General features: G+C 43.4%; 4 protein-coding genes and 1 long non-coding RNA gene across 8 annotated transcripts; 1 reads left to right on the top strand and 4 right to left on the bottom strand.

Annotated features, from left to right (window-relative positions):
* Positions 1 to 17,760: 17,760 nt before the first annotated feature.
* LOC149350208 (uncharacterized) lies at positions 17,761 to 18,619 on the bottom strand. Its single transcript, XM_089575516.1, has 2 exons — positions 18,399 to 18,619; positions 17,761 to 18,340 (listed from the first exon to the last, which is right to left on the bottom strand). The coding sequence occupies exons 1-2, from the start codon at positions 18,617 to 18,619 to the stop codon at positions 17,761 to 17,763; spliced, it is 801 nt and encodes a 266-aa protein (XP_089431642.1).
* A 731-nt stretch (positions 18,620 to 19,350) lies between these two features.
* On the bottom strand, positions 19,351 to 20,517 carry LOC149350207 (uncharacterized). The gene is made up of 2 exons (XM_089575515.1): positions 20,106 to 20,517; positions 19,351 to 19,931 (listed from the first exon to the last, which is right to left on the bottom strand). The coding sequence occupies exons 1-2, from the start codon at positions 20,515 to 20,517 to the stop codon at positions 19,351 to 19,353; spliced, it is 993 nt and encodes a 330-aa protein (XP_089431641.1).
* Positions 20,518 to 37,596: 17,079 nt separating this feature from the next.
* On the top strand, positions 37,597 to 65,309 carry LOC149350204 (uncharacterized). Of its 4 annotated transcripts, none has more exons than XR_016290269.1 (3): positions 37,649 to 37,767; positions 45,116 to 45,363; positions 65,197 to 65,309. It is a non-coding gene; the product is annotated as an uncharacterized LOC149350204 (long non-coding RNA). The 4 variants fall into 4 exon arrangements; XR_016290267.1 differs by lacking the exon at positions 65,197 to 65,309 and adding an exon at positions 60,590 to 60,694; XR_016290268.1 differs by lacking the exon at positions 65,197 to 65,309 and adding an exon at positions 50,814 to 51,526.
* On the bottom strand, positions 38,838 to 43,881 carry LOC149350206 (uncharacterized). Its single transcript, XM_089582150.1, has 6 exons — positions 43,798 to 43,881; positions 40,770 to 40,850; positions 40,228 to 40,326; positions 40,032 to 40,145; positions 39,088 to 39,172; positions 38,838 to 39,016 (listed from the first exon to the last, which is right to left on the bottom strand). Exons 1-6 carry the CDS (start codon positions 43,879 to 43,881, stop codon positions 38,943 to 38,945), a joined length of 537 nt encoding a protein of 178 aa, XP_089438276.1. The 3' UTR covers positions 38,838 to 38,942.
* Positions 60,512 to 61,947, bottom strand: LOC149350205 (pfs47 receptor-like). The gene is made up of 2 exons (XM_089579171.1): positions 61,738 to 61,947; positions 60,512 to 60,771 (listed from the first exon to the last, which is right to left on the bottom strand). Exons 1-2 carry the CDS (start codon positions 61,945 to 61,947, stop codon positions 60,523 to 60,525), a joined length of 459 nt encoding a protein of 152 aa, XP_089435297.1. The 3' UTR covers positions 60,512 to 60,522.
* Positions 65,310 to 71,146: the final 5,837 nt, after the last annotated feature.

Raw genomic sequence — 71,146 nt, 5'->3', positions numbered from 1 at the left:
TCTAATGAGAACGTTGCTGTTATGCTGTGTGCATGTACTCGTGTTACAGATCGTGCACTCTTGCGCTCATGCTGTCTGTATTGTTTGAATTCAGTGCATTCTCGCTAAGATGTGTAGCTTAGTTGCAGACTTGCATAAAGGTATCTGTTTCGGCACACTTGGATATTTCAGATACACGGGTTCTTTCATGGCTCCTGCTTGCAGAGGTTGCATCATATTGGATGTGAAATTAACGGCCTGTGCAACGATGAGAAGTAATTATTAAATTTGATTGAATTTTTTGTCTAGTGCAGGCGTTAGAACTGCTCTGTTCAGCCTGTTTCACAGGGGCAAGTTAGAGGCTGAGTATCTTGGGATGCACTGCTGGCTTCTTGGTGATAGGCAGTCAGTGCTAAAACTTTGTAGGCCAGTGTTTATTACCTAGCGTTGTCATCTTGTGTGCATGGTGTTCATGTAAATAGGATTTGAAGTGGTTTGCATGGTGAAATTAGTAACAGTATCACTAAATATGCTATGCAGCCACACAAGCATTAGAAAGGAAAGTCAAGTCTAATGGTTCTTCATACTTCTACAGCACTTAGAAGATATTCATTTGTTAATTGCAGCATTCAGCTGCAGTTATTTGTTTATTGTGTTAAGATGAAACTTTCACTGCTTTGCAAACATACATTTACCATAGGCTTCGTCCTCAATTTCTATTCATTAGCTTGGCCTTCTTGTAGTTTTTTTTGTAGATTTCCTTACGTGACTAGCTTTGGTGACGATTGCATAGGGTCTTAGAATTGGCGTTGCGTATGTGGCCCACTAGTACATTTCAGAATATGGGAAGCACATGCTTTTTCTTTTAGGATGTTCACAGTAAACATTGCTATGCAAACTTACTGAGAGCTGCGATGAATCATACTACTTCAATGTTTTCCACAAATGTGTTCTACCTATACAAGGTATCTTGCCTCACATAGTATGTTTACTCTTGCTCTATTTTCGACACACACGACATTAATAGGTCATGCTTTTGTGCTAGTATCGTTCAGCTAAAATGAATAATTTGTCATGTTCTTATAAATATGCATTATAGAATTTAAAACAGGGGACGTTATGCCATGATATTCATAGTTGCAGTATAATCATTAGTCTTGTCTGTTTTCATGTTTAAGTTTACCACATTTTTGCAAAAGCTGTTATCTTGCAATTCACTGAAGACATATAGGAAACTAGCTCTTGCCAGCTTCGAAATCTGACTCGTCGACAGGTAGCGGTATAGCGAACTTGTTTTTAGGCTTGAGTCTTGCCTAAATTGGTTACATAGAACTAGACAAACTAAGCTTGAGGAATACTTCGCAGGCATTGGTCAAAACTGCGAAAAAGAAAAGCAGCTTATGAGTGCTCTTTTTATCTGGTTGCATGTTCAGTTTTTCTCAAATTTGCAACTGTATTCATTTTTGCATTGCCTGTTTGTTTTGGAGAAAAGTAGTGACAGTGCACTCTTTTGTTTTTGTTCTCTCTAGGTAAGAGCGTGGGTAATCACTTTTCTGGCGCCATAACTTGCTGCAGTATGACAGCAAATGGGCACAAGGAAGTGCTGTGCGAGTTGAGTTGATACCAATTTGCAACCCCACTCACTGAGAACATAAAACCCTCAAAAATTGGAGCACTAACGCTTGGCACCTAGATGTAATGCATCGGATTCAACTGCTGAAATTCAGTTCTAAATTTGCTACTAAGCTATCAGGAATAACCTAGCACTTATATGTTGAGATGTCACACTTTGGACATGCAATGCTGACTTGCTGACACCACAGACAGACCCAGGCAAGTTTCTCTCGAATGGGCAAGGATAGAATATATATGACATAGGAATGCCCATGTGTAGAAACAGTTGGCTAAGCTCTACCGCTGTGAGCATTGAAAGTTCCATAGGCAGATGTTCCATCATTCCTCTTTTCTTCTAATGCAGTTGCACATCGGTCCATCGTTGCTGCATCCTCATCCGCCGTCTGCCGTGTGGATCGTCCACCAGAGTACCGGCCGAGTCGAAGCCGACCGTGGAAAATGGAAGGCGATTACCTGTGTCAATACTGCCCGTACCGGTCAAAGTTTAATGCTAACCTCGTAATGCATGAGCGGACGCACACGGGAGAGAAACCTTTCTGCTGCTCTATTTGTTCAAAGTGCTTTACACAGAAAGGTGGCCTGAATAGGCACATGAGGACGCACACTGGAGAGAAACCATTCCAGTGCGATTTATGTTCAGCGTGCTTTGCCTATAAGAGCAGCTTGCAGGCACACATGCAGAAGCACTTGTAGTTGGCAACACGTTGCAATGTGGGAGCTTGCACATTTTACTGCATGTTGAGCTGGTGCGATGCGCATTCTTAGCATGTTTTGCTAGCACAGCCTTGTCCTCATTTCAGCTTTTTGCCAAAAGTAGTAATTGGTTTTCCTGTTGATAGGAAAACCCCTGATTTTCTAAGCATATATGTTGTTATACTTTGTGAAAAGTTACCTGAGTGAATATCTAGTTCTCTGAAATTCATTTGAAATTGTCAAACGGTGATAACGGGTCTTAGCCTATCATCCAGGTCATTCGCTTTTTTCATTTGTTGATATTGCGCAGCAGAGTTTCAAATGCACTTGAATTATGTAGTGAAACTGAGTTTTCTCTATGATAACTGACTATGGAGTGAGTGATATGTCTGTGGTATTTTTGTTTGATCAAGCATTTCAACACTATATGCTGAAATCTATGCTTATCCTATATGTTGACATTTATGTGAATCAAATCTTCAACTTCAAATCTTCATTCTGTGCTGCATTAGTATGTCTCAAAAGGAGGAAAAATTTTAATTTACTGCTTTATCACAGGGAGGAAAGCCATCCTTCCATCACTTCAGGGGTGAAAGCCTTGAACTTATAGGCTTTAAAGTACATATTTTTCTTGTTATTGGCAGGACAATACTCTGCCTTACAGCATTTGCGGATCTCGAGTGTGTTCCTGGTTCACCTGTGTACTTGTCATCAGCTCCCATTGTATGGTTTAGGAAAATTTAAATGTGCGACAATATTTAATCACTGCCTTTATTATCAACATCGTGTTTAAGTTACCTTGCTCAAGACAGCTTTTTTGATCCCTGTAATGTAATGTGTACTGAAAACTACTACTCTGACGCTCTTGAACCTTGTGTAGAGTTTGTAGTGCAGTTTTTGTGTGGTGATTTTAGATCTCCTTGAAGGGCTCTGTGCTACCATGAAATATGCTGCAATTTCCACAAATATTTTGGTTGTCATTACCCATTTCATAAGCATTTATTGTGAGCTAAGCAGTAGCATTGGCAAGTGGAAATATTAGAATGACTTCCTTTCAGTGTTGTTTGTTTGTATGCCTGTTCCTTGTGTGTTTCTTCTGTGGTTAAGTTTTTACACTGCAGCTTGTATTTTAGCACCTGTGATAGCAGCTATGGCATCCGAGTTCTCTTACCACTTGAAAAATCTATGAAATGAGAGGTAACAGTGTACCAGTGATGCAGATCTCCAAACTTTACTATTCAGGAATTGCAGATAGCCTTATTGAATATCTTCCCAAAGTTGCATATTTTTCTTCTGTTGGCATTGTTTTTGCATGTCTTGCATTGTGTTCATTTATTTACGCACAGTCTGAGATGAGATTTTTCGTTATTTGGTCCTATTCCTTCAGCCTGTGATAAGTCAATGGTCTGAGCGAGACGTGGTGTACTGTTCGGCTCATGTGTGTACTAATGGCATGATCTCTGGCTAACTACATGCTGTGTCGATGCACATGGCCAGCATACTCACAGATAAGCACCACTTTGCATGTTTCCAAAGCTCTCATGACAAGGAGTATTATTTGTGCACCAGAAGCCGATGCACTGAGTTTGTTTTTATGGCAACTAACACTGGATATGGACTATTACTAACGTAACAAGTACTAAAGGTTTAGTACGTAAAGGTTTTGTACCTAAAGGTTTACGAATGCTTGTTCAAATTTGAGTGTTTCATTATGTGATTGTAATTGAATAAATGTTTGATATTTGTTGTGTTTGGTGCTACCAAAGCTAATTTTTATTTTTTTTTTTGACGATGCCACTAGAAAAAGCTGTGCATTGGTACTATTATGGGATGGAAGTATTTTTATAGGTGACACCTTCTGTATACCTGGTCACATTTGTCAGACATGGTTGATGACATTGATTATAGTAGTGTATCTTTAGCCAAGGGGGATCACATTTTGTGTGTTACTGTTTTGTGCAATATTTGGTTGCATATGCTAGACACAACACACATCCACCAGCGGTGAAATGGGAGTCCTCTGTTTATTGCGACACTGATCAATATATGCAAAAGCGATCACCCGACTTGTCATGTGCTCAATGGCGAAGTGAAAACAGAATGCTTGTTTTTTCTGCAAGCTGACGTCAGATGTGCAGTTTAGCAAACAAACAAAATAAATACACAATTCACAGCTCTATCAATAAAGTTTTAAATTCATGTGTGCATCAGTATTTGCTAGTGACGGGTGCTTCTTTGTATTACATTTATTCTGCTCATCTCTTGATGCTTCGAGTGGTAGTTTAAAATCATACAGCTTCACTTGAGTAGAGATGGCTTGCCACACAGTTTGTTTCCTGCATCTTCAAGTTTTAGGGCTCTTTATCTCAGCTGCCTTTAATTTATTTTGTTTGTGCTAAAACATTCTCGGACATTATAGGCGCATTTACTGAGTTCATTGTTTGACCTACACTGTATATCACTTCCAGATTAAACGGGCACTGGGCTGACACAACACGGAATGAACAGAAGGCAGTGTCGACCCATTTTAATCAACGCCATCACAAATTCGACGAACTCAAATTGTTCATTCTTCAGTCAGGCTTCAAATCGACTAGGGACAGAAAATACAGAGAAGCATTCCTAATCCACAAATTTAAAACACTGCAACCAACAGGGATTAACATTTCCAGAGGAAACCTGGAATCTCTCGGGTGCATTCCAGGGTTAGCATAATTTTAAACTAACAAATGTCTTGCACGTGGTCAGACCATTTCCTAGAACCTCGCATAAGTATATTATCGCTCTTTGCACCCTTCCCACGTCATATCTTCCACCACATTTCCGGCCTTCTCACCCTCTCCCTTTGTTCACTTCTTTTTTTCTCTCTTTTTTTCTCCTAATCCCCTACTATCAGTTCTCGGAAACCATGACATGCCTGTTACCCCCTCCGCCCCCACCTTTTGGCTTTCTCTGAACTCGAGCCATTCCATCCCCCCCCCCCCCCCCTGCCTTGTGCTTCCTTGGAAATGCCCCCCCTTTCTTTCTCCTTCCAGTGCCAGCCTATTTTGTTTGCCTTGTTGTCATTTCCTTGTACCACGCTGACTAATCCTCTTATCGGAGTCTTACAGGTCCACCCTGTGCCTCCCCCGTCGCAGCCCCTTCAAAGCCTTTGTTCATTACACACCCCCCGATATAAGTTTTTCCACTATTGCAGCTTAACGAATCAAGATTCACCTCCCTCCCCTTCCTGACACGCATACCCTCTCACACCTCTTTCCTTCCCCACCCTTGGGGCCTTCCTCCTCGGAGCGAAGGCCCTATTTAATCCCTGCCAATGATGAACGCTTTGCCCAGACGAAGACAAGTCCCCTTGTCGAAACGTTGGCTCAAGCATCCTGAGGTTTTCCCCTCCCTTGTTCATTTTGTGATCGCCAAGGACCATCTACAACCCCCTCTCTCTACCATGTTTAGAGCAGAGACCCCTTGCCAATGACTGCAGTCATTTGTTTACTGTAAAGGAAGGTTCTTCTTTTACGCAGCGCTTTGTGCATGTGTTCTCTTATTGTATGGATAAATAGCAACATGTTTTCATCCAGACCTGATTATGATTATCAAACTGTCAAGGAAGCTTTATAGAATCCATTCTAGTTGCATTTATGCCACCACTGCCTAAAAATTATGTCTTATTTCGTTATCTTTTATTACTTGCAATCAATTGTACATGACTGTAGGTTTGCTTAGTGGCTTTGATTTGCATGCATTTCAGTTCATCTGTTAGAAGTGCTTACTTTGTACTCAAATATATGTTGCTCTCTATTGCAGCTGATTGGCTTTTTCATTTAGTAACCTGCTTTGTTGTTGTAGAGCTGATGGAATCTTGTTATTTTTCAGGTAGATTCTCAGTGGCTGGCCAGCTTGGGATTTCTGCGACTTCGTAACGTCTTCCCTCCTCCGTAGTCTTGCAACTTCCTGCAACACCTTGGATATTTATGAATTGCCTCTCTTGAAAAGGAGTTTTGCTAAGCATGTGCATTTGTTAACTCTGAAGTTTAGTTTCTTTCATATGACAGTAAGAAAAAAAGTTGCATCGGAGCCTTGCTGTTTAATGAATTACTTACCGATCCTCATCTGTTTGCATGGTTTTAAAGAGGTGCTTAAGCGCGTTTTGTTTGTGTCTGTGACATTATTAGCATGTTGGAAAATGCAGGCCTCGCTCGTGTCCCATGTATGGCCTGGTCGCATGTATTATGCTGCATATTTTTTTATGTAATCTTTACCCTTAATGGAGCCATGAAAATGCTTTTCTCTCTTATGCGAGCAAGCTGGCAAATAGTAACTTTTTTTTTTATCTCGCTCAACAGAACTTGTCTTCAGAATTCAACCACTTTGAAGTATATAGGGAAAGAGGTAGCACTTCAGGGCACTTTTAACAAAAGTCTTGTAGACGGGTGTTCTCATTTTCATGATTAGATGTATGTCCATCCTCGCATTGTGTACGATGCTGAGTTGCAGCATTGTGCCTATTAATTTTTTATTGGAGAACCACTGTGTTGCAACTTCCTTGTGCACTGTCAGTACAGCGTGTGTTGTTCCCAGTGAGGTGTCTGTGCGAGAGATTCGGGTGGAGAGTTGCTTTTGTGTGTATGTGTGGTTTGAGCTGCACGCAACTTGGGACCACATATGGCAGGCTAGTGAACTGGATTCTTTGTGTGGGGCAATTTATGCTAAATTGACGGAGAAGGAAAAATGCGTGCTGTCACACGGGTCTAATGAGAACGTTGCTGTTATGCTGTGTGCATGTACTCATGTTACAGATCGTGCACTCTTGCGCTCATGCTGTCTGTATTGTTTGAATTCAGTGCATTCTCGCTAAGATGTGTAGCTTAGTTGCAGACTTGCATAAAGGTATCTGTTTCGGCACACTTGGATATTTCAGATACACGGGTTCTTTCATGGCTCCTGCTTGCAGAGGTTGCATCATATTGGATGTGAAATTAACGGCCTGTGCAACGATGAGAAGTACTTATTAAATTTGATTGTATGAATTTTTTGTCTAGTGCAGGCGTTAGAACTGCTCTGTTCAGCCTGTTTCACAGGGGCAAGTTAGAGGCTGAGTATCTTGGGATGCACTGCTGGCTTCTTGGTGATAGGCAGTCAGTGCTAAAACTTTGTAGGCCAGTGTTTATTACCTAGCGTTGTCATCTTGTGTGCATGGTGTTCATGTAAATAGGATTTGAAGTGGTTTGCGTGGTGAAATTAGTAACAGTATCACTAAATATGCTATGCAGCCACATAAGCATTAGAAAGGAAAGTCAAGTCTAATGGTTCTTCATACTTCTACAGCACTTAGAAGATATTCATTTGTTAATTGCAGCATTCAGCTGCAGTTATTTGTTTATTGTGTTAAGATGAAACTTTCACTGCTTTGCAAACATACATTTACCATAGGCTTCGTCCTCAATTTCTATTCATTTGCTTGGCCTTCTTGTAGTTTTTTTTGTAGATTTCCTTACGTGACTAGCTTTGGTGACGATCGCATAGGGTCTTAGAATTGGCGTTGCGTATGTGGCCCACTAGTACATTTCAGAATATGGGAAGCACATGCTTTTTCTTTTAGGATGTTCACAGTAAACATTGCTATGCAAACTTACTGAGAGCTGCGATGAATCATACTACTTCAATGTTTTCCACAAATGTGTTCTACCTATACAAGGTATCTTGCCTCACATAGTATGTTTACTCTTGCTCTATTTTCGACACACACGACATTAATAGGTCATGCTTTTGTGCTAGTATCGTTCAGCTAAAATGAATAATTTGTCATGTTCTTATAAATATGCATTATAGAATTTAAAACAGGGGACGTTATGCCATGATATTCATAGTTGCAGTATAATCATTAGTCTTGTCTGTTTTCATGTTTAAGTTTACCACATTTTTGCAAAAGCTGTTATCTTGCAATTCACTGAAGACATATAGGAAACTAGCTCTTGCCAGCTTCGAAATCTGACTCGTCGACAGGTAGCGGTATAGCGAACTTGTTTTTAGGCTTGAGTCTTGCCTAAATTGGTTACATAGAACTAGACAAACTAAGCTTGAGGAATACTTCGCAGGCATTGGTCAAAACTGCGAAAAAGAAAAGCAGCTTATGAGTGCTCTTTTTTTCTGGTTGCATGTTCAGTTTTTCTCAAATTTGCAACTGAATTCATTTTAGCATTGCCTGTTTGTTTTGGAGAAAAGTAGTGACAGTGCACTCTTTTGTTTTTGTTCTCTCTAGGTAAGAGCGTGGGTAATCACTTTTCCGGCGCCATAACTTGCTGCAGTATGACAGCAAATGGGCACACGGAAGTGCTGTGCGAGTTGATACCAATTTGCAACCCCAGTCACTGAGAACATAAAACCCTCAAAAATTGGAGCATTAACGCTTGGCACCTAGATGTAATGCATCGGATTCAACTGCTGAAATTCAGTTCTAAATTTGCTACTAAGCTATCAGGAATAAACTTGCACTTATATGTTGAGATGTCACACTTTGGACATGCAATGCTGACTTGCTGACACCACAGACAGACCCAGGCAAGTTTCTCTCGAATGGGCAAGGATAGAATATATATGACATAGGAATGCCCATGTGTAGAAACAGTTGGCTAAGCTCTACCGCTGTGAGCATTGAAAGTTCCATAGGCAGATGTTCCATCATTCCTCTTTTCTTCTAATGCAGTTGCACATCGGTCCATCGTTGCTGCATCCTCATCCGCCGTCTGCCGTGTGGATCGTCCACCAGAGTACCGGCCGAGTCGAAGCCGACCGTGGAAAATGGAAGGCGATTACCTGTGTCAATACTGCCCGTACCGGTCAAAGTTTAATGCTAACCTTGTAATGCATGAGCGGACGCACACGGGAGAGAAACCTTTCTGCTGCTCTATTTGTTCAAAGTGCTTTACACAGAAAGGTGGCCTGAATAGGCACATGAGGACGCACACTGGAGAGAAACCATTCCAGTGCGATTTATGTTCAGCGTGCTTTGCCTATAAGAGCAGCTTGCAGGCACACATGCGGAAGCACTTGTAGTTGGCAACACGTTGCAATGTGGGAGCTTGCACATTTTACTGCATGTTGAGCTGGTGCGATGCGCATTCTTAGCATGTTTTGCTAGCACAGCCTTGTCCTCATTTCAGCTTTTTGCCAAAAGTAGTAATTGGTTTTCCTGTTGATAGGAAAACCCCTGATTTTCTAAGCATATATGTTGTTATACTTTGTGAAAAGTTACCTGAGTGAATATCTAGTTCTCTGAAATTCATTTGAAATTGTCAAACGATGATAACGGGTCTTAGCCTATCATCCAGGTCATTCGCTTTTTTCATTTGTTGATATTGCGCAGCAGAGTTTCAAATGCACTTGAATTATGTAGTGAAACTGAGTTTTCTCTATGATAACTGACTATGGAGTGAGTGATATGTCTGTGGTATTTTTGTTTGATCAAGCATTTCAACACTATATGCTGAAATCTATGCTTATCCTATATGTTGACTTTTATGTGAATCAAATCTTCAACTTCAAATCTTCATTCTGTGCTGCATTAGTATGTCTCAAATGGAGGAAAAATTTTAATTTACTGCTTTATCACAGGGAGGAAAGCCATCCTTCTATCACTTCAGGGGTGAAAGCCTTGAACTTATAGGCTTTAAAGTACATATTTTTCTTGTTATTGGCAGGACAATACTCTGCCTTACAGCATTTGCGGATCTCGAGTGTGTTCCTGGTTCACCTGTGTACTTCTCATCAGCTCCCATTGTATGGTTTAGGAAAATTTAAATGTGCGACAATATTTAATCACTGCCTTTATTATCAACATCGTGTTTAAGTTACCTTGCTCAAGACAGCTTTTTTGATCCCTGTAATGTAATGTGTACTGAAAACTACTACTCTGACGCTCTTGAACCTTGTGTAGAGTTTGTAGTGCAGTTTTTGTGTGGTGATTTTAGATCTCCTTGAAGGGCTCTGTGCTACCATGAAATATGCTGCAATTTCCACAAATATTTTGGTTGTCATTACCCATTTCATAAGCATTTATTGTGAGCTAAGCAGTAGCATTGGCAAGTGGAAATATTAGAATGACTTCCTTTCAGTGTTGTTTGTTTGTATGCCTGTTCCTTGTGTGTTTCTTCTGTGGTTAAGTTTTTACACTGCAGCTTGTATTTTAGCACCTGTGATAGCAGCTATGGCATCCGAGTTCTCTTACCACTTGAAAAATCTATGAAATGAGAGGTAACAGTGTACCAGTGATGCAGATCTCCAAACTTTACTATTCAGGAATTGCAGATAGCCTTATTGAATATCTTCCCAAAGTTGCATATTTTTCTTGTGTTGGCATTGTTTTTGCATGTCTTGCATTGTGTTCATTTATTTACGCACAGTCTGAGATGAGATTTTTCGTTATTTGGTCCTATTCCTTCAGCCTGTGATAAGTCAATGGTCTGAGCGAGACGTGGTGTACTGTTCGGCTCATGTGTGTACTAATGGCATGATCTCTGGCTAACTACATGCTGTGTCGATGCACATGGCCAGCATACTCACAGATAAGCACCACTTTGCATGTTTCCAAAGCTCTCATGACAAGGAGTATTATTTGTGCACCAGAAGCCGATGCACTGAGTTTGTTTTTATGGCAACTAACACTGGATATGGACTATTACTAATGTAACAAGTACTAAAGGTTTAGTACGTAAAGGTTTTGTACCTAAAGGTTTACGAATGCTTGTTCAAATTTGAGTGTTTCATTATGTGATTGTAATTGAATAAATGTTTGATATTTGTTGTGTTTGGTGCTACCAAAGCTAATTTTTTTTTTTTTTTTTGACGATGCCACTAGAAAAAGCTGTGCATTGGTACTATTATGGGATGGAAGTATTTTTATAGGTGACACCTTCTGTATACCTGGTCACATTTGTCAGACATGGTTGATGACATTGATTATAGTAGTGTATCTTTAGCCAAGGGGGATCACATTTTGTGTGTTACTGTTTTGTGCAATATTTGGTTGCATATGCTAGACACAACACACATCCACCAGCGGTGAAATGGGAGTCCTCTGTTTATTGCGACACTGATCAATATATGCAAAAGCGATCACCCGACTTGTCATGTGCTCAATGGCGAAGTGAAAACAGAATGCTTGTTTTTTCTGCAAGCTGACGTCAGATGTGCAGTTTAGCAAACAAACAAAATAAATACACAATTCACAGCTCTATCAATAAAGTTTTAAATTCATGTGTGCATCAGTATTTGCTAGTGACGGGTGCTTCTTTGTATTACATTTATTCTGCTCATCTCTTGATGCTTCGAGTGGTAGTTTAAAATCATACATCTTCACTTGAGTAGAGATGGCTTGCCACACAGTTTGTTTCCTGCATCTTCTAGTTTAGGGCTCTTTATCTCAGCTGCCTTTAATTTATTTTGTTTGTGCTAAAACATTCTCGGACATTATAGGCGCATTTACTGAGTTCATTGTTTGACCTACACTGTATATCACTTCCAGATTAAACGGGCACTGGGCTGACACAACACGGAATGAACAGAAGGCAGTGTCGACCCATTTTAATCAACGCCATCACAAATTCGACGAACTCAAATTGTTCATTCTTCAGTCAGGCTTCAAATCGACTAGGGACAGAAAATACAGAGAAGCATTCCTAATCCACAAATTTAAAACACTGCAACCAACAAGGATTAACATTTCCAGAGGAAACCTGGAATCTCTCGGGTGCATTCCAGGGTTAGCATAATTTTAAACTAACAAATGTCTTGCACGTGGTCAGACCATTTCCTAGAACCTCGCATAAGTATATTATCGCTCTTTGCACCCTTCCCACGTCATATCTTCCACCACATTTCCGGCCTTCTCACCCTCTCCCTTTGTTCACTTCTTTTTTTCTCTCTTTTTTTCTCCTAATCCCCTACTATCAGTTCTCGGAAACCATGACATGCCTGTTACCCCCTCCGCCCCCACCTTTTGGCTTTCTCTGAACTCGAGCCATTCCACCCCCCCCCCCCCCCCCCCCTGCCTTGTGCTTCCTTGGAAATGCCCCCCCTGTCTTTCTCCTTCCAGTGCCAGCCTATTTTGTTTGCCTTGTTGTCATTTCCTTGTACCACGCTGACTAATCCTCTTATCGGTGTCTTACAGGTCCACCCAGTGCCTCCCCCGTCGCAGCCCCTTCAAAGCCTTTGTTCATTACACACCCCCCGATATAAGTTTTTCCACTATTGCAGCTTAACGAATCAAGATTCACCTCCCTCCCCTTCCTGACACGCATCCCCTCTCACACCTCTTTCCTTCCCCACCCTTGGGGCCTTCCTCCTCGGAGCGAAGGCCCTATTTAATCCCTGCCAATGATGAACGCTTTGCCCAGACGAAGACAAGTCCCCTTGTCGAAACGTTGGCTCAAGCATCCTGAGGTTTTCCCCTCCCTTGTTCATTTTGTGATCGCCAAGGACCATCTACAACCCCCTCTCTCTACCATGTTTAGAGCAGAGACCCCTTGCCAATGACTGCAGTCATTTGTTTACTGTAAAGGAAGGTTCTTCTTTTACGCAGCGCTTTGTGCATGTGTTCTCTTATTGTATGGATAAATAGCAACATGTTTTCATCCAGACCTGATTATGATTATCAAACTGTCAAGGAAGCTTTATAGAATCCATTCTAGTTGCATTTATGCCACCACTGCCTAAAAATTATGTCTTATTTCGTTATCTTTTATTACTTGCAATCAATTGTACATGACTGTAGGTTTGCTTAGTGGCTTTGATTTGCATGCATTTCAGTTCATCTGTTAGAAGTGCTTACTTTGTACTCAAATATATGTTGCTCTCTATTGCAGCTGATTGGCTTTTTCATTTAGTAACCTGCTTTGTTGTTGTAGAGCTGATGGAATCTTGTTATTTTTCAGGTTGATTCTCAGTGGCTGGCCAGCTTGGGATTTCTGCGACTTCGTAACGTCTTCCCTCCTCCGCAGTCTTGCAACTTCCTGCAACACCTTGGATATTTATGAATTGCCTCTCTTGAAAAGGAGTTTTGCTAAACATGTGCATTTGTTAACTCTGAAGTTTAGTTTCTTTCATATGACAGTAAGAAAAAAAGTTGCATCGGAGCCTTGCTGTTTAATGAATTACTTACCGATCCTCATCTGTTTGCATGGTTTTAAAGAGGTGCTTAAGCGCGTTTTGTTTGTGTCTGTGACATTATTAGCATGTTGGAAAATACAGGCCTCGCTCGTGTCCCATGTATGGCCTGGTCGCATGTATTATGCTGCATATTTTTTTATGTAATCTTTACCCTTAATGGAGCCATGAAAATGCTTTTCTCTCTTATGCGAGCAAGCTGGCAAATAGTAACTTTTTTTTTTTTTAGCTCGCTCAACAGAACTTGTCTTCAGAATTCAACCACTTTGAAGTATATAGGGAAAGAGGTAGCACTTCAGGGCACTTTTAACAAAAGTCTTGTATACGGGTGTTCACATTTTCATGATTAGATGTATGTCCATCCTCGCATTGTCTACGATGCTGAGTTGCAGCATTGTGCCTATTAATTTTTTATTGGAGAACCACTGTGTTGCAACTTCCTTGTGCACTGTCAGTACAGCGTGTGTTGTTCCCAGTGAGGTGTCTGTGCGAGAGATTCGGGTGGAGAGTTGCTTTTGTGTGTATGTGTGGTTTGAGCTGCACGCAACTTGGGACCACATATGGCAGGCTGGTGAACTGGATTCTTTGTGTGGGGCAATTTATGCTTGATTGACGGAGAAGGAAAAATGCGTGCTGTCACAAGGGTCTAATGAGAACGTTGCTGTTATGCTGTGTGCATGTACTCATGTTACAGATCGTGCACTCTTGCGCTCATGCTGTCTGTATTGTTTGAATTCAGTGCATTCTCGCTAAGATGTGTAGCTTAGTTGCAGACTTGCATAAAGGTATCTGTTTCGGCACACTTGGATATTTCAGATACACGGGTTCTTTCATGGCTCCTGCTTGCAGAGGTTGCATCATATTGGATGTGAAATTAACGGCCTGTGCAACGATGAGAAGTACTTATTAAATTTGATTGGATGAATTTTTTGTCTAGTGCAGGCGTTAGAACTGCTCTGTTCAGCCTGTTTCACAGGGGCAAGTTAGAGGCTGAGTATCTTGGGATGCACTGCTGGCTTCTTGGTGATAGGCAGTCAGTGCTAAAACTTTGTAGGCCAGTGTTTATTACCTAGCGTTGTCATCTTGTGTGCATGGTGTTCATGTAAATAGGATTTGAAGTGGTTTGCATGGTGAAATTAGTAACAGTATCACTAAATATGCTATGCAGCCACACAAGCATTAGAAAGGAAAGTCAAGTCTAATGGTTCTTCATACTTCTACAGCACTTAGAAGATATTCATTTCTTAATTGCAGCATTCAGCTGCAGTTATTTGTTTATTGTGTTAAGATGAAACTTTCACTGCTTTGCAAACATGCATTTACCATAGGCTTCGTCCTCAATTTCTATTCATTTGCTTGGCCTTCTTGTAGTTTTTTTTGTAGATTTCCTTATGTGACTAGCTTTGGTGACGATCGCATAGGGTCTTAGAATTGGCGTTGCGTATGTGGCCCACTAGTACATTTCAGAATATGGGAAGCACATGCTATTTCTTTTAGGATGTTCACAGTAAATATTGCTATGCAAACTTACTGAGAGCTGCGATGAATCATACTACTTAAATGTTTTCCACAAATGTGTTCTACCTATACAAGGTATCTTGCCTTCACATAGTATGTTTCCTCTTGCTCTATTTTCGACACACAGGACATTAATAGGTGATGTTTTTCTGCTAGTATCGTTCAGCTAAAATGAATAATTGGTCATGTTCTTATAAATATGCATTATAGAATTTAAAATGGGACGTTATGCCATGATATTCATAGTTGCAGTATAATCATTAGTCTTGTCTGTTTTCATGTTTACGTTTACCACATTTTTGCAAAAGCTGTTTTCTTGCAATTCACTGAAGACATATGAGAAACTAGCTCTTGCCAGCTTCGAAATCTGACTCATCGACAGGTAGCGGTATAGCGAACTTGTTTTTAGGCTTGAGTCTTGCCTAAATTGGTTACATAGAACTAGACAAACTAAGCTTGAGGAATACTTCGCAGGCATTGGTCAAAACTGCGAAAAAGAAAAGCAGCTTATGAGTGCTCTTTTTATCTGTTTGCATGTTCAGTTTTTCTCAGATTTGCAACTGAAATCATTTTAGCATTGCCTGCTTGTTTTGGAGAAAAGTAGTGACAGTGCACTCTTTTTTGTTTTCTCTTGGTAAGAGCGTGGGTGATCACTTTTCTGGCGCCATAACTTGCTGCAGGGTGAAACCAAATGGGCACAAGGAAGTGCTGTGCGAGTTGATACCAATTTGCAACCCCGGTCACTGAGAACATAAAACCCACAAGAACTGGACCATTAACGCTTGGCAAATAGATCTAATGCATCGGATTCAACTGCTGAAATTCAATTCTATATTTGCTACTAAGGTATCAAGAATAACCTAGCACTTATATTTTGAGATGTCACACTTTGGACATGCAATGCTGACTTGCTGACACCACAGACAGACCCAGGCAAGTTTCTCTCGAATGGGCAAGGATAGAATGACATAGGAATGCCCATGTGTAGAAACAGTTGGCTAAGCTCTACCGCTGTGAGCATTGAAAGTTCCATAGGCAGATGTTCCATCATTCCTCTTTTCTTCTAATGCAGTTGCACATCGGTCCATCGTTGCTGCATCCTCATCCGCCGTCTGCCGTGTGGATCGTCCAGCAGAGTACCGGCCGAGTCGAAGCCGACCGTGGAAAATGGAAGGCGATTACCTGTGTCAATACTGCCCGTACCGGTCAAAGTTTAATGCTAACCTCGTAACGCATGAGCGGACGCACACGGGAGAGAAACCTTTCTGCTGCTTTATTTGTTCTAAGTGCTTCATACAGAAATGTAGCCTGAATGGGCACTGTAACGAGTTAGTGGACCGAGCAATGCCGAGAGGCGGACCGGCTTGGAATGGGTTTGTCATCATTCAGTAATCCTAGTAGAGGCTTGTGATCCGTATAAGCAGTGAAAGGATTGCCCCACAAGTACTGGTGGAACTTTTCCACACCAAATACAAAGGCTAATGCCTCTTTGTCGAGTTGGCTGTAGTTTTGCTCTGCACGAGACAAACATCTGGAGGCAAAAGCAATGGGCAGTTCTCGACCATCAGATTCTCGGTGTGCCAAAACTGCGCCGATCCCATACGGTGAGGCATCGCAGCTGAGACACAGTGGCTTCCCTGGGTCGAAATGTACTAGGACTGCAGCGGATGTTATTAACTGCTTCACTACATTGAATGTATTTTCTTGCTCTTTTCCCCACACCCATTTCTTCTCGTTCATGAGAAGTAAGTCCGGAAAGGTTTGGTAGAAAACGCCTGTAGAAGTTCACAAGTCCCAAAAAACTTTGAAGCTCCTTGACGCCCCGGGGTGCAGGTGCATGAAGGATGGCAGATACCTAGCTCAAACTGGGGGGCGATGGCACCAGTGGCGACTACTGTCTATATTCCTTGGTTAAAAATACATTGATTGCTTTTGTTTTGTGCGATTTGAAAATTCTCAGAGGAAACTGGGATGAATTTGCAAATGTTCCTAGAGATAGAGAGACATAAAATGCTGTGCAGCAGACAAGGTGATGTCAAAAGACAAAAGGAGAGGTTGTCCTCATCGCGTGTGTTGCACTAAATTTCAAGGTGCAAACCTATCAGCAAGCTCAGCATTCTATTTGCTGCAAAATTTAATTTATTTCAAAAGATAATTGAGACAATTTCTAAGCATCCTTAATAAAGTGATAATATGCTGAATTCTGCAAGGTTGTCGGTATTTAAATCTTGATGCAACCATAAAATTTTGTGGTTTCTTCACGCTATGAACAGTAGAAAGGGCAGGCAATAGTTTACCTTCAAAAGGTTCATACTTCCTGCTGCTGTTAGGCTTTTGATGACTGGTGTGTTCCCCACCACATGCGTCCGAGTCACCTTCGAGAATCTTCAGAATGTTGTCATTGTGACTGAAATTTGCATTCTCACTTTCAACAGTGGTTGCCTCTTTTAATTCAACTCTCTGTATGAGACAGCCTGCACCTTAACAGCGGTCAAGGTCGCAGTTCTCAGTTCCTTGTTCTCGCATGCCACAATAACTTATTAGTCATGTGGCCTGTGGGTCCCGTTAGTTATTGCTGCTTAAACACATAGACAGCTCAGTAGAGCGCTACATCATACGCAGCGCATCTCAAGAAACAAAAAAAGAGAGTTTCAGGGAGAAACTCGTGGTTTGTTTACCGATCTTTAAGCCAGTTGTGTTTACTGGCAGCTGCCACAGCAAAGAAAGTGAAGAATTACCTGCCGTCTAAGTCATTTGCTTTTTTTTTAGCAGAATTCAGTAAATTGTGCATTCAAGTTTTGCTGTTTTTATTTTAAGATCCTTTCCAAAGTTTTGATGACCTGCTTCCACGCGAGCAATCTCAATGCCCAGTTCTCGAATCCAGTTCCTGCCCAGAAGTGTAGGTGAACGTTCCCCAGTCAGGAATAAAGGTAGCACTGCTTTTCTGTCACGAAACTGCAGTGTGACATCCGCTCTACCTTGAACTTGTGTGAGCTCACCAGAGTAGCTTCGCAGGAGTACATCAGACGGCATGACAGGTACTGACGGTAGCAGCTCCTGAAGACGATTTTTTTCCATGACAGAAACGCTCGCACCGGTGTCCAGCTCCATACAGAGCGGCTTACCGCAAACGCTGACTGTTACGGTGAAGGGTGGTGACGGCGCGACGGTGTCGACTGGCCACATGTCAAACACGTCGGCAGAAACGTCGTTGTCAACACTGTTGACTGGATGAGTTCCACACGAAGTTTTGCGAGCCGGAGGCGCGGACGCATGTGGCTTTGTGAATTTTCCCTTCAGTGACGAAGCGTGCTTTTTCTTCGAGTTGCACACTCGAGCAATGTGTCCCTGCTTCCTGCAGTAATTGCACGAACTACTGATGTGCTTGCACACGGACGCGAGGTGTTCGTCACCACAGCGGTAGCATATATGTGACACGCCCCTTTGATGCCGCGACTTGATAAGTGGGAAGCGCGCTTCGGCTTGAGCTCGCTATCTCGCCGGCATCTTTCTTCGCAGCTTCCATGGCAAGTGCAGTTTGTACAGCGTCTTCATACGTAAGGTCTGCTTTCTCGAGCAGCCTCGTCTGCACGGCTGTGTCGTTGATGCCGCACACGATGCGGTCCCTCAACATGTTGCTAAGCTCAGTTCCGCAGTTGCAATGTTCAGAGAGGCTTTTGAGCGACGCCACAAAGTTACTGACTCGCCCTCCGCGCGAACACTCGTGTTGAACCTAAAACGCTGCTCGACAGCAGATGGCTTGGGGCAGTAATGGTCACCAAGAACAGAAAGAATTTCTTGCAAGGTTTTGTCTTGCGGTTGGGCGGGCTTCACGAGATCCCGCAAGAGAGCATACGTTTTCTGTCCACAACAACTTAAGAAGACTGACTTCTCTTTTGCTTCTGCGATGTCATTCGCGATGAAAAAAGCTTTCAGGCGATCAACGTAGCAAGGCCACGCATCTCCTCCTCCTCCGTCGAACGCTTCGAGGTTGCCGAACATTGGCATGACGGAATTCTTGCGCGTTGAACTCGTCAGAACAACGAAGAACTCACGTGCGCAGAAGGGGCGTAGGAAAGACGAACTTGAATTTTTCTCCTCGTCGCCACTTGTAACGAGTTAGTGGACCGAGCAATGCCGAAAGGCGGACCGGCTCGGCGGTCGCCGTCAACGGCTAGGCTCAAAGAAACGTACGATGATGCACCGCGCTCCACTGCGCAGCGAACAACTGCTCCTAGAGCTGTGTCCTTTTTATTGCCTTGCTGCCTCGCAAGTTCTATCCCGTCGGCACCGGGTGGCGCCACAACACAAACATGAAAACGAAACTGTAACAGTCCTCCCCCATTAGTTTGTTCAAGAAGAGCTTTATGGAGAGTAGTGCTGCACTGGCTTGCAGCTTCTCATGCTTCTTCGCAACTGAGGCGTGCTGCACGCTGACTTGGGAGAGTTCATAGCAGTCTCTTCTGTACCACCAGTCACGTTCACAGTTGTCTCTTCTGTGCCACTAGTAGCACTCACGGTGAGGTCAGAGTCCACAGAAACAGCCAAGCTGGTGTCACACTCAGTTGATGGGTGGCTGGAAACGCCCTGTGTTCCATTAGGTCCAGGCCTCCATAGTTCAGTGGTTGGCTCAACGATTTCTTCGACTTGAGGACGTAGGTGGTCGCCGTGCCTATGCCAGAGAGTACCGTCACTGAGACAGACTGTAGCTGCTGACTGACCTGTGATACTCGTGACACGTGCGGGTACCCACGGTGGCCCTCGACGAAAGTTCTTTGCGAGTACGTTGTCTCCCACATTCGGCAATGGAGAAGAACGGCACCCTTTATCGGCCTGTAGTTTCTGCTTCAACTGTCTCAGCAGCACTGAAGTGTGTAGATTTGGGCGAAGAACATCCAAAGGTGTCTTGAACATCCTTCCCATGAGCATCTCACACGGTGCTCTGCCTGTGACGTCATGTGGCGTGGTTCTGTAATGAAATAAGAACCGCGAAATCTGGGTTTGGAAAGATCCAGATCCACTCTTCTTGATCTTGTTCTTGACAGTCTGTACGACGCGCTCTGCCGCACCATTCGAAGCTGGATGGTAGGGAGGCACAAGCATGCGACGTATTCCATTACGTGCCAAGAATTCCAAGTACTGTTCACTTGCAAAGGCAGGCCCATTGTCGGAAACTAAGAGATCCGGCAGTCCATGCTGCGCAAATGTTGTTCGCAAAGCATTGATAACAGCATCCGCTGATGTTGACGTCACTGGAAAAACTTCGACCCACTTTGAATAGGCGTCAACAATGACCAGGAATGTATGACCCATGAATGGGCCCTCGAAGTCAACGTGAAGCCTTGACCAGGGCCTCCGTGGAAACGGCCATGGCGTGTGCTGAATGCGTTGCGGTGCACGCAGGTAAGCTTGGCAGGTTTCACAGCTCTTTACACTCTTAGCGATGTCTCCATCAATTCCCGGCCACCAGACGTGGCTTCTGGCAATTGTCTTGCTTTTCTCAATGCCAGGATGCCCTGCATGAAGTATCATTAGGATTTTGGCTTGCAAAGATTTTGGGATAACAACTCAGGAACCCCACAGCAAGCAACCTTCGTGGAGGCTGAGTTCGCTGCTCCTTGCTGTGAATGGATTTCCTTCTGGTCCTGCTGGAAGTTTTTCCCCTCGGAGGACAGCAAGAGCTACATGGCTCAGGAATGGATGGAAAATGGAAGGCGATTACTTGTGTCAATACTGCCCGTACCGGTCAAAGTTTAATGCTAACCTCGTAACGCATGAGCGGACGCACACGGGAGAGAAACCATTCTGCTGGTCTATTTGTTCTAAGTGCTTCATACAGAAATGTAGCCTGAATGGGCACTGTAACGAGTTAGTGGACCGAGCAATGCCGAGAGGCGGACCGGCTCGGCGGTCGCCGTCAAAGGCTAGGCTCCAAGAAACGTATGATGATGCGCCGCGCTCCACTGCGCAACGAACAACTGCTCCTAGAGCTGTGTCCTTTTTATTGCCTTGCTGCCTCGCAAGTTCTATCCCGTCGGCACCGGGTGGCGCCACAACACAAACATGAAAACGAAACTGTAACAGTCCTCCCCCATTAGTTTGTTCAAGAAGAGCTTTATGGAGAGTAGTGCTGCACTGGCTTGCAGCTTCTCATGCTTCTTCGCAACTGAGGCGTGCTGCACGCTGACTTGGGAGAGTTCATAGCAGTCTCTTCTGTACCACCAGTCACGTTCACAGTTGTCTCTTCTGTGCCACTAGTAGCACTCACAGTGAGGTCAGAGTCCACAGAAACAGCCAAGCTGCTGTCACACTCAGTTGATGGGTGGCGGGAAACGCCCTGTGTTCCATTAGGTCCAGGCCTCCATAGTTCAGTGGTTGGCTCAACGATTTCTTCGACTTGAGGACGTAGGTGGTCGCCGTGCCTATGCCAGAGAGTACCGTCACTGAGACAGACTGTAGCTGCTGACTGACCTGTGATGCTCGTGACACGTGCGGGTACCCACGGTGGCCCTCGACGAAAGTTCTTTGCGAGTACGTTGTCTCCCACATTCGGCAATGGAGAAGAACGGCACCCTTTATCGGCCTGTAGTTTCTGCTTCAACTGTCTCAGCAACACTGAAGTGTGTAGATTTGGGCGAAGAACATCCAAAGGTGTCTTGAACATCCTTCCCATGAGCATCTCACGCGGTGCTCTGCCTGTGACTTCATGTGGCGTGGTTCTGTAATGAAATAAGAACCGCGAAATCTGGGTTTGGAAAGATCCAGATCCACTCTTCTTAATCTTGTTCTTGACAGTCTGTACGACGCGCTCTGCCGCACCATTCGAAGCTGGATGGTAGGGAGGCACAAGCATGCGACATATTCCATTACGTGCCAAGAATTCCAAGTACTGTTCACTTGCAAAGGCAGGCCCATTGTCGGAAACTAAGAGATCCGGCAGTCCATGCTGCGCAAATGTTGTTCGCAAAGCATTGATAACAGCATCCGCTGATGTTGACGTCACTGGAAAAACTTCGACCCACTTTGAATAGGCGTCAACAATGACCAGGAATGTATGACCCATGAATGGGCCCTCGAAGTCAACGTGAAGCCTTGACCAGGGCCTCCGTGGAAACGGCCATGGCGTGTGCTGAATGCGTTGCGGTGCACGCAGGTAAGCTTGGCAGGTTTCACAGCTCTTTACACTCTTAGCGATGTCTCCATCAATTCCCGGCCACCAGACGTGGCTTCTGGCAATTGTCTTGCTTTTCTCAATGCCAGGATGCCCTGCATGAAGTATCATTAGGATTTTGGCTTGCAAAGATTTTGGGATAACAACTCAGGAACCCCACAGCAAGCAACCTTCGTGGAGGCTGAGTTCGCTGCTCCTTGCTGTGAATGGATTTCCTTCTGGTCCTGCTGGAAGTTTTTCCCCTCGGAGGACAGCAAGAGCTACATGGCTCAGGAATGGATGGAAAATGGAAGGCGATTACCTGTGTCAATACTGCCCGTACCGGTCAAAGTTTAATGCTAACCTCGTAACGCATGAGCGGACGCACACAGGAGAGAAACCATTCTGCTGGTCTATTTGTTCTAAGTGCTTCATACAGAAATGTAGCCTGAATGGGCACTGTAACGAGTTAGTGGACCGAGCAATGCCGAGAGGCGGACCGGCACGGCGGTCGCCGTCAAAAGCTAGGCTCGAAGAAACGTATGATGATGCGCCGCGCTCCACTGCGCAACGAACAACTGCTCCTAGAGCTGTGTCCTTTTTATTGCCTTGCTGCCTCGCAAGTTCTATCCCGTCGGCACCGGGTGGCGCCACAACACAAACATGAAAACGAAACTGTAACAGTCCTCCCCCATTAGTTTGTTCAAGAAGAGCTTTATGGAGAGTAGTGCTGCACTGGCTTGCAGCTTCTCATGCTTCTTCGCAACTGAGGCGTGCTGCACGCTGACTTGGGAGAGTTCATAGCAGTCTCTTCTGTACCACCAGTCACGTTCACAGTTGTCTCTTCTGTGCCACTAGTAGCACTCACAGTGAGGTCAGAGTCCACAGAAACAGCCAAGCTGGTGTCACACTCAGTTGATGGGTGGCGGGAAACGCCCTGTGTTCCATTAGGTCCAGGCCTCCATAGTTCAGTGGTTGGCTCAACGATTTCTTCGACTTGAGGACGTAGGTGGTCGCCGTGCCTATGCCAGAGAGTACCGTCACTGAGACAGACTGTAGCTGCTGACTGACCTGTGATGCTCGTGACACGTGCGGGTACCCACGGTGGCCCTCGACGAAAGTTCTTTGCGAGTACGTTGTCTCCCACATTCGGCAATGGAGAAGAACGGCACCCTTTATCGGCCTGTAGTTTCTGCTTCAACTGTCTCAGCAACACTGAAGTGTGTAGATTTGGGCGAAGAACATCCAAAGGTGTCTTGAACATCCTTCCCATGAGCATCTCACGCGGTGCTCTGCCTGTGACTTCATGTGGCGTGGTTCTGTAATGAAATAAGAACCGCGAAATCTGGGTTTGGAAAGATCCAGATCCACTCTTCTTGATCTTGTTCTTGACAGTCTGTACGACGCGCTCTGCCGCACCATTCGAAGCTGGATGGTAGGGAGGCACAAGCATGCGACGTATTCCATTACGTGCCAAGAATTCCAAGTACTGTTCACTTGCAAAGGCAGGCCCATTGTCGGAAACTATGAGATCCGGCAGTCCATGCTGCGCAAATGTTGTTCGCAAAGCATTGATAACAGCATCCGCTGATGTTGACGTCACTGGAAAAACTTCGACCCACTTTGAATAGGCGTCAACAATGACCAGGAATGTATGACCCATGAACGGGCCCCCGAAGTCAACGTGAAGCCTTGACCAGGGCCTCTGTGGAAACGGCCATGGCGTGTGCTGAATGCGTTGCGGTGCACGCAGGTAAGCTTGGCAGGTTTCACAGCTCTTTACACTCTTAGCGATGTCTCCATCAATTCCCGGCCACCAGACGTGGCTTCTGGCAATTGTCTTGCTTTTCTCAATGCCAGGATGCCCTGCATGAAGTATCATTAGGATTTTGGCTTGCAAAGATTTTGGGATAACAACTCAGGAACCCCACAGCAAGCAACCTTCGTGGAGGCTGAGTTCGCTGCTCCTTGCTGTGAATGGATTTCCTTCTGGTCCTGCTGGAAGTTTTTCCCCTCGGAGGACAGCAAGAGCTACATGGCTCAGGAATGGATGGAAAATGGAAGGCTGTCAATACTGCCCGTACCGGTCAAAGTTTGATGCTAACCTCGTAACGCATGAGCGGACGCACACGGGAGAGAAACCATTCTGCTGCTCTATTTGTTCTAAGTGCTTCATACAGAAATGTAGCCTGAATGGGCACTGTAACGAGTTAGTGGACCGAGCAATGCCGAGAGGCGGACCGGCTCGGCGGTCGCCGTCAAAGGCTAGGCTCGAAGAAACGTATGATGATGCACCGCGCTCCACTGCGCAACGAACAACTGCTCCTAGAGCTGTGTCCTTTTTATTGCCTTGCTGCCTCGCAAGTTCTATCCCGTCGGCACCGGGTGGCGCCACAACACAAACATGAAAACGAAACTGTAACAGTCCTCCCCCATTAGTTTGTTCAAGAAGAGCTTTATGGAGAGTAGTGCTGCACTGGCTTGCAGCTTCTCATGCTTCTTCGCAACTGAGGCGTGCTGCACGCTGACTTGGGAGAGTTCATAGCAGTCTCTTCTGTACCACCAGTCACGTTCACAGTTGTCGCTTCTGTGCCACTAGTAGCACTCACGGTGAGGTCAGAGTCCACAGAAACAGCCAAGCTGGTGTCACACTCAGTTGATGGGTGGCGGGAAACGCCCTGTGTTCCATTAGGTCCAGGCCTCCATAGTTCAGTGGTTGGCTCAACGATTTCTTCGACTTGAGGACGTAGGTGGTCGCCGTGCCTATGCCAGAGAGTACCGTCACTGAGACAGACTGTAGCTGCTGACTGACCTGTGATGCTCGTGACACGTGCGGGTACCCACGGTGGCCCTCGACGAAAGTTCTTTGCGAGTACGTTGTCTTCCACATTCGGCAATGGAGAAGAACGGCACCCTTTATCGGCCTGTAGTTTCTGCTTCAACTGTCTCAGCAACACTGAAGTGTGTAGATTTGGGCGAAGAACATCCAAAGGTGTCTTGAACATCCTTCCCATGAGCATCTCACGCGGTGCTCTGCCTGTGACTTCATGTGGCGTGGTTCTGTAATGAAATAAGAACCGCGAAATCTGGGTTTGGAAAGATCCAGATCCACTCTTCTTGATCTTGTTCTTGACAGTCTGTACGACGCGCTCTGCCGCACCATTCGAAGCTGGATGGTAGGGAGGCACAAGCATGCGACGTATTCCATTACGTGCCAATAATTCCAAGTACTGTTCACTTGCAAAGGCAGGCCCGTTGTCGGAAACTATGAGATCCGGCAGTCCATGCTGCGCAAATGTTGTTCGCAAAGCATTGATAACAGCATCCGCTGATGTTGACGTCACTGGAAAAACTTCGACCCACTTTGAATAGGCGTCAACAATGACCAGGAATGTATGACCCATGAACGGGCCCCCGAAGTCAACGTGAAGCCTTGACCAGGGCCTCCGTGGAAACGGCCATGGCGTGTGCTGAATGCGTTGCGGTGCACGCAGGTAAGCTTGGCAGGTTTCACAGCCCTTTACACTCTTAGTGATGTCTCCATCAATTCCCGGCCACCAGACGTGGCTTCTGGCAATTGTCTTGCTTTTCTCAATGCCAGGATGCCCTGCATGAAGTATCATTAGGATTTTGGCTTGCAAAGATTTTGGGATAACAACTCAGGAACCCCACAGCAAGCAAGCTTCGTGGAGGCTGAGTTCGCTGCTCCTTGCTCTGAATGGATTTCCTTCTGGTCCTGCTGGAAGTTTTTCCCCTCGGAGGACAGCAAGAGCTACATGGCTCAGGAATGGATGGAAAATGGAAGGCGATTACTTGTGTCAATACTGCCCGTACCGGTCAAAGTTTAATGCTAACCTCGTAACGCATGAGCGGACGCACACGGGAGAGAAACCATTCTGCTGCTCTATTTGTTCTAAGTGCTTCATACAGAAATGTAGCCTGAATGGGCACTGTAACGAGTTAGTGGACCGAGCAATGCCGAGAGGCGGACCGGCTCGGCGGTCGCCGTCAAAGGCTAGGCTCGAAGAAACGTATGATGATGCGCCGCGCTCCACTGCGCAACGAACAACTGCTCCTAGAGCTGTGTCCTTTTTATTGCCTTGCTGCCTCGCAAGTTCTATCCCGTCGGCACCGGGTGGCGCCACAACACAAACATGAAAACGAAACTGTAACAGTCCTCCCCCATTAGTTTGTTCAAGAAGAGCTTTATGGAGAGTAGTGCTGCACTGGCTTGCAGCTTCTCATGCTTCTTCGCAACTGAGGCGTGCTGCACGCTGACTTGGGAGAGTTCATAGCAGTCTCTTCTGTACCACCAGTCACGTTCACAGTTGTCTCTTCTGTGCCACTAGTAGCACTCACGGTGAGGTCAGAGTCCACAGAAACAGCCAAGCTGGTGTCACACTCAGATGATGGGTGGCGGGAAACGCCCTGTGTTCCATTAGGTCCAGGCCTCCATAGTTCAGTGGTTGGCTCAACGATTTCTTCGACTTGAGGACGTAGGTGGTCGCCGTGCCTATGCCAGAGAGTACCGTCACTGAGACAGACTGTAGCTGCTGACTGACCTGTGATGCTCGTGACACGTGCGGGTACCCACGGTGGCCCTCGACGAAAGTTCTTTGCGAGTACGTTGTCTCCCACATTCGGCAATGGAGAAGAACGGCACCCTTTATCGGCCTGTAGTTTCTGCTTCAACTGTCTCAGCAACACTGAAGTGTGTAGATTTGGGCGAAGAACATCCAAAGGTGTCTTGAACATCCTTCCCATGAGCATCTCACGCGGTGCTCTGCCTGTGACTTCATGTGGCGTGGTTCTGTAATGAAATAAGAACCGCGAAATCTGGGTTTGGAAAGATCCAGATCCACTCTTCTTGATCTTGTTCTTGACAGTCTGTACGACGCGCTCTGCCGCACCATTCGAAGCTGGATGGTAGGGAGGCACAAGCATGCGACGTATTCCATTACGTGCCAGGAATTCCAAGTACTGTTCACTTGCAAAGGCAGGCCCATTGTCGGAAACTAAGAGATCCGGCAGTCCATGCTGCGCAAATGTTGTTCGCAAAGCATTGATAACAGCATCCGCTGATGTTGACGTCACTGGAAAAACTCCGACCCACTTTGAATAGGCGTCAACAATGACCAGGAATGTATGACCCATGAATGGGCCCTCGAAGTCAACGTGAAGCCTTGACCAGGGCCTCCGTGGAAACGGCCATGGCGTGTGCTGAATGCGTTGCGGTGCACGCAGGTAAGCTTGGCAGGTTTCACAGCTCTTTACACTCTTAGCGATGTCTCCATAAATTCCCGGCCACCAGACGTGGCTTCTGGCAATTGTCTTGCTTTTCTCAATGCCAGGATGCCCTGCATGAAGTATCATTAGGATTTTGGCTTGCAAAGATTTTGCGATAACAACTCAGGAACCCCACAGCAAGCAACCTTCGTGGAGGCTGAGTTCGCTGCTCCTTGCTGTGAATGGATTTCCTTCTGGTCCTGCTGGAAGTTTTTCCCCTCGGAGGACAGCAAGAGCTACATGGCTCAGGAATGGATCCTTTTTTGTAGCTTGTGCCACAATGGCAGGTGACAACAGTCCTGGGTATGCTTGTTCAAGCATGAACATTTCAGCAGGTGCAGGTAGATCCACGTTGTTTGCAGGCAACGGCAACCTACTGAGAGCATCCGCATGACCTAAGTCCAGACCAGGCTTGTACACAAGCTTGTACTTGTATGCAGAAAGTTTCAATGCCCATCTGACTAGTCGTGGTGATGCTTGCACTGGAATGGGTTTGTCATCATTCAGTAATCCTAGTAGAGGCTTGTGATCCGTATAAGCAGTGAAAGGATTGCCCCACAAGTACTGGTGGAACTTTTCCACACCAAATACAAAGGCTAATGCCTCTTTGTCGAGTTGGCTGTAGTTTTGCTCTGCACGAGACAAACATCTGGAGGCAAAAGCAATGGGCAGTTCTCGACCATCAGATTCTCGGTGTGCCAAAACTGCGCCGATCCCATACGGTGAGGCATCGCAGCTGAGACACAGTGGCTTCCCTGGGTCGAAATGTACTAGGACTGCAGCGGATGTTATTAACTGCTTCACTACATTGAATGCATTTGCTTGCTCTTTTCCCCACACCCATTTCTTCTCGTTCATGAGAAGTAAGTCCGGAAAGGTTTGGTAGAAAACGCCTGTAGAAGTTCACAAGTCCCAAAAAACTTTGAAGCTCCTTGACGCCCCGGGGTGCAGGTGCATGAAGGATGGCAGATACCTAGCTCAAACTGGGGGGCGATGGCACCAGTGGCGACTACTGTCTATATTCCTTGGTTAAAAATACATTGATTTCTTTTGTTTTGTGCGATTTGAAAATTCTCAGAGGAAACTGGGATGAATTTGCAAATGTTCCTAGAGATAGAGAGACATAAAATGCTGTGCAGCAGACAAGGTGATGTCAAAAGACAAAAGGAGAGGTTGTCCTCATCGCGTGTGTTGCACTAAATTTCAAGGTGCAAACCTATCAGCAAGCTCAGCATTCTATTTGCTGCAAAATTTAATTTATTTCAAAAGATAATTGAGACAATTTCTAAGCATCCTTAATAAAGTGATAATATGCTGAATTCTGCAAGGTTGTCGGTATTTAAATCTTGATGCAACCATAAAATTTTGTGGTTTCTTCACGCTATGAACAGTAGAAAGGGCAGGCAATAGTTTACCTTCAAAAGGTTCATACTTCCTGCTGCTGTTAGGCTTTTGATGACTGGTGTGTTCACCACCACATGCGTCCGAATCACCTTCGAGAATCTTCAGAATGTTGTCATTGTGACTGAAATTTGCATTCTCACTTTCAACAGTGGTTGCCTCTTTTAATTCAACTCTCTGTATGAGACAGCCTGCACCTTAACAGCGGTCAAGGTCGCAGTTCTCAGTTCCTTGTTCTCGCATGCCACAATAACTTACTAGTCATGTGGCCTGTGGGTCCCGTTAGTTATTGCTGCTTAAACACATAGACAGCTCAGTAGAGCGCTACATCATACGCAGCGCATCTCAAGAAACAAAAAAAGAGAGTTTCAGGGAGAAACTCGTGGTTTGTTTACCGATCTTTAAGCCAGTTGTGTTTACTGGCAGCTGCCACAGCAAAGAAAGTGAAGAATTACCTGCCGTCTAAGTCATTTGCTTTTTTTTTAGCAGAATTCAGTAAATTGTGCATTCAAGTTTTGCTGTTTTTATTTTAAGATCCTTTCCAAAGTTTTGATGACCTTGTGTCAGTGCTTTTCTCTTGTGCAATAAGTTGCTTGTGTGCATATAAAATGTATGTGATAGGCGCTATTTTGAAAAATTTTAACTTTGTTGCCCCTGATTTTCTAAGCATATATGTTGTTATACTTTGTGAAAAGTTACCTGAGTGAATATCTAGTTCTCTGAAATTCATTTGAAATTGTCAAACGGTGATAACGGGTCTTAGCCTATCATCCAGGTCATTCGCTTTTTTCATTTGTTGATATTGCGCAGCAGAGTTTCAAATGCACTTGAATTATGTAGTGAAACTGAGTTTTCTCTATGATAACTGACTATGGAGTGAGTGATATGTCTGTGGTATTTTTGTTTGATCAAGCATTTCAACACTATGTGCTGAAATCTATGCTTATCCTATATGTTGACATTTATGTGAATCAAATCTTCAACTTCAAATCTTCATTCTGTGCTGCATTAGTATGTCTCAAAAGGAGGAAAAATTTTAATTTACTGCTTTATCACAGGGAGGAAAGCCATCCTTCCATCACTTCAGGGGTGAAAGCCTTGAACTTATAGGCTTTAAAGTACATATTTTTCTTGTTATTGGCAGGACAATACTCTGCCTTACAGCATTTGCGGATCTCGAGTGTGTTCCTGGTTCACCTGTGTACTTGTCATCAGCTCCCATTGTATGGTTTAGGAAAATTTAAATGTGCGACAATATTTGATCACTGCCTTTATTATCAACATCGTGTTTAAGTTACCTTGCTCAAGACAGCTTTTTTGATCCCTGTAATGTAATGTGTACTGAAAACTACTACTCTGACGCTCTTGAACCTTGTGTAGAGTTTGTAGTGCAGTTTTTGTGTGGTGATTTTAGATCTCCTTGAAGGGCTCTGTGCTACCATGAAATATGCTGCAATTTCCACAAATATTTTGGTTGTCATTACCCATTTCATAAGCATTTATTGTGAGCTAAGCAGTAGCATTGGCAAGTGGAAATATTAGAATGACTTCCTTTCAGTGTTGTTTGTTTGTATGCCTGTTCCTTGTGTGTTTCTTCTGTGGTTAAGTTTTTACACTGCAGCTTGTATTTTAGCACCTGTGATAGCTATGGCATCCGAGTTCTCTCACGACTTGAAAAATCTATGAAATGAGAGGTAACAGTGTACCAGTGATGCAGATCTCCAAACTTTACTATTCAGGAATTGCAGATAGCCTTATTGAATATCTTCCCAAAGTTGCATATTTTTCTTGTGTTGGCATTGTTTTTGCGTGTCTTGCATTGTGTTCATTTATTTACGCACAGTCTGAGATGAGATTTTTCGTTATTTGGTCCTATTCCTTCAGCCTGTGATAAGTCAATGGTCTGAGCGAGACGTGGTGTACTGTTCGGCTCATGTGTGTACTAATGGCATGATCTCTGGCTAACTACATGCTGTGTCGATGCACATGGCCAGCATACTCACAGATAAGCACCACTTTGCATGTTTCCAAAGCTCTCATGACAAGGAGTATTATTTGTGCACCAGAAGCCGATGCACTGAGTTTGTTTTTATGGCAACTAACACTGGATATGGACTATTACTAACGTAACAAGTACTAAAGGTTTAGTACGTAAAGGTTTTGTACCTAAAGGTTTACGAATGCTTGTTCAAATTTGAGTGTTTCATTATGTGATTGTAATTGAATAAATGTTTGATATTTGTTTTGTTTGGTGCTACCAAAGCTAATGTTTATTTTTTTTTTTGACGATGCCACTAGAAAAAGCTGTGCATTGGTACTATTATGGGATGGAAGTATTTTTGTAGGTGACACCTTCTGTATACCTGGTCAGATTTGTCAGACATGGTTGATGACATTGATTATAGTAGTGTATCCTTAGCCAAGTGGGATCACATTTTGTGTGTTACTGTTTTGTGCAATATTTGGTTGCATATGCTAGACACAACACACATCCACCAGCGGTGAAATGGGAGTCCTCTGTTTATTGCGACACTGATCAATATATGCAAAAGCGATCACCCGACTTGTCATGTGCTCGATGGCGAAGTGAAAACAGAATGCTTGTTTTTTTTGCAAGCTGACGTCAGATGTGCGCAGTTTTGCAAACAAACAAAATAAATACACAATTCACAGTTAGTTGTTGATTCGAAATCTTATTGGCATCTTTATGATGTCACTGTAGTGTGTACTTCTAAGGTGATCCTCGGTGGCTTTGCTGACTTGGTCACTATTAATATGCCTGCTGCACCTGTGTTGACTTGACTGGCGACAGGTGATGCATAAGCTTGCGGCTTCTTTGGTGTTTTGTCAATTCCTTGCGGCGATGATCTTAATTGGCACAGGTGGACGACTGTCATGTAGTCTAATCATTAGAAGAGGTGGCGTTGGTTCCTGCGAATGACAGTTGTCTCTCCCAACCCAGTAGAACCTTCGTGCTTGGGATATTCAAAGGATGATTCCATCAGGCAGCATGATGCTTGTCAGAGTATCTCTGCTGCTTTTTTCTGTACTACTTGTCCTTCTCCTGGCAGGAAAAGCTAACACAAGGTTTCAGCTGAGACTAGTACAAGGTATCCTCAAGGTATCATAACCCGTAGGACCAGGCGAATTCTGGTTGTTAAACAAGGTAATGTATGGGTCTTGTGCTTTCTTAAAAAGCAGCTTTGATGTCCTTATCAAGCATTCAGTTTTGCCGTTGGCTTGGGGCAACAAGAACTAGAATCGGATACAAATCACGAATGAAGCGGTAGATACTCCTCAAGGAAGACCCTCCAGCCATTGACGTCGACTGATTTAAATGGCACCATGGTTAATCTGATTTAGCAGTCTTTAATCCCCTTTCATCTACCACCTCCTACGATTTCATGCTAGCAAGTTAAGAGGGATTAACCAAGATGCTCTGAGAATCTGTCTACTCTCTTGGATTGAGAGCCATGTGCTGCTTCGTTGAGTTTCATTTAACTATTGTTGAACCTTGACCCGCCATGGTGGCTCAGTGGTTGCGGCGCTCGCCTGCTGACCCGAAAGAGGTGGGTTCGATCCCGGCCGCGGCGACTGAATTTCGATGGAGGCGAAATTCTAGAGGCCCATGTACTGTGCGATGTCAGTGCACAACTGCAGGTGGTCGAAATTTCTAGAGCCCTTCCCTACGGTGTCTCTCATAGCCTGAGTCACTTTGGGATGGTAAACCCGAACAAACCAAACCATACAATTTCTAAAAATTCTTGAAAGCAAATGAGGCAAACTGTGGCCTGTTGTCTGATATCACTGTGTTTGGGGATGCCATGTCAAGCGAAGATGCTCTTTAGATGGTGTACGAGCGCCTCTTGATGACATGTTGTCCTTCAGCAATGCCAACTCTGGAGTGATAACTCTTGACAAGATATACAGCATGTTTCGTCTTGAGCAAGTCGCCACCGGCTTATTGCCATGGTAGTAATGTCGTTACTATTCCCTGGTTCTGCAAACTGAACACGTTTGGTTTCACACATGCAGCAGCCAGTTACAGCTCTCATTACATCTTTGAAAGACGCGGGTTCGATCCCGGCCGCGGCGGCTGGAATTTCTTTGGAGGAGAAATTCTAGAGGCCCGTGTACTGTGCGATGTCAGTGCACGTTAAAGAACCCCAGGTGGTCGAAATTTCCGGAGCCCTCCACTACGGCGTCTCTCATAGCCTTAGTCGCTTTGGGACGCTAAACCCCATAAACCAAACCAAACCAATCTTTGCTGAACCCAGGCCGCCAAGTCAGTTCCCTTGCTTTTGCGCTGCATCAAACAATACCTTGGTGTCTTTCATGTATTCGTTCAATCATTTCTTTCTCCGTACCTCGTGGAACAACATCCTGAGCATACTTTAGAAGCAGCTGATTGCAAACTGAAATGTTACCATGGGTAGGCCAGAACTGCTGGTAGCTTTTCTTTTCTTGGCCACCCTCGCTGGGAGGCTTCTAGCAATGATGAACACTCGTGGTCTTTTTGTTGCTCTGCTCGTGTGATGTCAGGCATACCTTCTGTAGCAGGACGCCCTTAAATGATTTTATCAACGAAAGCAGATGTATCAACTTCAATCAGGGCGCGTTTTTCATGGTTATGGTGTTCTGTCCGTCATACTCTTAACAAGGTGTCTGCTGGCACAATGTTTTTGCCCTCGAACACAAATTTCTGTTTCGAACACAAATTTCATAGCTTTCAAGAACTCCTCAAAACTTTCAGCTGCTCACGGCAGCACTAACACCACCTCGATTTGAGAGCATTTCTATTTATTCATACTGCAGGCCAACAGTTTTGCCGAGGGGCATTTCATAAAATGCAGACATAACAAGCCAAGATACAATCCTTATATCTTTGTTCAGTCTTTGTCAGTGATCGTCATTCCCTGGATGGTTGGGCCTGCAACAGTACAGCACCATGACCACATGACAGAGCATTTGCTGAGACTAATAATTGTCTCTTAATGGGGATGCATCTGTCCAAACTGTTTCCTTGATCTTTCAGAAAGCTTGTTTTTGTTTTGGTCCCCAAGACCAGTCATGTTCTTTGCATAGAAAGCTGTGTAGAGGTGCACTTATATTGCTTCTTGAAGACTGTTCATCATTGCCAGAAAAGAACGAACATCTGATACATTCTGTGGCCGGACAAATTCTGTGACGGCAGGCACTTTTTCAGGATGCGGCTGCTCTCGCCCAACGTCTTGCAAAGGAAGGGCACTTCTTGGACTGAAAACCAGTACCCTTCCTTGTTTACCATCACCCCTTCACACTGCAGCCTCTCTAGTACTTACTGCAGGCGAGAGCCATGTTTGCCTTATTTGCACCGTACACTAAAATTCATCCATGTAGTTAAAAACGCCATATAATCCTCCCAAGATGTGCCTGAACTTCCTTTGCGAAATTTCTGGTGCTGAGGCTATACCGAAAGGCAGTTGTCAGACACAACGCGCATCCATCAGCAGTAAGAAGGGAGTCCCCCGTTTAATGCGACGCTACTCATTATATACAGAAGCTATCACATGACTTATGTCATGTGCTGGATGGTGACCTTAAAACAGTATGCTTGTCCTGTCTGCGAGCTGACATCACAGCATGTGCCTTGTACTAATACTGAAGTGCACAAATCATGCACTTTAGCAGATCTGCCCTCAACCTTAGCAACAGACATGCTTCGTTTATGTGTGTGCTTTATTCATCCTTGTCAACACCATTATCAGATTAAAGTTCACTGCCTGATGAAGGTCTGTCTCAGCAATCTGGAACTGCCCCTACAAGGCACAGCTAGTCTTGTGTCAACCAAAACTAGGGACGGTTTTAAGAGAGGGATGTGGTTGTGACCACTCTGGCTTGGGTATAAAAATCGAGCTGAACCCCATTTTTCTCAATGAAAAAAAAAGCACAAAATATACAGCTCTAATGGGACTGCCCCCTCCAAGAGTGACCCATAAATCCACCCCTGACTGTGACCACCCTTTCCTTTCACACTTAATAATCCCACTTCTCTTTCTGCCATTGTTGACTATGCTGTGTTTTAGTCATCGAACATCCTTCTAGCAGGGACCTGGACTGAGCCTTTTGTGCTCAACTTGTAGCACCTGTGAAACTCCAAACTATGTGCTTGCACAGTTTCAACCTTGCTTTTGCTGGGATATTGCCTCTGCCTTTGCATGCTAGTACTCCCGAGGACCTTATTGTGCCATTGAGAATGAATAGTTCTCACTCAGACTTCTTGAAGGGCCCTGACCAGATTTGGAAATTTCATATAAACAAGATCAACGCTTAGATCAGGCCATTGTGATCGTTTCTGCAAGGTATGAGAGCCTTTCGTGCCCTACAAGGCGAAGAAAATTAAAATCCAAGCCTATTCACGCTCTCTTTTGACAAAGCCAACCTCCTCATCCTCTATGCTGGCACACAAGGCTTCACTGCGACGGTGCAGTGAATTGCATTTCATTGGTCCATAATCCTGATTGACAAGCAAATAATGGACTATGCCTCATTGTCTGGTAGTAGCTCTTGCTTTTTTGTTTCAGTGTTCATTCTGGCGAAAAAAATATTGTTTTAGTTCCTTGCCCTAGTTCATTTTTATGTTGGCATGGTTTGGGGAACTACTCTGCTCTTTGTCTTTGATTCACCTCGTTAATTTCTTTCTTCTTTACTGTTGTTGTTGGCTCACCATCTCATCAAAAAGCGGCTCACGTGTTTCTGTGCACCCAAACTCCAATATTGGTATAATTGTGTTTCATGTATGTCGTGACATTGGGAAGTGAAAAGCAAGAAAAATATATTTAGTGAGGTGAGGCCATGTGACGTAGACATCTGACATGTGCCATGCCTCCCTCAAAAAATGCAGGTGAAAGAGAAATTGCTCTTGCAAAGGTTTGTCACCCAGGCAGGCGAGAGAAACCAGCTCGAAGGGGACATGGCAGAAATAAATGTGACGAAATCACTTGAGAGCAATGGCTGTAGCTGTGCTGTTAAGCACTTCAGTAATGCTGTTTCAGTGCTGCTGCTAACACCACAGAGATATACTCTTGCGTGAATCGTTTGGCGTAATTTTTAGATATGCATTTCAGCTGGGACGTGTGTCAGTCGGTACATAATTTTCCCTGGATGTACAATATTCATTCTTCACGGCAAAAATTTAAAAGCAGGATGGTATGCGCTCACTGCAAGCGGACCATTTAAATGTTTTTTGCCTGGTGATCTTTTTACTTGCTTTGTTTGAACAGTACTGTCCATTGCAGAGTGAAATTCAATTGCATGTGAGCACTTGCGATGGAATGGATGCTTTCCTGCTTTGTCTGTAGTGATGAGCCACTAGATGTCATATAAGCACTGGTTTGTCATGCCTGCTATATTCATTTGTTTACAGCCTGATTACTTCTGCAGCTTTCTTGTTATGGTAGTAAAGACAGCTCTCAATGCAGTCAATTTCCAGTGTTTGTTAGTCTTTTGGCTGGGTCTCATAGCTGATTTTTTTTTTGCTATTACATTCCAAGCTTTTATGCAGGCATTCACACAGTATACATATTGCTGTTTGACTGGAATTATATCCCTTCCTCTTTGCAATGGAGGCATCGTCATGGCTGTGAGTGCAACAGTGTGTTTTCTGAAAGGAAGGGGATTTTTTTTTCTTTTATGTAGTGCCTTGGCACCTTTTACATGATTATTTTATTTTGTGGACAAAGTGCTGCACATTTTTGCCAAGGTTTTGTTGCCAAACTGGCACGGAAGCTTTCCACAAGCCTTTTCGGCTGCGTGTTTACCCCAACCTGCTACAAATTTTCATGCTTAACATTTAAAAAATTCTTTATTATTGTTCCTTGTAACTTTCTCTGTGTAACTGCAGGTTTGCTAATTGAGCAATTGCTTTGCCATTTGCTGCAAATTTTATGGTGTTATTAGATGTATATCTCTCCCCATGCCATTTAAATTTATCTTTATTTTTGTGTGTCCTGTTATTGTGTAGTAGAGCTGGTGGATTTTCGAAATTATTCAGGCTGATCCTTGGCAGCTGGCCAGCAGTGAATTTCAGCAATGTCAATATAGTTTTACTGTTCCACAATATTGCAGCTTCCTTCAACAGCATGATTCTGTAGGAGAATTGTGCTAAATGCATGCGTTCATTGACTCCAGAGTCTAGTTTTCTAATCACCTGCCATTGAGCAGAAAAAATTGCTGTGAAGTCTTTATCAATCAGCTCCTTGGTGAATAATAAGCCTGTACGTCTGTCTGGGTACTTCATAGGAGTTTCTCACGAATCTGCACTTTCTCTTTGTACCAGCGATAGAATTCTGGAAAAAACAAGGCTAGCCCATGCTCTGTGCATGACTGATCATATTCTTTTGCGCTATAATCATAAAAGCATCTCAGGCATTGGATACCCTGGTAACCTTGGGATTGGATACTTTGTGTGTCCTATTCACTTGCAATTATATCATTTAATTACGGTAAGTCCTTGCCTGCTACCTTACTTGTTTGATTTTTTCCCTTTGTGAATTTTGTCAAATTAATACATACTAGTTGCCATTCTTATTTTGCATACAACTTAAAAGAAGCTCGGCAGCTTTCACCTGCAGCAGCGAGATAGTGACATAGTCCTGCTTTAGTTTAAAACTATAGGGGTGTGCGTATATTCGAAATTTTCGAATATATGTCGAATATTATATTTTTAGTATTCGAATTCGATTCGAAATCCAAGTATTCGTGTTCTTTCGAATATTCCACCCGACGCGAATATTCGTATCTAGCCGAATATTCATTGTGAGCACCGGCGTTCATTTCGGTCCGCAAGCCCTATCGACAGAGACATAACAACATGGCGGCGCCCAGAGCAATGCGCATGGATGAAGGAAAATTTTTCCTTCGAATTTTTCCTTCCTCCAAGGGCCATGCCGTAGCTGACTGCGCTGGTGAGCTTTTTTGTGGCTATACCTGCGAAGCTGCTATAGTCAGAGCTGTGCATAAAGTACCTCGCAATACGTGCCAGGTCAGTGCCAAGTGAGAGGGCATTTTCTGTGGCTGGAGGAGTCGTTTTAGCTAGAAGGGAACTACTACTGCCTGACCATGTGGAGCAGCTGGTTTTCCTTCACGACAACCTTTTATGTTCATCCCAGCAACGCGCTTTTGTGCTGATGGCAAGCTAGCCTTAATCAATGCTGTGTACTAGCCATCCTCTCTGATATTTCCACTCTTCTAAGAATAATGTTCGAGACTTTGATACTTTTTGTGCAGCCACACACACCTTTTGTGTTCATTTAATGATCGATAGTTGAACTGTGATGTTCTTAGGTGCTCAAATAAATGTTTTGTAGTGGTTAAATGCGTCTGTCCTTGATTATTCGATATTCGATTCGATATTCGGAATCAAGTATTCGTATTCGATTCGTATTCGAAAAATTTGATATTCGCACACCCCTATTTAAAACCATGGAAGGGCTCCTGAAGTAAAACTTGTTGCTTGGCTAGTTGATGCCTTTTCTTTGTCATATCTGCCTCTCTCATGTTCATCCTATGTTGCGCAAACTTGTTACCATGTAACACAAAGGAGGTGTATACGGCTAGCTATGTTAAGTGATGTTTAATGGTTATTTTTTAATGCCTTTGGTCTTGGCATTAGGTGTTTTGGTTCGCCTCTATCTTAGCTCATTGGTTTTTCTTTTCCTTATTTTTTTGTGCTTTGTGAATGTCTTCTTGGCAGACCAACATTCTGCTCCTTGCAGTGGAGAGCTGTCAACATTCTCTTCCCTTCTTTCCCTCACATATTTCGGACATATGGTTGTACAAAATATTTTGCAAATAATAAGTTTGTAAATAATAGTTGTAATGCAATAGCAGTATAAAATAATACTAGCTACATATTGTCTCAGTCTGCTCTTTATGCATAACCACTGCATTTGTTACATTGTTCAGTGCAAATATTGTGCATATGTAGGTTCAAACTTGTGTCATAACACTTTCAACACATTTAGATATAGTCAAAGAAGAGTCGAGCAGTCAAGCAGGGCTCAGTGGCTTTCTTGCTGTGGATTGATGATGTGTGCAAAACGTGAGGGGTGATTCATCAGGAGCTTGGCTGTCAGTCTTATCACACGGCCGTAACTTTAGGTCTTGGCTTGCCCATCACCTTCAGCATGTACACAGTGCTTGATATGCTGCCCACCTGCGAGAACCCAGATGGAGAGTCAGTTTTTTACTGCGAAGCCAATAGAGGCGTAAAGAAATAGGGCAAATCTGAATGAGTAGTATGAAGAGGCAGATGAGGCCTACAGCAAGACTCTTTGCCATAAGAAACCTCCTAATTTCTGGACCACAGCCCTGCAAGGTGCATAAAAATAGTGTGTCTCATTACCTGAAAAGAGCAAACTTGCACAACCGCTTCTTGACTTTACAGTTTGGCAATGCTATGTACTGCAACATTCTTCAAAGAACTAACTAGTTAAGGTGCTGGTTTACATTTCCTGCCAGTACTGACTTCTTACTTGTGGCTTTCAAAGAATCTGCTTTTAACTCCTTCACATCTCTGAAAATTGTTAATTGTAAATGCACATCCATATCTCACGTTTTTTTCTCTGGCTGTCCAGGGTTTGGATGCTGAGTAAAAGTTTATTTCATAATGAATTGTTAAGCACAGCTTTTGCCAACTGTTGTGTAAAGCAGAAGGAAAAAGTTATGGAAGAAGAATTAAGCCACATTGGCCCTGTGTTTTCTGACATGGTACATGCACTAAGCCATCTACATGGTAACCACTGTTGACTAATAAGCATATCAAGGTACAAAAAATACTGTTCACGTTCGCAAGAGTAGCATGAACAGAAAAATACTGTTCATGTTCACAAGAGTAGCGACACTTTAACTATTGAAGCATTATGGAGTTAGCTAGGACACCTCAGTACAGTTACAGAAGCTACTCTCAAACGCACTTGAAATGTAATAACAAAATAGCGATACACAGTTGTGCCTTAACATCGATGGGCAGTATTTTTTCTTATTATTAATGTGGCTATGGAAACTACTAAGTATTTGGCACAGTTGCTTAGTGTAAGCAGCATGCATGGTGCAATGAAATTCAGGTGAAAATTAGCTCTTGTTAATGACAGTTTGTGTTATTTTTGTAGTGGTGGCTCATTCAGTTGGAAATGCTAGATTGGTCTTGCCACTTTTGTAGTATACTCACATTTTGATGGACTGCTATTGCTTCCACATTGTTGTCATAGTAGAAACAGCTTCCCATATAGTCCATTTCCAGTCTTTCATAGTCTTTTGGCCCTGCTCCCCCACAGCACTGGAGCTTTATTTGGCACCAAGAAAAGTAAATATGTAAGCCCACTGAGCAGATGTGCATTCTTTCCCTGTGTCATAAATGAACTCACCTTGACTTGGACATTATCCAAGAAGTATTCAACATCCACGAATGAATTCTTGGACTTCGTGATGAGCCTTCGAATGGCACTTGACAAGTAAATGTCCATCTGCAGAAGCAGCATAAATATGCACATACCAATTGGGAGTGCACGCACAAATATGCAAGCCTGAACTGACTCTTCTGTCCCTGCTTTTGCATTCTGAATCTTTGTTCCTGGTGCATACACCCACTCAATGCATAGCTGAAGAGGTGTTTTGTTTTAACTTTTAGCCTAGGGTTCACATGGCAACAACTGCATTGAGGTGCTATAGCTGAACTGGACACCATAATTACTTTTTGAGTTGGAGGTCTTCAATATCTTTCAAGTGTATACACCTGAGATGTGTAATCACAGCTGGATTTCATGCTAAGGCTGTGTCTGAATAATGCATTGGCACAAACCTAAAATTTTGTGTTTTCCAGCATGAAATTAAAACCACATGTAAGCTAGAATTCTGGACCAACTCAGAATGCTGCATGACAGTGCTTTTCATTGCTTAGCATACATACTGCTTCTCCTTTGGCATGCTTCCACACCAGGCCCATGAGAGCCAGCTCAAGGATGACGAAGAACACCATGCAAATATTGTACTGTCATGGAAAAAAAAGAAGGCATATTTGGAAGGAAGCTGGAAACAGCAGAGATTCTCAAGGGTCCAAGCTTGCCAGATCCACGAGTTTCAGCTGCTATCACTAAGCGAGTTATTTGTGACTAAATTGTGATGCGAACAGATCTTTATAGTCCAAGGGCAACTGCATGTGCCCAACAAGCACCAAGAACAAAGTTAATTGGTGGTCCACACAGGTCTGGATAATAATGACGCATCTTTCATTTTGGGTTCTGTGAGTTATAATCAATGTATTTTATGTTTAAGTTCTAATTCTGTAAATATAACAATGATTCTACAAATGAAATGTACAGAATGGTTTTGAAACAAGTGCATGTTCCCCCCCTTCGTATTGTTGTGCACAAGTCTCTCCATAAGGGAGGACAAAAGTTCATGTGTCCGGTGTACGGGAAACAATATGATACAAAATCTGAATTTGCGCCCCTCCCCCACCCCTAGAAAAGAAACAGTCGCTGTACACCTAGAACCCCGCTGTTACATCTTTCATGGGGATCCCCTGTGGCGCGGAAAAAAGAAAAAAGGAAAGACGCGTTGAAACCGGAAAGCGCACTTGAAAAAAAAAAAAAGCATGCGTCATTGCCTGCCGTTCTTTTGTTGCTTTTTTTTTACTTCTAGTAAGGACAATATGCATCTCCGTGTGCGATATGGCTCTTGCGATTGTTCGCATGCACAGAATGTCCTAAACGCCCTGCGATTGCACTCCGTCTGCCAGGGCTAGCTGCATAATAGTTCAGGATTTTATTGCGCAAAGTCGCCCTTTGGTATATGAATCAAAGGAAGAGGTATTGGCTGGTACATTTTGATGGTTTCAGCCCCAAAATGACCTAAATTAACAGTACAGATCAATCATATAATTTCAAAATTTACGTGGGTTTTTCAGCTGGCTAACATCATGTACTGCAAAATAATTAGCTGCAGTTTATTCTAATCAGCACATATTTTGCAGTGTTTTCAGTCGTTCTTAATTGCCTTTGCGCTGAGAGAAAAACTAATTAAACTTACTTGCAGCATTTCCAAATCTTTGCGTGCACTGTGGTTGTCGCTCTAATGGAGGGCTGTTCATTTGCTCTATTCTAACTTATATTATCGTTAGTGTGCATGATGGATTTAAAAATCCAGGCGCTAACAAACAACAACACGGAGGGGACACAGCGCTTACTCGCAACTGCAAGAATTTTTATTCACAAAAGCTTCTATATATAAAAGCTTCTATATAAAAAAAAACAAAACTAGAGTAATCGCACGCCACATATGCCAACCGATGTGCAGGAAAAGATTAACACGCAGTTTTCAATCACTCTTTCAAAAAACTTCTCTCTACTAGACAAGCCAACTGAAGGGTCACTAACACATGTATCGTTTCTGCAATATGATAGGCTTCAACTATCTCCCGCGTTACACGATCTCGGTGACGAAAAAGAACGCACGTTTTGGAAAAGAGGGGAGAACATTTCTTCTAGTGCTTGCTGCAGTTACGACAATGAAGAACCATATTGTTTGAAGTGTCACTTTTTTTCATATCTCCGGCATCCTCCATCAACCACACATTCAAACATCGACCACTCTTGCCGAAGTACACTTTTCCGCACAACATGGGGACTTTGCACACTATGCTCACTTTGCACGCAACGTACGGTGATATATGTCTGACAGCACATCCTCCTTTTCTTTTCTTTGCACCCTGCTCCGCCTTAGTTTCAATCGCATGGCATAACCTTCACAGTTTTTTGGGACCCAAAAACATAACACGAATGCCATACCCGCATATGCCAGCAACTTTCTTCATCCCATGTCAAAGTCGATGCACACACAGCACTATCACAGGTTTGCTGTGTTCTTGTCGTTTCTTCCCTGGCCTTTTACCCAGCAAATAACCTTCTCGCTGGCTCTGCCGTTCACATGATCCGCTGTTAACCAGCCTTTCCCCCTGATAACCAAGACTTTCCTTGATGCGATGGTGGCAAGACTTTGATGCAGCTGACTTTAAACACGAGTCATCGATTCCATCCTTGATGAGGTTCGAGTGTGCTGACACAAAATTTAACAAGCCTTTCGCAGAACGCGGACGGTAACTCCAACAAAGATGGTCTGGGTTCTTAATCAATCGAAGGTCCACTCTCCCCCATTTGGAACCTCGTGCGTGAACTTGCGGCCCATATCGCTATCCTTAAACAATTTCACTATGTCTATTGCCCTGCGTACGAAGCTGTCACAGTTGTCGACGATGATTAAGTAGTCATGAACGTAACGGAAGGCCTTCCAAAACAGGCCAGCTGAATTCAGATCTACCTTCTTTTTAACAAAGCCTAAGAACATGCTACTAAGAGCATGAGCTACCTTAGACCAATCCACACTCCTGCGCACTGCACAAATAAACGGTCACAATAACCAATTACTGTAGACTTCAAATAGAATGACAGAATTTCTAGGAAGGATTCAAAGGACACACCGCACCTTTCAATAAACCCCTTTTCATCATTGTCACCAGTGATGCATGAATGGACGCACCTCATTAACAAGTTGTGCGGCATCGAATAGTACAGGTCCTCCACATCAATACTGAGGAAATGGCACTGCCCAGGGTTTTCATCTATCAGGTACTTGACCACGGCTTCTGAGTTCTTGATACTGTATGGGTCATCTATCTTCAGAGATTCTAAATTGCTCTGTAAATACTTTGAGATGGTATCCTGCCATGAGTTCTTCTCCGAAACAATGCAACGGAACGGCATACCTTCCTTATGTGTCTTCACGCTGATGAAGGCCTCCAGATGAGCTGCCGAGGCTGCCTGTACTGAAGACGCTAGACGTAGAAGGTTGTGGCTCTGAAGAAGTGTCACTGCCTGCTTCTTCACTGCACTCGCTTTGAATTGCACTTCTTTAAAATTCTTGTCAACCGCCCCACTTGCCTTTTCCTTGAACGTGCCAGTTGGCATGACGACGAATACTCCATCCTTGTCAGCAACCAGCATCTGCAGGCCATGATCCAGCATATATTAAGCCAGCTGGTCTGTGCTCCCAAGCTTCCTTTGCTTCTCTTCAGTCCTCTGCAGCACCGACAGGCATTCGTCCGCGCATCTAGGATGAAAGTCACTAGAAACGCACCCATACACGGTCTTTGAGAAAGCAAGCTTCTCCATGGGATGAAGAACGGTCTGAAAACCAAACTTCGGCCCCAACTGTAAAACCTTCCGGTGTTCCGCTGAAACAGGCTTGTCCCCTAAAACTATGATGTTGCCTTCTTTCGTGGACTTTTCTCGTCCATGCTCAGGAAGCCTAGGTCTTGCCAAATACCATCTCTGTCATCCTGTCGGTTGTCGTGGATCACTCGCGGAACCATCTCCTTGGAGACCGCACACTAGTTTCAAGTGATCTTTAAAGAATCTTGCCTGGTGCCACCACTCGGTACATAGCATCTTGGTGAACCCTCTGGTGTGGCCCCTTGAAGGTTCCATGAACCCACAAACCCCAGCAATGTCCACAGGGCACCAGCCGTACCTTGCGTACCAGGAGCGGGTGCAAGCCTTGCACACGCATACAGCGATTATCGACGCAATTACTGCTGGGCTAGCTAGGTCAAAGTTAGAAGACAGTAAAGTGCTCACTGTACTAGAAATAAGTTGCAACAGGGCAGAAAACTGAGCTAGTTGGTATATGTTCATTGTGAAAAATCCAGGCATTAGTGCCTGGACTTTTCATAATGAATGTATACCAACTAGCTCAGTTTTGCAACTTACATGATGGAAGCCAACACTCACTGAAACCAAGGAGCATAGGGAACTTTTTTTAAATTTGTGGTGTCCATAAATGGGAGATTAACAAGGTAAATACTTAAAGATAACATCAATTTAAATATTTGCTTAGCTAATCTTCCATTAAAGAACACCACAAATAAAAAAAAATCCCCTATGCTCCTTGGTTTAAGTGACTGTTGGCTTCCAACATGTATGTCATAACAAGCCCCTCTTTTTTCTTCCCTTGTCTGTTCTATCATTAGTATGACTTAGAATTATTGGTGTTTTGTTTCACAAGAACATATATAGCTTCATATCAGATATAACTGGGTCAGCAGGATGTGTGGATAAACAAGCTTTATTTCACTGTGTTAAAGATGACTCCTGATTGTAATGCTGTCTCTTGAATATGTCATATCACACACTCATTTGAAGAAGCCCTCAGTGTGCCTGGAATAAATGATCTAAAAGAAATGCATTTGTGCATATGCAGGTCGGTGTCGGCTGTAAATGCCAAGGCCCAGTGTTGGGGCTCATGCATCCAGATTTTTGTGTCTGGGGGTCGGCTGGAGTGGTTATCCTGGCTGCCGAGGTGGAGCTTGTGTGCCGTCCGAAGTCCAGGGCAAGTTAACAAGAAGTGGTCTACCGTCGCTTCTGTAGTAGTAGCGGGACAGAAGAGGCAGGTCGAAAGAGGAGTCTGCGATGTCCAGGAGGCCCTGACCACAGGCTTCAGTGCAGCACGTATGACTCTCTTATGCCAAAGGGCATATTTGCACAATAAATAAAATTCATGCTATGAATGTTCAGGAAACACAAAAGTGGCATCTGCAGCTTCTTTGTTTTGAAGCAAGCGTGCAAATGCCATGACACAAAAATCTAGGAGGCAGCGAAACACACAGCTGTGTTTAGCCTGGCCTTTTGATTCTTGAGCCACTCTCCTTTGTAATTTGTCCGAAATAGATGCTACGCTACCCTCTGATGTTTACATTATGCTGCGTATTTGAATTGCATGCTAAGGAACAGTTCAAGAAACGTGCCTATTGCACAGCAGCCTACTATAGTTTAATCTCAAACATGCTGTATGTCTGCATCGCAGACATTCATAGCAAGGTTGGTTGGAATAGTATGAAAAAAACTGGTTACAGAATGATAGAAAAGGCCCATCCAGAAAGAAAGAATTGTGGCAATCACCCGTTCATCCGGCTACTGAAAACTTTTAACTTGACAAAATAGTTTAGTGGAATGATCCATATAAAAGGCCAAATACACATTTCTGACTAGCATGTAACAAATTATTTAATTAGCAGTTACAATTATTCACATGCAAACAAAGAGTTAGAGGATTCCCATTTTTTCTTCATCTTATCCAATACATATTCTTTTCGGATAAGGGAGTAATTACTCATTGACATCCACCTGAGCGCAGCCATATGGCTACAAAGGAAAGCTACTCTGCCTTGGGGGATTCCCCTAAACATCTAACCAACACCTTCTTTTCTCTTATTTTGTGAACTATTTCATGCATGGAAGTGTAGTATAAATAACATTGATGATGGGATCTATCTCATTTATATTTGCTATGCACATGCTGGCATATCATAGTGGGGCCATGTTGCCTATGTCTGTGTGAGGACACAGGTCTTATCAAGCTGTGCTTGTCTTTAGCCCCATGTTCATGTGTGTTTATCTGGAAATTGTAGTAATTAATTGAATACACCTATGCTTTACTTGGACGCTGTCTGTCAGCCTATAGTGCCATCAAACAAAACACAACCTGGACTGCAAGTAAAAGTGGGGGGAGTTCTGTTGGGAGTGACTTGACCTTCCTTGGAAAAACATGAAAAGGAGCATGCGTAGTCTGTGTGACTCTGCTGCATATGCTGTCACGCCATGACCATGGTATTTTATTCACTAGGACAAGTGCCTTCTACAGCTTTTGATTGCCTACCATCTTAGTTTACACCATAATTCCAACCATAATTAAATAACACAGTCTTGCAGCCTTGCCTGTATAACACATTCTCTGCTACATTTTCAGTGAGAAGCAAATGATGACAATGCTGCTTCAAGGAAGGCTAAAGGGTTGCTAATTGGTTTTTCTTTGCAGGTTCTTTGTAATATATTTCTTGTATGGCAGTTCTCTTTAGGCGTACCTAATTGCTCCACAAGCAGCTTCAAGATCTTTGCCTAAGGTGTGCCTGCTATAAATTTAAACTGTGCTAGAATGGCCACATGCATAAGAAGGCAAACAAATGTCTGCCCTGGATAGGCATTGGTCACGTGGCTTCGATATCTGGACAAGGATGAAATTTCCTACAACTGCAAATCTTTTGCGAAAACTTTATGTAGTGTTCCTTTGTAGACACATGTCTGTACTCAGGTGTATGCAATAAGTAGTTACTTCCTTTTTATTCTAATTAGCTTGCATAGTTTGCAGAGACAAATTTACTTCTTGAGTCATAGTCAAATAACACATAGATTGCTTGTCACATCACTGTTAATGGTTGTCGTATCATAATAACTACAATTAACCATAATTTCATGGGTAGCATAATTTCATGGGTAGCATATAGAAGCATGACCTTCAGCTTACTGTCTTCTTTTTTGCATCACTTCAAGGAAGATGCTGATGAAAATGGGATACATGAGCTGGCACGCATTAGGGAACTGTACGCTCTGCAATAACTGCGACTAAATTGTGACATATGATTCTTGTAAATGGTTAAAAGTCAGTTCTCTGTTTATTCCAACTGGATTCAACTCAACTGCAAATTATCCACTTTGGCCAGTTAGGCATTTTTCCCTGAGTTCAATTCCTGATCTGGTGTTCACACGTACTGTGCGCAAACACTTGTCCTGTCATCAAAGCCATCATAACATACAGAGGAAGCTGTGTCTGTATGGTCACCATTCGTCACAAAAATATTTACTGAAGGCATATATAGTCTACACACTGGGCGGTACACAAAAAGAAAAATACGTACGGTGCTCAAGTGACAGCTACCTTGTGCACATCGATGTTTTCACACAGGTTACACTGTGCTGCCGACACACCATCGCAATCTGAGCGCACACCACCACAAAAACGTGGCCTTTTCGAAATGGTGTCTTGAGCAATTACGGAGCAATCTTGGCTGCACGACCATCATACTGGTTTATAGAAGCATTGTGTGTGTCCCAATTCTGTCTGCGTCTGTGTCTATGTGCTGTTTTAAGAAGCAAAAACCTTTTGCTGGCATGAGCAAACAATACGCGCTCTCAGCTCCGAATGTGCATCCGTGTGTAGTGGATTTCAAGAAAACGAAATGAAGATGCAAGAATAAAAATAGCTGCGGCTTAGCTCAGCTAACCCAGTGAAAGTCACGCTTGCATAACGTGCATAAAATCACGCTGCGACCTATTGCTGCAGTGCCTTGGAACATGGCAGTCGTCTTGGAACAACGAGGTAAATTACGAACCAAACTTGTTAAAGCTGGTTTTAGGTGAATGAAGTCATGTGTGCACCAGGAGCGTTTCAAGGAAGTGATTTTCTGCCGTCTCCAAATAGGCCACACACAACTTCCTGCTAACCAAACAAGACAAACCTGTTTCCGAAGAATGTGGAGATGAATTAACGGTTAACCATATCTTATTTTCATGTGGGAAACTGGAAAAACTAAGAAAAAAGTACTTCATTAAATTTTGTAACGAATATATTCCATTTCATCCAGCACTCCTTTTAGGAGATAATGCAATCGTTGACATGTCTTGCATTTTTAGCTTTTTAAGAGAAGCAGGGTTTCTTCAGAAGCTCTAAATTCTGACCAACTGCTTTGCTGGTATTTTGATAGACCTCAGCCACTTTCTCATTCCTGAGAAGAAGGCTGAGCTCTTTATCTGGTTCATTGGGAGCCTTGACATCCTTGCACAGCCAAGGATAGATGCTGAGGTCACCCAGCCCTCTTTTAAGCATTTACTGGTAGCCACTGATAAAGTTTCTTTTCTATGTGATTATTAGCTAGTACTAACGTCTTAGGCCCTCTACACCACCGATGACTTTTCACATCTCTATACAATTCAGCGAAAAACTTTTCATATGTACCTTGTGCTTAGCGCATGATGGCCTCAGTTGCCTATGTGCCATAAAACACAACACAACAAATAATGCGCACTGCCAGTGTCCTGTGTAAAGAAAGTCAATGGAGTAATTGAACCCACTATAGTTTGTACCTCAGCCGAAATTAACCGGCCAGTTAAAAAACCTTTTCACATGGAAGTACTGGTACTTAAATTGGAAAAATTTGCCCATCTTAAAATGCAGAAATAATAATTTCTATGGACAATCGTTGGTATATTAAATTCATTAGAAAACAATAAATAAATAAAGAAATTTATTATTTAACAATGCTCATGATAATTAAAAAATAAAATAACATTAGAAGATTCAAGTTAGAAAGGGCGAAATATTTGTCCTTGCTGGCATCAGCGAGACCTGAAGAGATTACAGCAAATAGAAGACATATTAGCATTGAACGCGATTAAAAATGGGCTGACAAGCAACACAAATTTTTGCAGGGTATTTTCTGAGACTTTGCCATTGTGCTAACTAAAACATAACCACATACACTGAGTTGGAAATTGAATTCATCACCGTTGCTCTTTTTAACACACAGAATCCTGTAATGATTACTGAATGAAATATGGTCTGTGTTAGGCCTTTGATTTTATATAATGCAACATTTTTTAGGTGTTTTAAAGAAAATTGAGGTGGACCTTTTTTTTTAACCTTCGTCGAAGTTCGCCTTTTTTTTTTAAATTCTAGATGGTTTCAACACCTAATGAAAAAATCATCTGCCCAATCTAGAAGAACAAATTTTGTCAAGCGGTAGTAAAAAGAATGGATTAATACTGAGAAAACATTTCAGCCTCAGTTTCTTACTCCTTGTCCCATTGTTGTCCTAAAAACTGCCCTTACTGGAATGAAAAATTGCTAAATTATAGGATCCAAACGACATGTTTGTATTGCTTCCAACAGAAAAGTCTGTGTACAACTACTGAGAAATTAATCAGGTTGCACAAAATATCATTTTATTTTCTGCAGGGATCCAAAATCCTATATTTTAAATCGTATATCCACCTAGTGTGATACACGATTTAAAAAAAAAAACTACAGTGTTTTCTCTAAAACTAAGCACGATTCCCTTGTGTCGACACATTTGCCCATCACATGTAAAAATTTAATTGAAAAAAAAAATGGTCATGGTACCTCGATTGCGTTTCTTATCTGAACGCATCCATATATGTGTGTTTATGTAGCAAGGACGGAATGCTTACTAAAAGAAAATAGAGCCAAGTTAAATTCAGCATATAGTTGACAAGGACTAACAATGTAGACCAATGTCTTCCTGGTGGAGTGCTACATGGGTGATGAAGCTTGCTTTGGCTATCTGTAAAAAGTACCATAACTCCTCTTAGATATCATGGAATCACAGCACTTGCGGACGAGGACATAGAGAGGACACACACAACTGTAGTGCTGAACTGTCAACTTGAGCGTCTTGTACCTAGCCAAGCCTGACACCGCAGTCAGCACAGAGCTGGACAATGGTTCTTAAAATCTTTAGGCACGTCGATGATCATCTTGTTCTTTTAGACAGCCACGATGATGATTTCCTGCAGCTGGTTGACAATGTGTTGGCCATTTTCAATCAGAGTTTGTCACTCCTGATTTTAACGGATGAGACCTTCACATTTTCAATCAGAGTTTGTCACTCCTGATTTTAACGGATGAGACCTTGGAGAATGGCTCCACTTGCTTTCTCGAGCTGAGGTTGTAGTTTTCACCAGAACACATATGCTGGTCTTTTGAGTCAAGGGCCAACAAACCTGTCTCAAAGCTAATAAAGAGAAACATTGTTCAAGCCGCCTTCAATAACGCGCTAACCAAGTCTTGCAAGCACTTTCTAGAGACTAGGTTTCAGAATCAAGCCCAGAAAATGCTTCATTCTGGGTAGCCAGCAATGCTTCTCTCCTCGATAGCCGAGAAAAAGCTCAATGCCATGTAAAGCAACAAGCCCATTACATCAAACGAAAGAGATCGAAACAAAAAAACTGACATCATTCCATACATTCACCAGATTTCGCACAATTTAAAAAACTGGGAAAAAAGCAGGAGTTGAGGTTATTTTTTTCCCTCCTCATTGCCTTTCCAGACTGTGTAGACGCTTCAACAAACCAGCCGAATGAAGGAAGGAATGCACAATAAGCCGTAAAGATCCTTATGTCTCATGCACCACAGGAGTCTTATATTCTATTCCTCTGTCCTGCGGCAAAGAATACGTTGGACAGACAGGTCGCTGCATGAACAAAAAGGAGCATAATTGAAATGTGAGAGATAAAAAGCCTTGCAACTGGGCCATCCACTGTCATGACTGCTCACCCTGCAAGAGCTGCCCTCCAAACTTCGCAAGCACCGGAATCTTGGCAAAAAACAAGAACCAGCTAATTCGGGAAATATATGAAGCAGCCATCGTTGACAACCTAAAAGCAGGCTGTGTTAGCATGCCATCAGTAGCCCTCCTGGAAAAAGAGATCACATTCCTGTCTGGGTCAATATGATTGTACTGTATTTCAAGCCGCCCTAAAAACCCTTTCAATACCCATTTCAGTTCTCATCTCATCACTTTTTGGCCTGTTTTTATTTATTTTATTTATTCAAAATGCCCTTAAAGGCCTTCTTTCGAGGGTAATGCATAAGGGGGGTGGACAAAAGAAAGGAAACTTACAATGTGACATAAAAAAGCACACAATCAAACAGAAATTATTATACGCAGTCATGCAAATAAATTTCAAATACAAACAAGAAATACAGGGTGTTTTTTTTAGAAGGTCCAAAATTTTTAAAGAAAGGTAAATTCCTTCAGATTTATTTTAACCCTGGGGCTATACTGAGGGCTACGGCGGACACCAGGTAAGAGGCAAACTACTTTAATTAGTTCGCTGATTAACTGAATACGTTAATTAACTTTTATAATTTTTATTTTAGGGGTTATGTTGTATTAGCAGAATTGGAGATCGTCTTCCAAACAGTCCAGCCAAGAAAAAAGATTTTCATGAAAAAATTCTTTGCGCGCGTAACGAAGCGATCGAAAAAGTCACCCTGGTAGGCAGCTTCACACTGTAACACAGCGTCTGTGAGCGTCTGTGACGTAGCTCGCTCCGCCCTGCACTTTGTGTCAATGCGTTTTTGTTCCAGCGCGGCATTCCGTGAGGCCGCGGAGCGAAGCGAGATAAGCAGTGATAGCGCAGGCCGCCAGTCCGGGACGCGTGACGCAAAGCGCAGGGCGGAGTGAACTACGTCAGAGGCGCTCCCGACGCTTCGTTACGGTGTGAAGATGCCTACCAGGGTGACTTTTTCGCGCCTCGTAACGTGCCTGAAAAATTTTTAATTAAAATTGTTTTTTCTCGGTTGGACTGCTTAGAGGACGATCTCCAATTCTGCGAATACAACATATCCCCTAAAACAAAAATTAGAAAAGTTAATTAACTTATTTAGTTAATCAGTGAACTAATTAAAACAGTTTTCCCCTTGCCTGGAGCTCGCATAGCCTCCAGTATAGCCCCAGTGCTAAAATAAATCTAAAGCAATTTACCTTTTTTTTAAATTTTGGACCTTCTAAAAAAAAAAACGCCCGGTATACCGAGTGCATTAACAACAACAGGTGAATTACTAAATCTAAATACATAGAGTAACATGCGCTTCATAACATATGGGATGGCAAAGGATGGTACTACTAGAACTGTCGATGTCATTAGATGGTACCCAAAGCGGAGATCAGTTATTGAAATTTAGATGTGTTAAATTCGGTAGCGATATTGGATGGTAAATGGTTCCATTCGATGATTGTGTGTGGTATGAATGATTTTGCAAAAAGGGATGTGCGGCATGGCGTGCGCTTCACTTTAAAAGGATGATCACGGTGTGGAAAATTGGCGGCAGGTTTCTGAAAGAAATCTTCATGCAGCGATGGATGATGATAAAGTTTATGAAAAAGTGAAAGACGGGCAAGTTTACGGCAGAAAGCAAGTTCTTTTAATTGAGTGCGTGCCTCACTACGTCATCCATTTACCTGCTTTTAGTATCTCATTGAAGTTTTAGCTGTTAATGGTTACTTCATTTATGCCACCCTTTTACCTGGTTGAATTTTGAATTGAATTTTTGGCTGTGTTGATTGTTGGCCCACATTCATTTTATGTGTTTTTACTGCTTCATGAATTTTTTGCCATATGTTAATTGTTGCCTCATCTGTGCCATCTTTTCACCTGTTTTTATGCCTTGTTTTTAGCCTTGTTACCATGTTTGCTGTGTTGGTTTGGAATTTGTTGACTCAGCCCTGGTCAATTTTAGTTTGCGATTTTTCATGCTAGTTTTCTTCTTTTTGTCGGGATGAAGCGGATCAACACATGGCGGCTACAGATTGTCCTCTTGATATCTGTGTTGTAGGTACGCTTGCGCGTTAATGTCCTTCCGTTAAATATAAGGCGTGGATCAAACATGTCCAAAATAAAGTTCCCAGGTGAAAATATGAAGTGAGATTCCCAATGGTGCCACTTGTTTTCAAGTGGTGCAACTTCAAAACAAGTGGTTTTACAAATGGTCCCGTTTGCTTTCAAGCGGTCCCACTTGAACGCAAGTGGTTTTTTACAAATGGTCACACTTGCTTTCAAGTGGTGCCATTTAAGCAAGTGGTTTTCAAAGTGGGACCACTAGACTGCAAGTGGCCACAGCTGGGCATCAAGTGGAACCATGATCCGCGTGAACATTTGCATATTAAACAAACAAGGCAGAACTATAATAGATTTTTAAAATAGTGCTGGCAGCAGCTCGACCTACTAAATTCATCATTTGCTCAATCACTATGGTTGAAATTATATGAAATAATTTCGCTCAATAGGCAAGCGTCACTGGCCCCAGTATGAGAGTCTCACCAGGAGGGTATATATATATATATAGCAGCAAAAAAAATGTTCTGTGGATGTGTACACACAAGCCAGTGTTATTAGTGTCTGACTATATTATGTCTTTCTTCTGTGTGATGTATGCTCGTGTATGTGTCTTGATTTGTTTGGAAAATAGTAAATTCTCAGTTTCAGTTCTCCTGTGAAAATGTTGGCAGCAGGCTCAACGCCGCTCTGCAGTCCTTACAAATCAGTTTTCCTTTTGCACTTTAATAATATGCAAAAGCACAATTGAGGCAGTGCGAAAGATCCCTCGTCCAGTCAGGGCCAAGGAAGACAACAAACAGTTCCTCAATTATTTGAACATTGCTGTGACTATTTTCCAAACAATTATTGCTGTAATTGAAAATGTAGTTTGGGATGGAAGCATAGCGAACATTTCATGCTTGGTTAAATTAGCAGAGAAAGTTCACACGAACACAATGCTGCAGAGGCGTTCTTCAAAGTGATGCTCCACCATTCATAAACATGGCGTCTGCCAAGTCAGCAGAGTCTCCTGTATGCAGCAGCTGGACGCTTTTGCTCTTTCCTCCCTAGGGATGGAGCCACCAGTCGCAGGGGGGGGGAAGTGAGGTGTGGGGGAACACGTTTTGCAGCACACAGCGTTCTGACTGGCTCAGGTTGCTGCACCCTTCACAGTGCTGCAAACAACTTGTGGGATGGACTATAAGGGCTCATGAAGAAACAGCAATATCAGCCACCTTCTCATTTCTGGGAAGAAGGCTGAGGTTTTGTTCTATGGGTTGGAGGCTCAACATCCTTGCCAGCAAAAGATAGCTGTTGAGGTTACCCGACCTTCTTTAAAGCATTTAATATTAGCCATTCTTAAAATTTCTTTCTTCTTCACTAGGTAACACAAAACAATGTGGCCCTCTGCACCACTGATATTAATATTTCTAAAAAATTCTGCAGGAAACAATTTCCCTAAACCTTGAATTTAACGCATGTTTGTCTGACTTGCCTATGTGCCATAAAACCTAGCACATTAACACAACACACAGAAGAAACAGCAATCGCAGCTGTACAGGGGGATGTGAGCTGATCGTCCTTTGAGGCACAATCAAGAAGCACAGAGCAAAATATTGTTTGAGGAGAGACTAAGAAAAAAATGACAGCCAGTTTTCTATAGGTAATCAGATGCGAATCAGGTGGGCTAGCCCTGCTTGAGGGAGCATGAGCAACACACGTCCGTTCTGTCCGGAGCACACAGTGTGTGCTGACACGTGCTACACGGCCACGGCTGTGATAGCTGCTCTCTCGTTGATTGTAGCTATGCTACCACACCACCTCCTCATTGTGATGCGCACGTCGCCACTTGCTTATCTTTCATGCTTCAAGGTCATGGCGTGGCTTTGGACAGACCCCAGTGAAATCCGTAATTGCAGGCAGTAGTGTTAGCACACTAAAATGGATGAAAAGAGGTGGGGAGCCGTAGCCTTCAGGCATGTACAGTAAAAATTTGGACATGTGGTGGAGGAAGAACTACTAGAAAGCTTATAGCGAGTATCACAGTCTACAACAGGGAGCAGAAAGCTGCCACAAACCTCAAAAAGAAAGTCCGTGATACCCACACTGCTAACCGAGACAAAAAAATCAGAACAAAAGAGACATTATGTGAATGCAGGTTACAAAAGCGAAATCCACAAGTAATTGCTGTATGATAATTCAAGAGGCAGTACCTTTCTATTTGAGGCTAGATAAAGGGCTGTATGCTGTAACAATCCATTCTATTTTCCATTTCATATGACTGTGATGTCAATGTGACTAAAGGAATGGCAGGTAGGAAAGCAAATGGCTAATCACAGACATGGCCAGTATGATCGCAGTGCTGCTGTTATCCAGCCTCATGCCGCTGCATCCAGTCCGGCTGAGTCACACGGACTACACTGCACCAATTCATCAGACGAGTGACCTTCAGTTTTTTTTTTCCAAGATTGGATTAGTGGCGATAAAGCTTGTCAGGCGTGTCAAATGCGTCGTCATGCTTCATCACTTGTATGCGTCGGCGCCGGTTCACCTGTGTGACATGGGCTCAAGACTAGTTTATGCAAGCAGGTGGCATCATGGGCATTTTACTGTCACAACAAGTGTGACATCTGCTCTAGTGCTGTGCAGCAATGGGAGCAGCGGACCAAATGAAATGGAAAAGCAAATGGATTGTTGCAGAATACAGCCCCAAGTTGCCTTAGAGCCAGGCAATATGGAGGCAAGTATGAGCAAGGCGATATTTGTGTATCAAGCGGGAGCAGTGTATAAAACATTAAGCATGTTACTGTAAAGCTATGCATCCAGATATCGAAAAGCCATGGTGAGCCTTCCGATAGCTTTGGGTTTTAGGGATATTCAAAGCAAAATTAACAGATCAGTAGTAGAGACAAGCAAGAGAAGGCTATAGTATCGGTGGGAGAAAAGCAGAATTGGAAAATTGCATGAACCATCACAGAACACAGAATGATGTTGCTTAGAATAGGGGGATAAAGTAAGTAGAATAGGATTCAAAGTAAAAATGGAGAAACTACAAAATAAGTAAAACAGCCGCTTTAATTTACTAGGCAAAATGGCTCTCGCCACTGCCCCAATTCAAAGGAGGTGCCAGTAATATGTATCTGTTTTTTGCCGTATGACTGTGAGCATGAATGCATTTAATTGGACGCTCAAACAACTAGACTGCGAGAGAGTATAGTACAGCTAAAAATAAAGGCTCACAATACAGACTGAAGCGGCTGGTAGTGGCATCTTCTTGAGCTGGCGAAACTCTTCTGCCTTGAGCTCTCCGTCGCTCCCCCTTGGAGGTACATTTCGTGCGCCCCACCAGCGCATGCGGGTTGATTGACTGTTGAAGTACGCAGAACAAGGTAGTGTTCTCTGATTGCTACTCTTGCCGCCTGGGTATTGCTTGGCTGCTTGGTGGTGGAGGCTTGTATTCCCACAATAAGTCGTACAGTTGCATAAGATGATCCGATGAAAAATAAAAAAAAGTGTGATTTTTACGATGAAAAACACAACAGTATATTCCATTCCACCAATTCTTGCAGTGCATTAGAAGCTATAAGCAAAAGGCAACTTCTTCAACGAGCATTCTGTTCCAATATGCTCACAAGCCAGTCATACAGCTATGATATCTGTCACCTTACTGGCTAGGTTCCATGCCACTTGAAAGTTTTGTGAGATGGAACATAGAAGCATAGCATATTATCCGGACTTGGCGTCTAAAACAAAATTTTTTATTCTTACTGGTATAAGCATGCATTTAGGTGGCCACCCATCTGACCGATGTAATGGTGGTCACTAATCTGAACTGTTGTTTTTTTTTCTATAAATACTGTTATTTGTCGCTTTTGTTTTTTGTCTCTGTGCACAAAGCCAGGAATCTGCTAATTGATATGGCACTTATGTTTTTAATGCATTTTGATTACACACATTGGCAGTAATGTAAGGGTCTCTCTACATGGAGCGTGTCAAGCATGTGTGATCGTTCCCTAGGAGCAGATGCAAGTAAACAGGCTGTCCCTGTTCCTCTTCAGGCAGCTCACATGTTAATGCTTGCATCTATAAACTTTTTGTAAGGCCTTTGGTAGGTAGGAGACACTCACACTGCAATATGTTGCCTGCAGAACAAAACATTAATTCACATTCCAGAACACTTTCATTTACTATATGTTCACAAACATTGATGTTGGTTTAAGTGACATATGTTATTCAGCGTGTTCCAGTGCATGCACAACTGTGAAGTTAATTTTCAGACTACTACTTGCTGGTGCAGGAATGTGGGCAGGGCATTGAAGGGCCACAAAAAAAAAAAATAAAACGGGAAAGGAGGCTTACATTCATTCATGAAATATCCACAGAAGAAAACCAATAGGTTCCTGGCCTACATTTCTTGCTGAAAAACAATCTCCTGGTCTACATTTCTTGCTGAAAAACAATCTCATGCAAGAAAAATACCTCATTACATAAGAAGCCTCTCCCTTGTTGCTGTTGTGGGCATTTAAAATTCACTAAGAACAGAATTGCCACTAATGGTTTGAAGCCTTTGTCGTAAAAACACAAGCATGGAATTACCAAGGCAGCACAAGCTTTTCACAGCTGGCTTATGAGCTAGAAGTTGTTGGTTTTCCAGCTTTAGCTAGCTCCACCTGTGGAAAATGACACTTAAAGAAAGATTATGGATAAATTCTTGGTTGTTTTCTCTTCTTTTTAATGATGTGTGAGACATTGGTATACATGGATCGCCATGTGGTACTTGTCCACGACTGCTAAATAATTTATAATCGAATTTCTCCTCTCATCAGTTTTAGTCTTGGTTTCAATGAACAAGTGATGGCTATGATGTCAAAGGTCTGTATCGCTTATGTGAGACATGAAAAAAGGGCCATATAATTGCTGCTTCATTTTTTAACTCGCTACAATGCTAAAGCCAGCCCACCTCAAGAGCCAGAATCGCACTGATGAAGAAGCAGCGATTATTTTCAGCTTTCTTCATGCCACTAGTGATCTGTACTGACCTTTGACATCATAGCCATCGCTTGGATGCTGAAACCGAAACAGGTGAGAGAAAAAAATTCAGTTATAAATTATTTAGCGGACGTAGGAAAATACCGTGTGGGGATCCATGTATAGTAATGTCTTCATCATTACAAAGCAGAAAACATGCAACTGAAATTTGGTGTCTATACTCCTTTAAAGAAATACCAGAATAGATTAAAATGTTCATAAAATGGTCGCATGTATGAAAGGAGAGTTGTGCTGCAGTGTTTTTTCTCTTTTCTACTGACTAAAAGAGTCATTAGTCCTATTACCTTCTAGCCTCTGTAGTCCTATGGCATAGTCTTTCTTTTTTTACAATAATCTGAGCAGAGTTCATTTACTTGTTGACAAAAAAAAAGCTACAGAGGAAACTGCGTTGCTAACTGCACTGCCTGTTGGCCAGCCCCAGAAATGTAGACAGGCTGTGTCTGCCACTCTTCTCATCAGTTTCCTTGTGCTTGCGCTCATGTTCGGTGTGGAGCATTGATCATAAGCGCCAGTGGGTACGGGCGGCAATGGAAAGAAAGCGCGGCTCCTGTTTTTCAGCGTAATTCACGCGACGTTATCAGGCTTGTTATATGCGTCTTTGCTTGTTGGGATCTTGCTCCCAAATTCAAACTCATAAGATTGTCATCGTTCATCCGCATGCATTCTGCTAACGTGAGTGTGCAGTTATTGCCGCAGAAACGGGAGCCGCGCTTTCTTTCAACTCACGCCCGAACCCACTGGCCTTGCCACTGGCGCTTATCTTAGAACCAAGCACATCGCGAAGCCCTGTCTTAGGCAGCACGGAAGGCCCGAAGCGGATGATGTTTCTTACAAAGCACAGATGAGAGCGCTGTAATCGCGGCGTATCCGGAGCGCGCTGTCACGTGGTATTTTTTAAACTCCGCGGGCTTTCGTTTTTCCCGAATAAAAACGGCCACGCTAAGTCTATCTCGGTGGAAGTGCCTGGGTTGGACGATATTTGTGGAGCTCCACAACTTTCCTATTGACGCCTGAACGTTTCAAGCTATATTTAAAAAGTCAATTTATTTATCTCGACTAATTATTCAAATAGGGGGAGCGAAAAAATGGTACTGTAACTTTAGATAAACCTCAACAACATCCACGCGATTTCAGTTCTGAAGAACGCTTAGTTTTTTTTTATAAACCTTGGTCCAAGTTAGCTGGGACACCCTGTATATATATATATATATATATATATATATATATATAATGTGTGTGTAATTTATAGAAACCAGTAGACTCTCCCTATAAACCTCGTCACTTTCACAGCTAGAGGCGCATTCCATCGCCTTCATGTTTTAATGGCCCCCAGTGCTTGCAAGAACCCTCCGAAACCAGCCCAAGGAACCAACGAATCATCTATCCAGCTTATTTCGCGAACATGGGATACAGCTGCAGCGGTATTTTTTGACACGTGTCGTTTCGTTTTTTGCAATGAAATGAAGCGTCATAGCTATGCGCAATTTTTTTTTTGTGAGAAGAATGTGACTCAAAAATTTGTAAGTTTGTAAACAGTCCCTAAAATATGTGTTCGGTTGTCGGCAGTTGCACAGAAGGCTTGTTCAGATTATGAGCATGAGATAATGCCACTCGCTTTATTCTTTCAAACTACTCGCGTTACTCTAGCATACCCGCCTTAAAATTACAACTACGACTTCCTTCTCTCGCTTCCCGTCGCCGAATTTCACGCCTCCGCCTTTATCATGGATTTTTTCATTGTTCACCCGTGGCAGCCAGCTCATTCTACCAGTACGTCGAATACCCCGCACAGGCCATCCTAACAGCGTCATCCCGCATCGTGCCCGCACTGCTACATTCCAGAAGTCATTTTTTTGTGCATGCAGCTCGCGACTGGAATGACCTTCCCTGTGGTTTAGCGCTAATCCCTGATCCCGCCCATTTCAAGGCTGCCATCGAGGAAGCCATGTCATCGTCATGATTCCCACATAACATTCATTGTTAACCGCCATTTCTTGCGCCCACCCCTCATGTAATGCCCCGCCACGGACCCTTGAGGTTCAAACAAATAATAATAACAAGCAGTGATTCCATCGGAACAAGAAGATAGGCAGCGACAAATCAATCAGCGGGCTTTAATGCGTTTTATTAATATTAATTGATTCTGACTTAATCGCCACTATCACTCCGAGTGGAGCAGAATTTCGCAGCATAGCTTTTTCAAGCAGCTCCTCATTGGACTCAATTCAGAAATAACAAAAATGAGGACAGGTTCCTACTATCCCTTGTCAACACCGGTCGTTGATTAAATTGCTTGTAATTTGGCTATGCCAACTAAATCAACGTACTGATTTTCCAAGAGCTGTTTGACAGAGACTCTGCATGTGCGTAGCGTCGCTCAGTGTCTTCTCAGAAGTTGATCGTCTTGCAGACGAGGACCTGGTACTCGGTGTATTTGTGCTCTTTTTTCATGTAGGGAACGTACGCGCACTTCAAGGACGGGTGGACCTTGCCGATCAGCAGCATTCCTTCGTGATGGACACGGGCTATGTAGAGCGGCTCTCCAGAGGCAGTCACGCCTCCTTGAATGGCTCCACTCGGCACAGCTCCATTAGAAGCCGGCAGCCATGCCAGTGAAGCACCATCGGAGACGAGTGCCTGCAAAGCAGAAATTCAACGTGAAACATAATGACGACCCTTTTATTTCACCATGCATTAAGGCATACTTATCCACTGCTAGAAACTTTTTTTCCGCTCGTGGAGAGCTTTGGAGGCTGTGCACTCAACTCCTCATTCCACGCGACTTTTGCATTAACTTGCTCGTCCGGCCTGTTGGGCTCTCAAAGCGATCTGCCTTTTTTTTTTCTCACTGTCGGGTGTACGTCAACTTTGTTCCTTGCACTACAATGGTGCAAATGTAGTGTAAAATTCGACAGTTTATAGCTGCGTGCGGTTAATGCTCCTAGCGTTTTTGAAGGCGCCACTGAGGGCTTCACTGAAGCGACTGTAGTGCTCGTTGTTTCGGCGTCGACGGTTTTTGCCAATTTACTAGGCCAACCTGCTCACCGCTGTACTATTCTTTTGTTTGGAGGCGGTGGAGCGGTCAAGAAAGGAGGTTTGCACACAGGCCACGCCAGGTTAGCCGCTGATCGGAGGCGTGAGGAGGCGTAAGGGAGACTTGACAAGAAAGCAACTTTGCTCTGTAGCAAGTATAGCCACGGTCGGAGGACCATGAAGGATCGAAAAATACAAAGCAGTACCTCACAGATTAAAAGAGCGTTAGAACTGAGAAACAAAGGAGGGCGTAGTAAAAATACGGAAGAAATACAGGGGGATGATTTATATGAGAAGTTAATTACAAAACCCACACATACAGAAAAACATTTAGTATAGCGCAGTGTGCATGCATTTAGTACAGAATAACGAAGATCTGATTTCGCTCGCTGCATGGAAGAACTAATCGCGTATAACGAAGCGGCCTGATAACGTCGTCATCAGGTGAAAGCCGCTCAATTTATTCCTTTCCATTAATCACTGTCGTAGAAATAGTTAAACAATGTGCGTGTAATAGATATGCACACAAAATATCGTAAGAAGTGCAGGCACTGATGGCAGTGTGCTGACCTGGTACTCAGGATAGTAGAACTCTTTTCCATCGTAGGGAACGACACAGAGACCCTCGGAGCGGACCACCTTGCCCGGCAGCACGTCACCGTAGTGTACCGCACGCCCAACGTATATGACCTCGCCTCCCCGGTCGTCGCCACCGGCCACCGCGTTGTGCGGAATGTGGTCCTTGTGGCAGAGCACCCAGTGGCACGGCGGCCGATACATGCTCGCTGCGAGGCAATTTTACCAAACCTTGTATAGCAACCATCGGTGAGAATTTGAGCACGTGCTTTGAGTTTCAGACGCAGGACAGACAAATTTTCAGGAGTATAGCACGCCATGGAGTTTTAGCTCCAGCCTGGGAAGCCTCATTTCTAGAAACGAAATGCAACCCCGTGCATCATACGCTCTATGCTACAAAGTAGGTAGAATGGGACTAACGACACCACATGGTCCTCTCGAGGAACGGTTAACCATTGGGAGAGTTTGCCTATGAGGGAGTGATGGTTGCTCCTTGACAAAGCGTGGCTGTGGCTACGCAATTATTCGCAAAAGAGCTATCCAAGGTAGAAGTTTTAGTCATTTGAGGTAATAGTGTACAAGCTTCTTATTCAAATTCTTTCAGCCAAGCTCAACGAAAATTTTGTCGCCCGGACCACATGCTTGACTATGAAGATATTACCGTGTTCAATTAAGAGATGTAGAGACGAAATTAAATGAGAAGGAAGCAGGCTGGCAACTGACATGCTTGCCTGCTCCGGAGATGAGAAGGAACAGAAAGAGGCGAGCAGGAGGGAAGAAAGGAGCGCATGAAGGATAGAAGAGGGAAGAGGAGATATAGACCATTACGGTCAGCCCTACGCGAGTGCAGGCATAATATGAAGATCGCGGCAAAACAAGCAGCACACCGCACTGCAAGCAGGAACTTACACTGAAGGGAGGCAGAAGGTTACGAATAAAATGTACCAAAAAACTGAACTTCTCAATTTTTGTCGTCGCAAACTTGCAGTTAAATGGTACCCAACACGGAGCGGAGAAAACATGTTGGTCAAACTTACATCCGTAGTCGGCCATGGCGTTGCAGTAGTGGCTATGCGCTCTTCGCTAGCAGTGCGATTTCTCTCGCGGAATGGTCCATTATATACGAATGTCAGCTGCGTCATTGGTGAAAGGTGGGTGTCAGCGCCGATAAATGAACCAGGAACTTAGACTAGGGGTGAAAGTAGCGCTGATGTGAGCGCTGAATGAGACGCGCTATTGCGATTTTCTTTTTTTTTTTCAAATTGCGCAGCTTGTTCCTGCTTTTACGGCGGGTAAACTTAGTACCTTTTGTTACATGCGGTACATGATACAATATCTGAGCCTGTCCTCGCGAATACTGTAGTATTTTATGATGACGCCTTTTAGATCCTGATTATCACTTTAGCAAAAGGATGCCTTTATGTGAGCTTCGAGTAATTAATATGTTTTCGTCGTGCAAAAATAGACACAGAGAAAAATTGTTTATGAAGAGTTGAAATTAAATCCTGACTTCGTACTCGCCAACTGAGAAAAAATATTTCGAAATGTTTTTCTGTTATTTACCATACGCAGTAATATTACAACCAGCCTTGATGATCGATTTCTACTGTTGATGATTTTTATATTATGTGATACATCAAACGGGTCAATAGCGATGCTTTTCAGTCTGGGCTCCGAAGGACTCTAACCTTGTCGGAAGATGTGCTTGCGGCGCAGTCACGCCTGAAATCTGAAAGGTGATCCAGTGCTCGGTCTTTTCTTGTGCGGCAATATCTCCTGTCAGTTACGACATGCGTTCATTGAAAAGTATCCAAAAGTGTCTCTTAAAATAAACCTTCCAAGGGGGCTTGTTTGTGCTCATAGCTGAATTTAGAGTCTGCTATGGAGCCTTGAACTTCACCTTCTTGTGTCACCAGTCCACCTTCGTCCTTGTCAAAGTCTACCCTGGTTTTGCGATACACTGAAGTCTTTTCTTCTGAAAGGTATATCACAACTCACTGAAAGGCATATTTTCAGTGTGCGTTTGCTTTCTTTTTCTGTCATTTCAAACCATTGTCTGTTTTTAGTGTGCAAAAATTATTTCATAAAAAGCAAAAATTTTCGGTTCTACCTGTACATAATCTTTCTGTTGAAAAACATGCTTCTTGTTTTTTCATGCAGAAAAAGGTAAAACGAAAATTTATGCGGAACGCCTGTTACAGTTAATCCCTATCTTCCAAGTGTCTTCAGTGTATTTTTTTTCTCTCCGCCTGTTCTGTTTTACGTTACAAATGACGCTGTGCTTTCCACGCAATGCTATTACATGCGGTGAAGTTGTTAGCTGCTAGCAGTCAGTAGTTAGCCCCGTCCCTGTATAAGTAAGCGTATGCTTTGTATAAAGGTATGATATTCTCATTTTTTTCTCTATTAAACATATCCAGCAAACAAAACACTGACTCGATTTGCCTAAACACACCTTCACGTAATAATGCACTCCTCTTAAGTAAGGAGCTTTTGTAGGTGGAAATGTCTGCTTTCGGTTCTTTTCGTGTTCGCCCTTTTATGGCCGCTTTTTATTTCCATCATTTTTTGCCTGCTCTGAATTATAAAAAGCTGCCTCTCATTTTTTTGGAAACATACTGTATGTACGCTTATCACTGAATATTTTTAGTCATAGGGCAGAGTGCGAGTTACACGTAACTTAATCAAGATTATTCAGATGACAGTCTGGCTGCGTAGCTTTGATGTTTAACCCTGAAGGTGTGGTTTTACTGCTCTCAGGACGAGTGTCGCATTCCGTAAAGCCTTCCATCCATTCCCTTTGCTGCGCTCTTTGGTTTCTGCGTCGCAGTTGTTACTGGTGGATTGTTATGCGAGCGGTAGTTTTACATGGATGTATTAAACGCTAAAGTCGATCTAAATTTATTACGTTTAATGAGGTCGCTTTGAAAGAGCCTACGACAGACGGAGCTCTATTTAGCGCTCTATCCGTCATGCTTCGGAGCTCGCTGTCACCGATGCTGCAATCAGTGGTTAAATAAAACACGCATATGCATAAAGACGTCATGGACCTGAGCTTGATTTGTAGACATTAGGCTTTTGCTCTCGGGCGAGAACAAGTGTCCACTGCCGCTTAAACTGTTCGCGTTTTCACTTACGGTTCATTGACTTCTGTGAGCATCGAATGAAACGAGAGCAAAACAATTCAATCGTGCTATGCGTGGCGTGTTCTTAGCTGAAAGAAACTGAACAGCAGTGCAGTTTAGGTGCACTTCTAAGACGCAATAGTAGCTCTTTTTCAGGGCTAACGAACTTGGTTTCAATCTCCTAGGAGCTGTTGAGCGTTTTCGTTCTCGCGTTTAAGTTATCCTGTTCGCGTTTCTTTCCTGTTCGACGTTGATGGTACGTATATTACTTCTCCGGTGTGACAGTTTTGCAGAATGACCAAGTTTCGTTTTCGGACTCTACTCGCAGATCGCTTTACTGTCACCTGGGTCTACGTTTGAAGACAGCACGGCAGCTGAATGGAGTGTGGTCGCCTTCCTGCCGTTCAATACCTTTTTTTTTTATGTCGCGACGCATCGAAGTGTGTAATAGTTAGTTAATAAAGGACGGCTTTCGATGAAACAGAACTGCAATTTCTTTCACTCGTTTCTGTGTTTAGTGATTGGTTCGGTTGGTTTATTGGGGTTTAACGTCCCAAAGCAACTCAGGCTATGAAGGGCTCCGGAAGTTTCGACCACCTGGGGTTCTTTAACGTGCACTGACATCGCACAGCACACGGGCCTCTAGAATTTCGCCTCCATCGAAATTAAGCCGCCGCGGCCGGGATCGAAGCCGCGTCTTTCTGGTCAGCAGCCCAGCTCCGTAACCATTGAGCCACCGCGGCGGGGCCTGTGTTTAGTGATATCAACCAGGCAATGATATTCACTTTTATACGGCCGTAGTAATATATTTATTTATCTAAGAAGGTGCCTCCAGAAACAAGCCACAGCTTGCGTTTACATGACGCGCGACAAAAAGCAAGGCCAACAACAATGGAGTCTGAACGATACTTGGACAAGTCGGCGAATAATAAACCCAATTCATCGCCGTCACTTATGGAGGAATTTGAACTTGTCAGTTGAAATTCCTGTCAAGTTAAATCGACTGAAGAGTTCCTGGGTCGGTTATTTGCCGACTTGTTGTTGTTGTTGTTCACCTCATAGACTGGCGCATACCCACACAGGGGGATCGGCCAGGAAGAGGGGTGCATCGAGAGTTTTTGAGATTTTTTGTTTGTTTGGTTTTGTTTTCTTGAAAAAAATAAATAGATAAATTAAGTAATAAATAGAAATAGCAGAATGCTGGGGAATCTTCAAGAGAAAGCAGAAAGAACAAAAAGAAACAGGACAAGCATAAAGCACGCAGAAGTGGACTCTGCAAGATCTCTAGCAGAGGGAGTTGAAAAATAAATAAATGAATGAAAATAGTAATAGTAGCAACGGGGGATAGAAAAAAAAATAAATAAAAAAATGTAATGATGTGTAAAAAATAAATAAAGAAAGAATAAAATATTAGCAAGGTAACCGTTTAGATTGCAGTAAAAAAATTTGAATGGCGGTAAAAACAGACCTGTGGCTGTAACCAAGAATGGTGGCCCCAAATGACAATATGATCGGGCTGCTCAAACTAAGGCCAAGCTGTTGCAGTGGTTGCTCTAAATATCGACGTCTCATCATGGTGAAGCGTCGTCAAAACAACAAAAAATGGTCTATTGATTCTTGTTCACCACAGAATGCGCAGACGGGAGAAAGCGCCAAACCAGACCTGTGCAAATAAAAATTTAAGGGGGGGATCCGGCAGCGCAGCCTAGTTAGAGAGACTTCAAGCTGTCGTGAATGGCATGATTTCCTGCTCCACGGATACCGAAGATGCAGGAAATCATCAGATCTTAAAATTGATCCAGATGTCATGCTTAACAAAATGCTTCTCCGAAACCTCGCTGCTGTGATGTACGATGTAGCAGGGAGGATAGGTAGCACGGGGCCATTGAGGGACGCTTTTGCCAGGCTATCAGCCACTTCATTGACTGTCCGAGCACTATTCTGTCGTCGTCGTCCTTGGCGTTGGCTTTTGTCATATAGAAAAAATTCCAAAACCCGCGCCACGGATACGTCATTAAGACGCCATTCTTTTTTTATTTGTTACTCAAAAATAGCACCTATTCCATCACACTGAACACGAACCTACCGAAAATATGCCCAGATGGGTGCAAAATCACTTTTCTGAAGCATTCTCTGATGGTAATTGACTTTCTTCCGTTCTAAAAGGAATAAATCATTTAAAGCCGACCACGGAGGTTTTTTGCGGGCGCAGTGGGAATATTTATTAGTTCCTGCAAGGTATTGGTATGGTGCGCTAAGGAAATCTTTTTCATGCCCCCAAGGACGTTGTAAGGTAGCCTCTGGGAATTAAGTAGGTTTGTGTTCATGGACGTCCCAAAGCGACTCATTCTATGAGGGATGCCGTAGTGAAGGGCTCCGGAAAATTTGACCACCTGGGGTTCTTTAACGTGCACTGACATAGCAAAGTACACGGGCCTCTGGCATTTCGCCTCCATCAAAATGCGACCACCGCGGCCGGGATCGAACCCGCGTCTTTAGGGCCAGCAGCCGAGCGCCGTAACTACTAAGCCACCGGTGTACATGTACTCGTGAACGAGTTTTGCAACGTTGATTCCTTGCTTCTCTATCTTGTACAGTGCGAGAAAAACGGTCATAGATAACAGAGCAGTAGAAATGTGGTTGTTATACTGTTGTTCGAGATCAATTCTGTCGAGAAGATCAAACGAAAAAGTGAACACGCGGTCAAGGAAAGAAGGAAACAAAAAGGGAACTTGACTCAATTAATGACTGAATTTTAGCATGCCTGTTGTAAGAATTCATCTGTAATTGTGCATGCTATGGCACCTAGTCGCCTCCAACAGGCGCCCTTAACGCGTACCTGCTAGTTTATTGTTGTGTGTTTCTATTCTCGTTTACGCAACGGCATTATTTTTTTTTTTTTTGCGCTTCCGCTATCCGCACTTGACGTGCGAGGCGTAGGGCATCGTTGTTGCTCTTCAAAGATGTAAGCCAGTCAAGTCATTGGAGCTGCTGTGCGCGAGCCGCACGAGCAGCGCGCCATCGTATCGGAGGACGCCCGGACAGCATTTCAAAGGAACAATATGCTTGCCGGCATATTCTAAAATTTCTCATTTTTCAAGCATACAGCCCCTCCTTTGATACATGTATACCTCTTGGGGAGGGCGCAGTATACATTCAGATACCTAGAGGTCGCAGCAAATACTTGTATAAGACTAACAGAACCGTACATGCATTTTTTCGGCGGATGTCATTGAGGAACGAATGAAGCAAGTAGAGGGGTTGAATCGGTAACGGGAAAGATAAGATAAGCATGAACGGAACGTCATGCCTTCGTTCTCTGATATGGCAAAAGTGTACATGCTTGCATAAATGATACAGTCTCTTCCGAACTCGGCAGATGTTGGTTAATTGAAACAAACGAGCTCCCTCATTCGCCAAAATGCTGTGCAGCGGTCTGTACCCCCGCGATCAAGCCCAGGCACGCCGGCCGGTGCAGCCACGGGGAATATAAGTGCTCCTGCGCCTGGCTTCGGAAGCTATAAATCAATTAGTAGAGGCGGCAGCTTCGTTTCTTCAAGCAGCAAACGTTTCGTGCGCCCTTACTTTCTTTCTTTTAATGAATTAGGGATAGTTTAGGTTACCGTTCGAGCGCAGGACACACCGAACGCTGTCACACAGATGTTACCTCTTTTGTAAGTAGCGCTAATGCGCCTTGCGGCAGCGTCAGCTTGGATTTCACACTCTTGCATATGCCTGAGTAAACCTTATATTGAATCGTACGCGAGAAATGTAAACGTGCAGGATCAAAGAAGCCTGCAGATTAAGCAGCGTTTGTGAAATGTAGCAAAAACAGCCATGCATACTCTGAAGGCACTCTGCTAAGCAGCCTAATAGGCTACTGGCTTAGAGTATACTGCATGCGTGGCTGTTTGAAACACCCAGAAACCACATGGTGCGCCACAACACTTACCTTGCGAACGTTTTTTACGTGGCAATTGTCACGCGTTTCTACTAGCCATTACAAAAATGAATTTTGAGCCAACATGAACCCTATTTAATTTTCATTCACTTAACTGCAAAACTAAAGTTTCTTTGCGCTTCATCCAACATTTCTTATATTGAAAGAGTTCAGTTAATTCGTAGTTATGGTTTTTGCAGAGCATATAAATAGTAATTATAAATAATATATATATATATATATATATATATATATATAAGATAAAGTCACCAGAACTTGAAAAACATAACAAGATTTAATTCACGACGTTTCGGCTGGAGGACCAGCCTTTTTCCAGTGTTCTGGTGATTTTATCATATATATATATATATATATATATATATATATATATATATATATATATATATGTATAAATTTTTTGTCTTCTCGCCCGTTTATTATTATTATCATTATTATTAATATTATTTTGTAATTTTCCTCTATAATTTTCTTGATTTCTTACCCGAAGGAAAACCATTAGCTTAGCACCAATTTATCCTCCTCTTTTGGCTCCCCTGACTGAACCCTGGCATATCCCCCGTCATGGGTATGTGCGATGTCATTAAGGCAACAACAAGTTGCAGTCCGCATGACAAGCAGATCTCACCCGAAAAGGCGGGCGCGCATTACCTTAAAAAGTGAGAAAATTCAAACAAATGAGAACATTTCCATCATTACAGCTGCTTCGCAGTTAACCAATGCGCAAGACAGAGTTACAGGACATGGAAGCAACTTACGTCCGTAGCTGGCCATGTCGTTTCAGTCGGAACGATGCGTTCTTCGCTCGCAGCGTGATTTCTCGCAAACTGAGGCGCCAATTTATATATAAGGGCCGTCAGAGGTGTCAGCGGAAGGAGGTCGGCGTTTGTGCCGATAAACGAACAGGAGCTTGCGCGTGGAGCTGACAGTACTTCTGGCGTGAGTGTTAGTTCCGGAGCCAGCCAGGAACTTGGCTCAGGGGCGGAAGTATACTCATCCGATTTGATTTTCGTTATGGTCTTGTTGATGCATTACGACGATAATGTGCAATGGTACGAAAGACGCAAGCAAATTAAGAACACATTGGGACCGATGAAGGACGGAGCCCGTTCGGTTTTACATGTGCCTTTCATTTGGCTTGGTCTTATGTGGACGTTTTGCATTCTTATAAAAGTACTGCAGGAAGCAGTGCTCGAACGAACAGCTTCATTGGGTTTACGTGTCAGATGTGACGCTGCTATTGCGTGTGGTGTTTCGTTCGCCAGTGACGTGTAGTGCAATTGGCGATAACTCTACCCTTTTCGCTTTCGCCCAGCGCAACCGCTGCGTAACATAAAAGAGGAGTTTCGCGCTGGTCGTCATCACCTCGCATGCTAAATTACTCGGATCGATTTGAAAATTTCGGTACGAATATCTCTAAGTACAGCCGCGCTAAAAGAATTTCTTCAAATGGAGTAGTTTAAACATGACCGTCAACAATTTTACTTTGCAGACATGAAAGCTAGCCGCAGTGACTTCAAAGCCTGATAACTGATATTAGTTATTTTGGATGTGAACGACTACAATTATAATCTGAATTTGTGCTGGTCTGGTCACTGCAGACTAGTAGGTAAAACGGCTTTCGGGTGCTGATCATCGTTTGTTTATAAATAACCCCGAAAGTGTAATTTTCCACACCCTCCAGAGGTGAGGGGCTTTAATGCAAGAAGATGAACAAGTAATCTGGCAAAAACATACAAAAATTTAGAAAAAAAGAGCTAGAGCAAAACAAAGATATAACAAAAAGACTAAAGGGATTGTAAAGAGGAAGATGAGCAGCGGCGGCAGCCGCACCGCTAGCGCGCGGCGCGAGATCGCTAGGTTGATGATCGAAGCTCGGATCGGCATTTTGGCTAGCTGTTCTTGAGCTATTTCCCCGGAAATCCTGCTACAATTTGGTGGAGGTTCTGTATCATGAAATGCACAGCAAGTCAAATTAAGAAAGCCAAACGATATGGAACGCAACAAAGATATGTAATGCACTAAATCTTCACGCAAGAAAATAAAAGTATTACGATATAAAATATTTATCCTCGCTTCCAGCGCAAGCAATTTTCAGCATGATGTATTGGAACACACGAAATCAAGCGCGACTGATCCAGCAAATAAACTGAAAAACAAGGAATTGTACCAAAAAGAAATCAAGACCATTTAGCGTTGCGGCCATGTTGTCTGACACGAATGAAAATAGCAACACGGAGATTATTTGTCACTATTATCAGAGCCTACCAGACTGCGGACTTCGACACCCGTCTATCGACAGGATGTTTTCGTATTACTT

The sequence above is a fragment of the Amblyomma mixtum genome, chromosome 3 (assembly GCF_055824585.1).
Source record: "Amblyomma mixtum isolate Tamu chromosome 3, ASM5582458v1, whole genome shotgun sequence".
Classification (NCBI taxonomy): domain Eukaryota; kingdom Metazoa; phylum Arthropoda; class Arachnida; order Ixodida; family Ixodidae; genus Amblyomma; species Amblyomma mixtum.
This window is presented reverse-complemented; position numbering and strand designations above follow the sequence as displayed.

Excerpts from the sequence above, each read along its gene's own strand:
- LOC149350206 (XM_089582150.1), bottom strand. The coding sequence starts at position 43,881 with ATGCTGGATCATGGCCTGCAGATGCTGGTTGCTGACAAGGATGGAGTA. Across the intron at positions 40,327-40,769 it reads AGCATGCCAAAGGAGAAGCA|ATGGACATTTACTTGTCAAG; the intron begins GTATGTATGCTA and ends CTGCTTCTGCAG. Across the intron at positions 39,017-39,087 it reads CTTCATACTACTCATTCAGA|TGGGCAGCATATCAAGCACT; the intron begins TTTGCCCTATTT and ends GGTTCTCGCAGG.
- LOC149350207 (XM_089575515.1), bottom strand. The coding sequence starts at position 20,517 with ATGATACTTCATGCAGGGCATCCTGGCATTGAGAAAAGCAAGACAATT. Across the intron at positions 19,932-20,105 it reads GTACTTGGAATTCTTGGCAC|GCAGAGCACCGTGTGAGATG; the intron begins GTAATGGAATAC and ends ATGACGTCACAG.
- LOC149350208 (XM_089575516.1), bottom strand. The coding sequence starts at position 18,619 with ATGTTGAGGGACCGCATCGTGTGCGGCATCAACGACACAGCCGTGCAG. Across the intron at positions 18,341-18,398 it reads ACATATATGCTACCGCTGTG|GAAGCAGGGACACATTGCTC; the intron begins GTGACGAACACC and ends CAATTACTGCAG.
- LOC149350205 (XM_089579171.1), bottom strand. The coding sequence starts at position 61,947 with ATGTATCGGCCGCCGTGCCACTGGGTGCTCTGCCACAAGGACCACATT. Across the intron at positions 60,772-61,737 it reads TCTACTATCCTGAGTACCAG|GCACTCGTCTCCGATGGTGC; the intron begins GTCAGCACACTG and ends TCTGCTTTGCAG.